This window comes from Pinus tabuliformis, chromosome 2_1 (genome assembly GCF_031772625.1).
Source record: "Pinus tabuliformis cultivar Carrire ecotype Pingquan chromosome 2_1, CPIR1, whole genome shotgun sequence".
NCBI classification, from domain to species: domain Eukaryota; kingdom Viridiplantae; phylum Streptophyta; class Pinopsida; order Pinales; family Pinaceae; genus Pinus; species Pinus tabuliformis.
Window position 1 is genome coordinate 605,267,927 of NC_142299.1, and position 72,089 is coordinate 605,340,015.

At 34.6% G+C, this 72,089-nt stretch overlaps 2 pseudogenes; both read left to right on the forward strand.

Moving 5' to 3' along the window:
- Positions 1-6,783: 6,783 nt before the first annotated feature.
- LOC149201934 (uncharacterized) lies at positions 6,784-7,342 on the forward strand (annotated as a pseudogene).
- Positions 7,343-22,636: 15,294 nt separating this feature from the next.
- LOC149201935 (lysine-specific demethylase JMJ27 pseudogene) lies at positions 22,637-24,576 on the forward strand (annotated as a pseudogene).
- The last annotated feature ends 47,513 nt before the right edge of the window (positions 24,577-72,089 follow it).

Consider the following 72,089-nt stretch of genomic DNA (forward strand, 5'->3'; position numbering starts at 1 on the left):
CTAAGGACCCATATGCATGACAATTCCTCCTCAATAGACCTTTGTTACCGAAGAACCTCACCTTTGAAGGTCCACACTAGGTGCAGATTCCCCATTTCAAGATGGAGGACTGGGATTTGGTGGACTACGAGAGGTTCCCCCACCTTGCTACAGACACCTATATGAAGAGGGTCTTTTATAAAGAATCTGGTGTCACCGCAATGGATCCTGTGTAATGGATTCACGGAGAGAACCAGTCGGGGTTGCTGAACATGTTATGGGTGCCCCACTACCACCGCTCCACTATAACCCTAATTGTGATTAAGCAGTTGTTGAACCTGGTGCATGACAGTTGTTTGCGGTTGAGCGCACCAATACCCATTACTGATATACAGATCACACTGTTGTCGCACTCAGGGCTAAATCTGGCTAAGGAGTTTGGCGAAAAGATGAGTGAGCGCGACCTCGCAGAGAAAATAAAGGACGAATTCAAGCTCATGATGAAGCTGCACAGGTACTCTATTATCTTAATCACTGCCCCCACATTAAATATTGTCACGAAGATCCTTTCTAGCAAGGTTATGAGAAAATGTCATGCGAACGAGGTTCCGATGTTGGTGATCTCTTTGGCTACATAGTGCACGGAGGGCGTGTAGTTCAACTGGATGCACTACCTTTGTAGTGATTTACTTGCGAACTGTCGAGAGGTGGAGGAAGAGAGTAAAACATTCCACTATTCATGGTTGTTTCTCTCCATTGTGCTCATCGCTTGGGATCTAGCAAACGATAGCCAGTTTCCTCCCGTGGAGAAATATTTTTCGGAGGCTACACAGTTTGCATCCCTCTGGACAACAAAGAACGTCATGCGCATCACGGAGACCAAAGTCTTTTGGGTGTTGATGGAGGTGAGCATTCGCATGGCCATCAACTAGAAGCCATGGTTGTCACCAACCGTGTTTGAACAGATTTCAGGGTATGTAGAGTTTGAAGCTGACTTCCACCACTGATTCATCTAGGCATGGAAGGATCCACAACAAAAATGGTTTGACATACCTTACCTTGCTACAGATGACTCTATTAAGGAGGTCATCAAGCACTAGCCAAAAAATTGGCATTCTCCATCCGATCTGGCCTCATGTACTAGCATAAGAAGAAGAAGAAGAAGGAAGTGGCCAAGTAGAAGGTTCAACAGTTGGTTGAGAAGCGGAAAAAAGAGGCTGAGGAGAAGGCCCAGGTGGAAGCGGAGCATGCCACAAAGCAGCAGGCTGAACAGGAAGAGCACGACTCCGAGCGTAATGGTATGTCTCCTTTGCTCCAAATAGAGGAGGAGGAGCATTCAAAGAAGGGTAGCGACGGCCAGGAGGAGAAGAGAATTCCCTTCCAGGTCAAAATGTATAGAGAACAAGGAAAGGAAGGGACGCGGAAGAAATCAAAAGTGACCAAGCTGTCGCTGGATCCAATCACTCTAATAGATGGTGACCTGGATGAGATAGGCGACAAGGTGTGTGATACCACGACATAATTGCTACAATAATTTGAGCATCAAGAACATCAGGCGCTCAGTAGCATTCAAAAGGATCTGCATGAGCTGTAGATTCAAACGAACAGGATCCAAGTAGGCACAGGGCAGATCAACGCTACAATAACAAGTTTGGCACTGGGGACCACCCAGGCAGCAGAGATGGTTCGATCACTAGATCGCAGGGCAGTCATGCTACCAAATGGATCCTTGAGCATGGAGGTGGCCGATGACAAGCCCATCATGAGTTATTTAAAGAACATTGGCCTCAACCTAGCCGTGCTCCCGAATGAGTATCTTCACACGCTGCAGGCAGGTGTGATAGCAGAGTTTCGGGCATGGGAGTAGCGTGCACTAATCCTCATAAGTGAGTATCGAGTAAACAACGAACATATTTTCCTTGAGAAGTCAGAGGTGTTGGAGGCACAAAACAAAATTTAGGGGAAGAACACCAAACTTGTAGCCACGATGGCAGAAGCCTACAGAACAGTGCCTGAACTGCATATACCGCAGGAAGCACCATTGGAGATGAAGATTAGAAAGATGGCTGTGGCTGTGCACGACACCAAAACGGAAGTGGCCAGAGTTTAGTTTGAGCTTAACCTAAAGATCACATAATTGAAGTTGAAGTTACAACCTTTAACTCCGCTAGAGGTAAGAGAACACTGTGAATCCATTATGAAGGATGGAGTCGAGACGGTAGGTGCTGCGGTGGTAGACTGCACCGTGCTTTTTGAGCAGGCTATAGAGGTAGTCATTGCCCTACAGGAGGATCCCACTCTGAAGCTCTTGAATACAGACGTGCGCAAGCTCCAGACATAGTATGATGAAGTAAGGGCAACAACGTGCACCATTGCTACAGCACAACGCCTTGTCAAGCTGCAGGAGGCGAAGTAGGTGCTTACATAGGTGGAAGCAGTGCAGAAGAAAGAGGTTGTTCTTATGGCCATATTAGGGCCTTGGTTGGATGTGGCCTAAATCGTCTCCATAAAAATTTAGGAGAAATTGGTGAACTTCTAGAGTACATAGTAGAAAATCAAGCAGGATAGTGTCAGACTAGCCATAGAGCTGCTAGTGGAACATGTCAAGCAGGCAGACACGCAGAGTGCGGCTAAGGTAGCAGTTGCACAAGTGGAGTTGGGGGATCTTCACAGTATGATCTCCGCACTAGCCAAGTGACTTGAGGGCGAGTCCCGATCTTTGCATTGGGGGCCTGTTGGGATGGGGTCCCCTGGTTTAAGTTTTGGGGCAAAATCCCATGTTTTCGGGCAAAAAGCCCAAGTTTTGATGTATAAAATGTAAATTATCCACAAATTATGGTCACACAGCGCGTAGATAGTTAAACTGTCATAAAGGATTTTACCCTTCTTTTATGTAAGTTGAATCGGCTTTTGAAGATCTACCCATGGTCCATGAACCATGGGATTGTATAAATAGGTGCGTCTTAGAGAGTCTAAGGGAGCGAAGAGATGATGAAGGTGAATATAATGGGTGAATAGAAGGAAGATCATAGAAGTCTTAGAGTAGAAGGAAGGCTCTGCATGTGTGTGCGCAGAGGCCTAGAGTAGAGTTCATAGCTGAGTGCGTGGACCCCTGCAACTGAGTGTGCAGGGAAGTCTTGAGTTTGTAAGCTGAACTGAATATTAATAAAGAAGATTGTTGCAGAAATTCTTGTGTTTCGTCTATTTACTTCTGTTATAAATGAATGTGCTTATGCTGTGACGAATAATTCTTGTATGAAATAATGATGTATTGATGCACAACTTTGCACGATCTATATTTTTATATGAATGTAATTGATGTTAACTATTTATGTGAAGATTATCTTGTTGTATGTTGAAGTTATCGAACACTTAAGCTGATATGAGAAATTACTGGGTTATAAGTAATCTTTGATGTGCGTAGATAGTTGATTTACCTATTCATGGTCCGCTAAAGCTAGTTGTAGACCTTTGTGGAGGTCTAAAGGTGTTGGGTCTTGAAATTGTCATACATTTCCACTACAATTTCACTATTATGTCCATTATATCACCTCCATTTCACCTTCATTTCACTACCATGTCACTACATTCATCTCACTTTCATTATCATTGGGTCACATTTATGTGCATATGCTTATACCTAACAAGTGGGTTGAGATTGTTGACATGTCTAGGACAAAAGGAGGCTTCTAGAAGACCATTATGTGGCACCCTAAGGCCAAATTCGAATTTGAGTGGAGAGGATCATGGGATCATGAGGATATGTGTCACATTTCCTATTTGTATTAAAACTCTAAGAAGACATGTGTCTTATCATTTCCTATTTTTATTAGAACTCTACAGGTATAGGGACAGATTCATGGACTCTCATTAATGAGATGACTTCATCTTTTTGTATAAATAGGAGATCTCTCTCCTTCATTTAGTAGCTTTTTAGTTTTGGAAAGTTTTTGGAAAGCCTTGGAGCTTTTGGAAGGCTTTGGATAGCTTTGTAAACTTTTGTAATTTTGAAGAATTTGAATAAAGATTTGATGTTCTCAACATGGAAGGAGATGTGAAGTAGATGTCATGGAGCATATTAGAATGTAAGGTAGAGTAGATTTTGTTTTGTAGATTTTCTTTGATTTCATTCAAGTATGTCATTTTATTGTTTTTAGGTTTAATAGTTTAGATTTTCCATTCATGAAAGTTTAACTCATGCAAGTGTTTTCAACCGGTTGATTGTAGATTTATCTAACTTTGTAATCTATGCTTAGCAAAATAGTCCAAGAAAGTATTTTCCAATTGGTGATTGGAGCATTAGAGCACACAGTGGATTAGTTTTCCATTACATGTTTTGTATTTGCTTTCCATTTCAATTTCATTAGAATAGTCACTCATTACATAAACAAATATTTCCAGAGCCTTTCGTTGATGGCTTATCCTCAAACTAAATGGCGAAATGTTGAGTTTATGAATAAGATTTCTTGCTGTTCAATGCCTTTTTCTTCTTAGTGTAGTCACTCATGATATAAACAAATATTTCCAGAGCCTTTCGTTGATGGTTTATCCTCAAACTAAATGGTGAAATGTTGTGTTTATGAATGAGATTTTTTGTTGTTCATTAGTTTAGTGTTAGATAGCTTAATGCCATTTTCTTATCAATTTAGTAACTCATGATTTAAATAGATATTTCCAAAAGCCCTTCGTTGATGGTTGAACCTAAGACTAAGTGGTGAAATGTTTTACTAATGATTGAGTTTTTCCTTGCATTTTCATGTTTAATTCTTTTAGAATGATGAAGATTTTGTTGCAATTTCATTTAGCTGTTACCATTTCTGCTTTCATTTCATAGACATTTTTCCGGCTTAGATTAATCTAACTATTCAAAGCTTTGATTTGTTTCCTTTTCTCCTTTCTTTAGAAATTAAATTTAACATTGAAAGTCATTAGATTTAGTTGACCATTAACATTTACAGATTTTCACCTAGAAGCATAGCTTTTCTTTCTTAGATTAATTTCCTTAAGCATAAGAAACAAAACCCCAAAAAAAAACATAAACTATAAATCAATGAAGTAAGAGAAAGGTTAACTAAGCACATACGGTGCACCACACTTCATTAGTTTACGATACCCGGATTGATAATTTATGTAGAGCAATTTAGGACACTAAATTGACTAGACATTTTGGCGCCATTGCTAGGGAAGTGTAATTAGGAGACCTTATTTCTTACATCTAATTAAATTCAATAATTTCTCAATTATGCTCTCCTCTTGCACTTTGTGTAATCTGGAGGATCAGAAAAAGAATTTTTATGTTTAAAAAATAAAAATAAAAATAAATCATTGTTTTGTTTAATGAAATATATATGTATATTTTTAATTTTTGAAAGTATAACATATAATTTTATTAACAAAACAATTTAAAAAAAATATATACATATATACATATATATTTTATTATTTTTTTTAGTAAAGTATATATGTATATTTTTAATTTTTGAAAATATAACATATGTAATTTTATTAACAAAATAAATAAATAAATAAATAAATAAATAATTCACGTTTCACATAATAAAACAATCTCTGCATTTCTTGAAGTTATGGTGGACGTAGTAAATCTTTGCATTCCTTGTCTGGAGGACATTCACTGGCCCGTATTCCTTCCAGTCACGCAGTCACTACATTTTTTTAGCCATTGTTGGGCCCCTCCTTAGAATCAAAATCCTTAGACCTTGATCTCTCAGTGCACTCTCGTTTTCTGCTCATGCTAGCTGTAATAACCTACTTGAATTCGTCAACCATTTTCTTAATCTGCCAGGCTCAAGCAACAAACCTGAAATCTAAATGCATTCAGTTAATGAGCTTAACATATTTGTAAGGACAACTGTTTCTAGTTCCTTATGTAATGCTTCAATAAGGGATGAAATAATATAGTCCAAGAATTGCTTAACATATGACTCATTACATCTCTCTACTTATCCTTTATCCATGGCCAATTTTCCAGCTTGGAGCAGTTCTGGCATGCCTGAAACTATAGCCATCCGAACTTCCTCATGAAAATAGAACTTCAATAATGGAACAAGATCACGAAAATTGACTAGTTTATATGTTGTGATTACATCTGAAAACAATTTTTTTTTCCTCTGAAATCGATTTTACAGCCGAATGTAGTAATTCAAAAAAACGGAGAACAGTAAAAACGGCAAACTTTAACTGCACGATATGGACAAAAAAGGATGAATTAGGAAAAAATAAAACATGGGTTTCTTCGGAGACGAGGTCAATTAGATAACCCGAAAACGGTTTTAATAAATTCGTGATGGTTTGGGAGAATTTCGTGGTTCTTTAAAGCCTCTTTTTGCATGCCGCGTGAAGAAAAACGAATTTGAATTAATGAACAAGCTGTTGATTTAATTCGGCGTGCTCGAAGAGGGGAATTATGATTTGGGAATCAATGGTGTGCTGGCATTCAATCTTACTCCACCACGTCTCCCGCCATGCCTCCCGATTTAATGCCTTCCATCTTTAACTCGTACTTCATTATGCCAAGGTGGATATCGTGGTCTATTTGGTTGATGCGGTGGATAAAGAGAGATTTGTAGAGTAAAAAAGGAGCTTGGTGCCTTAATTTCAGATGATTCTTTTGTTTTACCTTTTAATCGTAGACGGGGACTGTGCTGTTACATAGTTGGTTGCCTGGTTTCTATTCAACCAGACGCTGTGGCTACCTCCAGTGCTTAAGAAAGGTCAGGTCACACCATTGTCGATCTGAAGAGATAGCTTCAATTCAAAAGAATCAGGCATTTAGAGGAGATATATGATGCAATTTCTATTGTCTGGTAGTCTATAAAGTTGCAGGAAATGATGATAATTTGTGTTTTAGTAGTTGGTCCGCAGAATAATCCTCTGTACATACAAAGTTTCATTGATGGTGATGATGCCTTGAAGCTACACTACATTGTGCATTGTTCTCTGGATGTAATTGATGAAAGAGTAAATAATCTAAAGAAAATTGGGTCAACTTTGAATGAAACATATCTTGGACTTCTTTATCCAAGTGAAAACTATAAAGTGTATGGATATTTGACAAACACTAAGGTGAAATTCCTTTTAGTCACAATAGATGAGGACCTGAAAAATGCAGATATTAGGAGTTTCTTCAGACAATTTCATGCTGCATATGTGGACGCTGTGTAAAATCCTTTCCATGTACCAGGAAAGAGAATCACCTCACGTGCTTTTGCTGAAAGAGTTAGTACGATAGTGAGATCGTTTGGGACATCAACAATCATATAGGCTGCCCTATCCATCCTATTTCATAAATGACAATATAGGTTGCCCTATCCATCCTATTTGAGCTTCTCTCAAGTTTAGATGATTGGTTAAGGCATTTCAGCTTTATTGAATTTTAGCTTCTGTAGTGCCTTCACAATATTTTCCTTGTCTGCACTATGGAGTGCATGCATATTCTTCATAGTAAGACTGTCATTTGCTCTAAATTGACCACACGGATAGGTTTCTATTGACGATTTTGAAATGTGAGAATCTTGAAACTAAAATATGTTTGAGATTTATGGAGGTTAAATTTGATCATTGGTCATGGGATAGGAAGACTTTAGCACCTTGAATTTCTTTTGGCTGATGGTATAAACTATAAATGTCACATAGAGAGAGCCTAAATTTGTGTTCAATGGATTTGTATTATATGCTTATCAAAAGGCATGCGATGATATAAAATCTGTCAGCACAGTTTTTATTAAAAAAAACATTTTTTTTTTTATGAAATAAGTAGGTTATTTGCTCATTTTTCGGAAAGGTATTGATTAATTTTGGACTGATGATGAAAAATGAATGGTTAACTTTCTCTTCAAGATTTTTAGCTACAGAAACTGTGCACATTCTGTAGCTAAAGTCGTTCCGCAGCTAAAGCCATTCTGTAGCTAAAGTCATTCCGCAGCTAAAACCATTTTGCAGCTAAAGTCATTGCACAGCTAAAACCATTTTGCAACTAAACATCAATTTTGCAACTGAAAAACCTCACTGTTCAAATCAGTCTAACTTTCTCACACGAAATCAGATTTTGATGATTCAAGTGTCATTGGAAAGATATCGATGAGATCTACATAATGCGAAATCCATCGTTGGTGTTTGAAATAGTAAATAATGAAATAAATTGCTGAAAAGATACAATAGTTAACTTGATGCACTAATTCTGAAGCAGGTATAAATTATTTTGGTTTTCCTTTTTGAACTTGTTTCATTAATATGAATTCTTAGTTTTGTGTGTAAATATCATAACTAAAAAGATTGATCACCTCTCTCCTTTGATAATCTTACATTCCATTGCAGAAGAAGTATTAGTTTTTTTGCAGGTTCCAAGAGGAAGGACAAATGACTACAAGTGAATAGTGTCTCTCTTAAGAGACCAATTTGTTTCATAGGAGGATGATCAACAACAAAGAAGAAACATGCTAATGCAAAATCAGATCCAAAAACTTGAAAAAAATTCAAATACTGTTGTCTCCATTACATCCATACTTCATAATAAACCATTCACCTCATTTACCTTCATATTTTCCATTTACATTCACATACACTTTCCATTACATTTTGTCCACTCATAACCCACAAATAAAAGCAAGAGGCTCAGTCACATGCTTATTGCCCATTGACATTTCTAATTTCCATTGCCATCTTCCATTTTCATATTCTCTTTCCTATCATTTTCATTTTGCAAATAAGCCCTGCTTCAATGCAAATTATTGAGTCCATAGTCCTATGAGTCTAAGTCCTTGCAAAAACACCTTGAGGCTTTCATGCCTTAATGGCAAGTCCTCATACCGACGAACAATGGGAATACATTAATGTCCCTTGTTTATTGGATCTTCTAGGTGACTTGACATCGACAAATTCATTCGTACCTAGCAAGATGTGTTTGGGCATCTTGACTCTCATTTTCATTAATGGTGAGAGTTTTCGTGTTGACTAGTGGCATTCATTAATGGCCACTAAGTCAACAATTTCCTGCTATGTTTTACATCAGAACATCTCTTCACATAGAAGGAATTGTTCCAATGAGTTTTGAAGACATGAAAACTATTATTTTCAGCATTTTTGGAGCAGATAGAAAATAGATCAGCACTATTCAGCAGTAGATTCAGCAAGTTCTAGTAGAAGCAATAAAAATTCATCTTGCCTCCTTTATCCATGACTCTTTTTGTCCAGCCACTTGAAGAAGATTATGATCAGAATTTTGTAGCCACCACACATACAACTCATATATTTCAAAGGGTAACTTAAGGCATGTCATTTTCTAACTTTTGACCATAGAATTCCATACAAAGCTAGAATGATAATTGCTGGAAAAACATTTCTCTTCCTCATTTCATAAAATTGTCAATACCACCAGTTGGGGGGGGGGGGGGAAATATATTCATATTCATATCTTGCCATGTTCATATCATATTCAGAAGCCCACATACTTCCAAAATATATTAACTATTACATTATTATTATGAGCATACAATGGCTTTTCAAAAGTGCTTAAAGGATAATTGGATAAAAACATAATCATGGTTGTCACACAAGAACCAACCATCATGCAATCCAATAAAGATATTCTTTGCAACAATAATCAAAATATCATTATACAAAGTTCAAAGATAAAAATAGAATGCAACAACAAAATATGGTTGTAACACAAGAACCAACCATGTTGCAATTCAAGTAAAACACTTTGCAGAAGAATGAAGTTATCAAATTATATCATGCAAAGTTAAGCCAAAGCTCAAGGATCAAAATAATTAATGTAATATATATTGCATCAGGACATGCAATAGCTTCAGTTGGGGGGTATGTTGGGTCTTGAAATTGTCATACATTTCCATTACAATTTCACTATTATGTCCATTATATCACCTCCATTTCACCTTCATTTCACTACCATGTCACTACATTCATCTCACTTTCATTATCATTGGGTCACATTTATCTTTTTCCAAACTTTATTAATTCTTAGCCTTTTTAAGTGAATTTATGGTTAAAAATTAGAAAATAATGTGCATATGCTTATACCCAACAAATGGGTTGAGATTGTTGACATGTGTAGGTCAAAAGGAGGCTTCTAGAAGACGTTTATGTGGCACCCTAAGGCCAAATTCGAATTTGAGTGGAGAGGATCATGGGATCATGAGGATATGTGTCACATTTCCTATTTGTATTAAAACTCTAAGAAGACATGTGTCTTATCATTTCCAATTTTGATTATAACTCTATAGGTATAGGGAGAGATTCATGGACTCTCATTAATGAGATGACTTCTCATCTTTTTGTATAAATAGGAGGTCTCTCTCCATTTAGTAGCTTTTTAGTTTTGGAAAGTTTTTGGAAAGCCTTGGAGCTTTTGGAAAGCTTTGGAGAGCTTTGTAAACTTTTGTAATTTTGAAGAATTTGAATAAAGCTTTGATGTTCTCAACATGGAAGGAGATGTGAAGTAGATGTGATGGAGCATATTAGAATGTAAGTTAGAGTATATTTTGTTTTGTAGTTTTGCTTTGATTTCATTCAAGCATGTCATTTTATTGTTTTCAAGTTTTCAAGTTTAGATTTTCCATTCATGCAAGTTTAATTCATGCAAGTAACACAAATTTCATTAAATTTGGAAGTTTTCAATGGATCTAGAATTTAGAACTTTAACTAGATTAAGGTTTTTCAAAATGAGGAATTAGAAAGTCACTTAGTTCACTAATTTTAACGTAGATATTCACCATTTTTTGTGTAAAAATTATCATGATAAACTTTATATATATATATATATATATATATATATATATATATATATATATATATATAAACTTGCTAAAGCAAATCTTTCACATCTTAATCTTGGATTCCTTACATTATCTATTTTAATAGTTTTTATGGTTTATATTAAAAGACAATTTTTTTAAGGTTATTTTATGAAAATAATGATGTGTATTTTACTATAATTAACCCATTTAATTATAATCAGATATAGTAAATATCATGTATGTGTTAAGCTACAATTATTACTAAGAAAGTGTTGGCACAATTTAAAAGTCTATCACCTTTGCAACACTAATAATATGGTTGAAGATTAAAAAAATCTCATAGATCATCCAGTTTATACTCATATTGGAATTAAATTTCAAACTATTTGTGAAGCTACCAACCTTCTTGATTGTTTAACTAAACAAAATTATGATGATCTTGAAACACTTCTTTTAATACTTTTTGAGCATATTAACAATAAAATTCGAAATAACTTTTAGTAATATCTTTTTACCTTCTTATATACTATTTTTAGTCTTAGTGGATAATAATCATCATTATCACCATCACAATTACATACTATTATAGGAAGTTTGCACCATTTTATAGTTGAGGAGAAAAAAAATAGTATCAAATTAAATGTTGAATGTGAGTAGTAGCATAATTTATTTTTATTTATTATTTGTACTTTTATGTTAATAAAAAAGTTGATTGAGGCTTGCTTAATGAATAATAGATTAATATGCAAGATACATATTAAGTATAAAGTTATTTAATGACAAATGATCTTAGTGATGTGTCCAATATATACCATTATTTAGAACTTTAACTAAATTAAGTTTTTTCAAAATGAGGAATTAGAAAGTCACTTAGTTCACTAATTTAATGTAGATATTCACCATTTTTTGTGTAAAATTATCATTTTTTGTGTAAAATTATCATGATAAAATTTATAAAACAAATTTATATAAACTTGCAAAAGCAAATCTTTCACATCTTAATTTGGATTCCTTACATTAACTATTTTAATATTTTTTATGGTTTATATTAAAAGATAAGTTTGTTAAGGTTATTTTATGAAAATAATGGTGTATGTTACTATTATTAACCCATTTAATTGTAATCCGATATAGTACATATCATGTATGCGTTAAGTTATGATTATTACTAAAGGAGTGTTAGCACAATTTAAAAGTCTATCACCTTTGCAACACTAGTAATATGGTTGAAGATTGAAAACTCTCATAGATCATCCAATTTATACTCATATTGGAATTAAATTTCAAAATATTTGTGACGGTACCAAATTTCTTGATTGTTTAACTAAACAAAATTACGATGATCTTGAAACACTTCTTTTAATGCATTTTGAGCATATTAACAATAAAATTCAAAATAACTTTTGGTAATATCTTTTTACCTTCTTATATACCTTATTTGGTCTTAGTGGATGATAATCATCATTATCACCATCATAATTACATACTATTGTAGGAAGTTTGCACTATTTTAGAGTTGAGGAGAAAAAAAAAATTAGGATCAAATTAAATGTTGAATGTGAGTAGCAGATTGAGGCTTGCTTAAATAATAATAGATTAATATATATCATAAAGTTATTTAATGACAAATGATCTTAGTAATGTGTCCAATATATACCATTATTTAGAACATTAACTAGATTAAATTTTTTCGAAATGAGGAATTAGAAAGTCACTTAGTTCACTAATTTTAATGTAGATATTCACCATTTTTTGTGTAAAAATTATCATGATAAAATTTATAAAACAAATTTATATAAACTTGCAAAAGCAAATCTTTCACATCTTAATGTGGATTCCTTACATTATCTATTTTTAATATTTTTATGGTTTATATTAAAAGATAAGTTTGTTAAGGTTATTTTATGAAAATAATGATGTGTATGTTGCTATTATTAACCCATTTAATTATAATCCAATATATAGTAAAATATCATGTATGTGTTAAGTTATGATTATTACTAAAAGAGTGTTAGCACAATAAAAAGGCTATCACCTTTGCAACACTAGTAATATGGTTGAAGATTTAGAAATTGTCATAGATCATCCAGTTTATACTCATATTGGAATTAAATTTCAAAATATTTGTGACGCAACCAACCTTCGAGATTGTTTAACTAAACAAAATTATGATGATCTTGAAACACTTCTTTTAATGTTTTTTTAGCATAACAATAAAATTTGAAATAACATTTAGTAATATCTTTTTACCTTCTTATATACCGTATTTGGTCTTAGTGGATGATAATCATCATTATCACCATCAACATTACATACTATTGTAGGAAGTTTGCACCATTTAAGAGTTGAGGACAAAATATTTTTTTAAGATCAAATTATATGTTGAATGCTAGTAGTAGCATAATTTATTTTTATTTATTATTTGTACTTTTATGTTAAAAACTTGAGGCCTACTTAATGAATAATAGATTAACATGCAAGCTATATATTAATTATAAAGTTATTTAATGACAAATGATCATAGTATTGTGTCCAATATATACCATCATAGATCCATTTTAAGTGCAGATGTAGGGATCAAATTTCTTCACGTGCAAACATTTTGAATGAAAGATACAATGTGTTATTTTTCATTGTTGAAACTGTATTTTTGAATGCTAAATAGAGTAGATATACCACCAAATAAAAATTTTAACCATAAAAAACTTTTTTCTTATATATAGATATATATGAAGTTGATATTGACATAAATTAGTTAACATAAATTTTCAAATAGTTTCTCTATATCTCTAGCTGAATTTTTTTGAAAAGTATAAAATTTAAACATCTAATTCACACATTTTATATACTTCTAATTACTTTACAAAATATTCATTTCTTTTATTTTTCTATTTAGAACATAATTTTTATTTTTCCCCCCATATTGGGTTGTAAAATGAGCCTCTCATCTCAATTACTAATCATTTTAATGATCAAAATCAATCATGAATTAGAATAGTAACAAAGTAGTACAATTTGATTATTTTCAAATACAACAAGAAAGAGAGAAAATTGACTAAGTTATTTATTACAAATGTTTAGTTTTTATTCCTGTAGTGTTTAAGGATATTATATTGAAAAGAACATATTAACATTCATCTAAAACTTAGATTCCTTACATTATTTCTATTATCATTAACATTTATATTTATGTATTAAATTTGACTCATGAATAATATTCAACTAAAACTTAGATTCCTTACATTATTTCTATTATCATTATCATTTATATTTATGTATTAAATTTGACTCGTGAATAATAGATTTTGCAAAAAAAAAACTTACCTATAAAGTTATTTAAGAATATATTAATATTGTTTTTCTTACTATTATTGACCATTTTAAATTGACACTAACTATTTTTCCGACGTTGAGTACAAATTAATTATACTAGTACAATGTTGGCACACTTCAAAATCTATAAGAGGAAATATTTTATAATTCTAGTTGTGTTGTTCAATGATCAATTTTTTTTTTTTATAAATTAGAGTGCAACAAAATAGTGAATTTGATTTATATCAATTATAATAAGGAAAATTAAGGAAAACTCACCTCAAACATTATATCTAGTGTCTAGCATTTATTCATTAAGTGTTTAAATGGTTTATATTAAATAGAATACTAATTAGGTACTCCATTGTTTTTTTAATAAACCAAGTTTAGAAGATGTTTTTAAGTGCATTATTGAATTTGATTATGCATATTTGATATGGTGAGAAGTCATGTTGGTGAAATAAATCCTTGAAAACTTAAATATTTTATGCCATTGTCATGTAATTTGTATAACACATGATTACATTGAAATATTAAATAATATAAAACTCCTCCAAAAAGAATATGAAGAGAATATTTGATATACAACAAATATGGAAAAGTGTGTATGAATGTATATTAATAGATCCTTCAAAAAAAATTACATTCATGAATCATATAAACCTACTCTTAAGATATTCGCTCAAGTAGATCAAGAATGGCTACTACACCATATCTATTTATCTTGGTCTTCTTGCAATGTTCTTTCTTTGGCATCCATGCCCACACTATGGTATTAATTGGAATAGAGCCAAGTTCTGTGTCATCAGGATTTGGTACCCAATATTGCTCTAAAAAATTTCCATTGTATTTCCCTGACATAGGCTTCCACCAGTCAACCTTTACATGAAGATTCTCACTTTCATTATCCCTAAAGTTATTTGAGATGGATTTTGCCATCCAAATCACCTCTCTTGCATCCTCATTTCCTGATCTAACTAGCAACATCTTTCCTTTCTCAACATCAATCATTAGATTGAAAGTTGGTTTTGGCTTGTTGCATTTGGGTCCAACATGTATTGGTTCATCTATCACATTATCAAAATCTCCATCTATAATACTTGACATTCCTTGGAGTGCATTACTATCAACATCAACAATGTGCCTTGTCCTGGGCCAGAAACGCTCAAAAGATGAATCAATTCCATCTATTATTCTATGATCATTATAGATTCCATCTAATGTATCAAGAACTTTTTCCCAATACACTACTTTATTTTTCTATTCCTCTGTAACAATTGGTGAATCCTCGTTCCCAATAGTGTCTTTCCACATTTTTATGTATGATGTTATCCCTTCCTTTAGTTCTTTTAAATAGACATCATTTTGTTTGGAAGTTAAGAAAGATGGCTTCCCTATGGGAATTATAGGTCGGCCTTCATCATCTATATTCCATAACTCAACTGGTTTTGACCACTCAATATCTCTAATTGATTCTTTGTACCTTAGTACTGGAACATCATTGAGTACAAGAAATTGGAAGTATTGGACATTAAGATGTCCATCTAGTGCATTTTTTCCCTCCTTGATGTATCCATTAAGGAAACTTTTGAAGTCATAGACCTTGTCAATAAGTGTAGGTGGAAACACTCGATTTTCTTCAATTGTGCGATATGTAACCATCATTTCAGGTAAAGAATAAATATCTTTAGTTTTTAAGTTGGAAGACATTCTTCCGTAGGTTCCATCTATGTATTCATGGGTGTGCCCCACAGGCATGAACCCAACCTCAATAGTGATGAAGACACCAGGTGCAATTAAAAGCGATAGAAACATGAAAAGATAGCGATTCTTATTATCACTTGCTGCATTGTCCAACTGTAACAACAAATGTGGAGGAAGAGGTTTAAAATCAACATTTTGACTTTTTGAACTTCCATGAGATATAAAATCATCCTTGTACCCTTGACATTTTAAGTAAATAGAGGTGTCAATTAATGCATTTGTAAGTGGGTTTCTTGAAATTCCACTTTCATGAAGTAGATCACCATATATATCCATTTGTGGGTCTTCAAGGTCCCTTAAGCACTTTGCAAGAGATGTCATAGTAAATTGTGATCCCATATGGACAAATGGTAAGGAGAAATGACCAAAACATCCTGCCTTATGCCCATGTGTAAGCATACCTGTCAATGACAAACCTAAATTTGTTCCTACAATAGATTTTGATTTGACACGTAGCCTTGGGATTGAAGTCTTTGTTTTGTCCATTTTATCATGGATAATGCTCAAATACTCCTTTGGAAACCGCTCTGACATAATTCTATGGGCATAGTAGCAATATCTTCCACACATAACAATCTTGTTATGTTTCTTCAACCTACCTCGTGCCTTTTCTTCCAACTCTTTTGTAGTTGCTGACTTCATTTGTGCTTTCAACACAATACATTCACTGCATTTACTGAAGTTGGTGTTCTTTGAAAATGCCACATGCCCTAACTTAGTATTCCAAATCTTGGTCATTATTGACTGTGATATTGATGGGTAATTGAGCTTTTGAAGAGCCTCATTGATCTCTTTTAACAAAGAATTTTGTGTGTAAGTCGAAGGAAGCAATATTAAAGGAGCAGATGTTCCATCTTCTTCAACTTGATGTGTTTGGTTTGGTGAAAAATCTGAATTATCCATTACAATTTTGTGCAATATTTCTATGGATGCCACTGTGTAAGTTCTTGCTTTGCATGTGTTGGTGTTACCATGAATAGATTTGATCTGTCCATGTTGGAAATAATGCTGGTAGTTATAGAATGTTCTTTGAGGAATTTTATGTATCTTATACCATGCTTTCGTACAAATAATATTCCTATTAAATCTCATGTCCTTTACATTTCTAGCAATAGGTGGTAAGCCATGGCCATGGCCATGGCCCATTGACATGACTGTGTTTGACATGAGTGAATTCAAGACAAATTCTCTAGTACCATTTTTATTTATTTGTCTCATATCCCTTCTAGCACTTGCAATGGCCTTCCTATCCACATGTTGAAGACAATCTTTTCTACAACATACATCTGCTGCCAAAACTCGAATTTCTTTCTCTTCATCTATTTTTGTTTGACATTTTGCAATTTTTTTTGTAGCCATAACTTGTTTAATCCTTTTATATGGCCTTGTTACATGCATATCAATTGAGTTTCTATCTTTTTCATTACAAAAGTACCCATCCCAATTGTTTAAGGGATTTCTGTCCTCTATAACATCCCATATCACCATTTCCTTGGGTGGCTCCTTGAACTTTTTCTTAACCCTTAATATCACACCTTTGTTGTCCACCAACTTATTTATTGGCCATCTAACCAAAAATTGTATAGACTTATCCCCAATTCTACATATCTCACAATTTCCATCTATCTCTTCTAGAAAAACACCAAAATCCATTTCACCTAGTGTTTCACCCTCAACAATGTCATCCTCGCGGACATTAACTAGCATTCCTTTGGCAATTCACATGCTTGTTCCCATGCATTCATGTGTAAGAGAAACCTTTGAACATATGAATCTAACCCTATCTTGGGGAATATTTGTGGCATGATCATGACAGTGAGGCTCCAAATCTGATTCTGGCCAAATTTCATAAGATTCTAATGCACCCCCAAGTGTATGCTCAAATCCTGTTGGATGTGGTAGAGGAGCATTATATTTTAACACCTTCTCGATTTTAACCACTATGCATCCTTTATTCACCATCTTTCCATGCACTTTATGCCCAAGCTCTGTATTGAATATGGAGCCCTCGCCCACCTTCACTCCATGTTGCAGAAGATCTACCTTGGCTCCAATAGAAAATGTGGAAGAAACATTTGCACCTATAAACGAACGTAAATAAGGTTAGTATTTACTCCAAAAAAACATTTATTATGCTATCAATAATATATAATACATGCTTCAATATTTTGATTTACCTATGTTGTGTCTCAAATCCATGATCTTCCATGGATGTATGTCCCCTTCATTAACATCCTCATCAATCAAATGTGGTTGAGTTACATCAATTATCAAAATTGTAACATAACTAGCATTAACCCTTTCTCCAACATAATAAGTTCCAGACTCTGCAAATTCGACCCTTCCTAGCCCAATGACTTGATCATTAATAAGGAGATCAACATAGTCCCCTTTTGCCAAAATTATATTTTCCATTGTAGCTTGTATCAATTCTGTAACAACAATTAAATCGTAACTTGTAATTAAAAGGTTGAACCGTGTAAAGTGTGACTTTATATTTTCACAAAAACACACAACTTACGAAAAAGTAATATAGATGCAAAAATTAAAATAGTATGGTAGTAATATTGTATGTAATGAAACATTGTTTCCTCAAATTAAAGCTAACAATCAATATCATTCCTTCTACTACAAACATAAGCATATTGCTAGAAGCAACATTACATGGTCAAATAAATCTAGCACGTGCTAGATTTCCTTCTAGGACAAACAAGCACATTGTCAATAAGAATATTCTAAGGTGAAGGAAATCCACCACATGCTAAATTTCCTTCTAACGTAAATAGAAGCATATTACTCACAAAATCATTTCAAAGTAAAAGAAATCTTACACATTCTAAAGTTTATTCTAGCACAAACACAATGATATTGCCAAAAACAACATTGCAATGTGAAAGATATCTAGCATACGCTTGATTTACTTCTAGCACAAACAAAAGCACATTGTCAACAATAACATTGTAGGGAAAACCAAATCCAACAACTTCTATCAAAAACACAATCAAATTTCCAATAACAACGCGCAAGGTAAAATAAATTTAACGCGTGCTAGCTTTACATGTAGCATAAATACAAGCATACTACCAAAAACAACATTTCATGCCAGAAGAAATCTAGTGCATGCTATATTTCCTTCTAACACAAACAAAAGCACATTACCAAGGTGAAGGAAATCTAACACGTGTTAGATTTCCTTCTATAATAAACAACCAAATTGAAAACGACAATATTGCATAGCAAAAGAAATCTAGCACAACTTCTAGCCCAAACACAAGCACAACATTTCCAATAACATTGCCAAGGTGAAGGAAATCTAACACTTGCTAGATTTCCTTTTATCATAAACAACCAAATTGACAACAACAATATTGCAAAGAAAAAGAAATCTAGCATAGTTTCTAGCCCAAACACAAGCACGTTTCCAATAAAAATATTGCAAGGTGAAAGAAATTTAATGCATGTTAGCTTTACATGTGGCACAAATACAAGAAAACTACCAACAACAACATTGCATGCCAAAAGAAATCTATTGCGTGTTATGTTTCTTTTTAACACAAATAAAAAAAGTGTAATGGTGATTCTTTGTTGTGAAGACCCATATTAAAAGTGGTGTAATGCTAATAAGACCAATGCAGCTACTGCCAGGATACCAATGTAAAGTTTCGTTGTTCAAAAGTTTACGGCCTCGTTGGTAAAACCATGCATGCCATATTCAGTGACTATGGCATACTCTAAGGTAGATTCAGTAATAAATTTTGTGCATTAATAGAGTTTTGCCATTTTCTGGCTAAGTTAAGGCACCAACACCACAACTGTTATGAATCACCTAGTCAAGTCTCAAGAGAGAGCCTCTTTTGTCTCATCACTATATCAATCCATGAAATGGTGGAGAGCCTAACAACCTTCTCTTTTAATCACTCAAGCTAGACCAAATTGACAAGTTGTATTCCTACCTAACCAAACATTTTCCATGTTTTTGCTTCCTCATAAAAAGATAGCAGTCTAGGGGTTATCCTGATGCAAAATGTACCTCTCGACAGACTATGTTAACACCTTGTTTTAGGAGATTAACCCACTAGCCTTTGTTCTATAGTACAAATAAAATCGGTCACACTTTCATATTTTATTTGGATTTTATTTTAACCCATATGTAGTAGCATTGTGCTGACTAATACATTGGCTTTAAAAAGTAATGCAGTTCTAATAGTCAATATTGACATGGTTGGTCAATCTTTTTCTATGGAATAGATTTATGATGACAGGAAAATTATAGAAGTATCGATAGTCATAGAAAATGAATTTGCAGAGAGACTGGGAAGACCAAATCAAGTTCCCACATCCATTGGCCTATTGAAAACATCCCAACATGAGGACTCAGATACATATCTTGGAAAGGAATCTTCAAATGGAACCCAATCCAAAAAAAAGTAGATAAACGTAAAAGAAATCGATCAAGACCCAAGAACAGATACAAAAACTCATTATGGGTATTGATATATATTGGGATAATGTGGTAAAGATGAAGCATAAGGTATTGGTGGACCACTGGGAACACATTAGGATGTCTAGTGGACAAATGAAAGAATGGGTGCAGAATGTTGGTTCTGTATTGTTGGAAATAGACCGAAGGTAAGCATGCTCCTCAATAGTTGGTTTGGATTCCACTTCATGACAGTGGAAGATGCAGATAGGATTGGCTCAATCTCATGCGTGAAAGGTAGGGGATTTTTATGCTTGTAGAATTAGACGGTCAGATTTAATCCTATTAAAGAAGATCCCCAGCGAAAATACATATGGGTTAAACTCCCTGGCCTTCCTTTGGAACTATGGACCAAGAAGGAAATCATGGAAATTGCCAACAAGATAGGAAAATTCTATTATGTCGATGAAGGGTGTGCTGGCCTTCTAGAAAAATGAGTAGCATGGTTTTTCATTGAACCAGATTCCATAGAAGGTCTCCCGGCTACCCTTGATATCTATTAGAGTAAACAATCTATCATAAAACGAGTGGATTACTGGGGAACCCCTTTTAGATGTTTGGGATGCCATAATACCATACATCTAATAGCGAAATTCGTACATAGACTTGGTTGGGATGACATCAAAATGCATGGTAAGGCTATAGGCGTAAATCAAAATCATACTTTTCCCAAGAAAGAACATGTCCCTTGGGAGCTGCCAAATGAAGTGTAGGTGCCTGCGCTAGAATAAGTTCCTATAAACAATAGTAGTAGAAAGGATAACAGTATGTCGACTCCAAGAATTAATACTCAAGAAATAGATTCCCAAGATAGGCCATATGGACGGGGAAACTCAGCGAATAATGAAGATAAAATTTTCACTCCGGAGGTTGGCCAAATTCGATATATTACAAAAGGAAATGAACCCAGTTGACATCCAAAATTGAGGCCTTATGCAACATATCCTTCTCAACATGATAATATACAAGCAAATACTTCCCCTGTCTTAATTGATGTTGATGTGGAAAATCTAAAAATGGATGAATCACTGGGCCTCGAATCGTTGTCAGTTAAGAAGACCTTTTTCAGGAGACAAAGTCTTTTAATAATATGGATTTCCCTAGAAATGGATCAACTAAGAAGAAAAAGGATACTAAATACAAAAATATATCCTCATGTAATGGAGTTGGGTCAGAGCTCAACACTTACTTTTCTGAAACCAATGAAGCAACTCTCTATCCAAACATTGATCTAGGAACTTCTTATTACTAATACGAAGAAACAAAGACCTCATATTCACGGGTCCTTATAGAAGACTATCCCGTAGCAACCCAATCTAATTGAGGATCATGTCATTAAATATCAGAAGTTTTGGATCACTACAGTCTTGTCGAACACTGCATAATATAATTCAAACCAGAAAGCCTGCTTTGGTGTTGTTACAGAAAACAATGGTAGATAGGGACAAAGCTCAGAATATCCTCTTGATTTTATGCCCAAATTGGGCGGTCCACACAACCAATCCACTAAGGAATTCTGGAGGTCTTTCCGCTATATGGAATCCCAAAATTTTCTCCCTTTTGGCTTACAAATCCTTCGTTGGCATCATTTTATCGGGATATTGTCGGGGTTATTTGACAAGATTTTGTATCCTTAATCTATATGCTCCATATGAAAATAGAAAATAATTCTGGAAGGTGGTAAAAATTCTATTGTAACTGTTTTTAATGCTGCAACAAATGAAGTTTTGTCACATCCACTTTGCTTCTAACCATCATCATTCATACCATCTCCAAGCAAGTTGAAGCAACTTATTCATTCTATATCAGCAATATACAAATAGGAAGTGTTTTAGACTACACTCTTGCTTTCATGAGTGTAGCCTTGGACATGGTGCGTGATAAATGGGATCCAACTCTAAATATAGGTTTCATCGACATTACTTCCTCAAGAGATTTCTATTGGATTTATAGCAGCCTTCAATTTGTATTTTGTGGAGAGATGATTGAAGATTTAATAGGAAATCAACAACGATTTGGTGATTTAGTAGCTTGGGGAGGTTGTACAATAATATACTTGCTTTGTCAACAACTTCACTTTGACCTATTTGACTTTGTGTATACAAATATTAATGTTGTAGAAGTGGATAATGTAGTAATAACATATTTGACATCAAGAGAAACATCAAAACCAACGAATTATGGGTAGGATCTGGAAAATGCAAATAAGTCGAGAACATTGAACGATCACATCTTCTCAATGCTAAAAGCACATTCTTCCGCTAAAGATAGAATTGATGTGAAATCAAGCAAATTGATGTCACACATATATTCTTTGATGTCTGTTATGGAATATAATAATAAGGCATTAGGTGAACCAACAATAAAGCCGGAGATTCCTAAAGCCAAACTTAATGCAGATGAGCATCTGTTCTGTGACAACTGCAAGACATCAATTGTTGATTACCATCGGAAATGCCCATATTGTTCATATGATCTTTGTCTCAGTTGTTGTCGGGGGCTTCGAGAAGGCTGTCAACCAGGTGGTGGTAAAGCAGAATTGGCCCAATAGCAGTCTACAGATAGAGGTTATTCTAGAGAGGGATTACCAAGAAATAAGCAAACAAAGGTGTCAGGTGGAAGATCAGGTTGGGAGCTTCACTCCCAGGTTACTAGCAATAGCACTGTAGACCCTACAGACAGATTACCAGATTGGAAGGCTAATAGTGATGGTAGCATTCCATGCCCTCCAAAGGAATATGGTGGCTGTGGTTGTCATTTATTAGAATTAAAATGCATTTATAGAATGAATATGATTGCAAAACTTGACAAAGAGGCAGAGGAAATGGCCAGCAGCTGCAAAGTCACAGAGGGCTTGAAAATTTCACACTCCTGTACCTCATGCTTCAAGTCTGGTTCTTATGGGAAAAATGGATATTCTGAAAGGAATTTATGCCAAGCAGCTCATAGGAAGGACAACAGTGACAATTATTTGTACTGTCCAACTGTACAGGATACTAAAGAAGAAGGCCTTGAGCATTTCCAGAAACACTGGATTAGAGGTCAACCGGTCATTGTGCAGAATGTTCTTGAAGGCACTTCCAGTCTGAGCTGGGACCCATTGGTCATGTTGCGGCCTGTTCGAGAGACTATGAATGGCAAGTTTAATGAGGAGACAAAGATAAAGGCCATTGATTGCTCAAATTGGTGTGAAATTGAAATCAGCGTCAACCAATTTTTCAAAGGGTACACAGATGGTCAAATGCATAAAAATGGTTGGCCTTTGATGTTGAAGCTGAAGGATTGGCCACCACGAAATTTCTTTGAAGAACATTTACCACGCCATAGAGCTGAATTCATTAATGCATTGCCCTTTCATGAGTACACACATCCTGAATGGGGCCTTCTTAATCTGGCAGCAAAGCTTCCTGATAATTGCTTAAAGCCTGGTATAGGACCCAGAACTTACATTGCTTATGGGACAAGTGAAGAACTTGGCCGAGGTGACTCTGTTACTAAGCTGCACTGTGATATGTATGTGTGGTAAATGTATTGACTCATACAGCTGAAGTCAAGTTCCCAGGGTGGCAGCAACTTAAGATAGATAAAATTCAAAGATCATTAAGAGCATTAGACTCGGAAGAACTTTATGAAGACTCAGATAGGATTGGAAATTCCTTTGGTGAAGAAGAGAGAGGAAAAACAACTAAAATTGAGGCATCATCATTTGATGTTTCTGTGTCTCAAAGCAACAGAAAAGTTTCTTCAAGTCAAACTATTGATGAATGCCTTAATGATAATGACATTGAATCTAGTTTGAGGGCAAAGTCTCTTGATTATATGGAAGAGCAAAATTGGGATATAGATGGAGCAAAATATGATGGTTCAGAAAAGTGGAAAGCTCATAGTAGTGAACAAAAGGATCTTGGTACAATACCAACAAAGGTGGAAGGAAGGATTGCCAATAGAGAGAATAGTTTAGATGTCACACGTGGTGGGGCTCTTTGGGACATTTTCCGGAGAGAGGACATACCAAAGTTACAGGATTATTTATTAAAGCACTGTCAAGACTTCAGACATAGCAGAAATGTATCGGTTGATTCGGTTGTCCACCCCATTCATGATCAAACTTTTTACTTGAATGAAGGTCATAAAAAGAAATTGAAAGAGGAATACCAAGTAGAGCCATGGACATTTGAACAACACCTTGGTGAGGCAGTTTTTATTCCAGCTGGATGTCCTCATCAAGTTAGAAACTTGAAGGGTTACCTGGACATGTTACTATGAAATTATTAAAAACTTTCAGATGGCTACGGGCTTGATAGTCAACAATGAGAAATCTGCAATTTATCACAATGAAAATAATCAAGAAGCTATAGAATGGTTATCAGAACTATTTGGAATCAAAGCGCAACCTATCAGCTATGGTATGAAGTATTTGGGTTTCCAGATCAAAGCAAATGGCTACACAAAATCCGATTGGAGTTGGATCCTTGACAGATTCCACAGAAGGATATCAGCATGGGAATTCAAGTGTCTAACACTGGCGGGAAGAGTAGTTCTTGTACAATTAGTTTTGAACCAGCTCATGGTCTACTGGGCTCATTTATTTGCTATTCGTGTAAGCATTATTAAAAGCTTGAATAGACTGTCTGCCAATTTCATCTGGGGAGGCCAAGCAGACAAGAGGAAGTTTCATCTCACAAAATTAGCCAGCATCTCTTTGCCAAAGAACATGGGCGGTTGGGGCTTACTTGATATGCAATCTTTTGGAAGGGCCCTTTTATGCAAATCTTTGTGGAGAGCTGTTCATGGTGTTGGTCCATGGTGTAACATGATTCAGGCGAAATATTTAAAAAGGAAGGATTTTATTTTCTGGTACAGAAAAGGAATGATCGGGGTGCCATATGGATCATCTATTTGGAATAGCCTCCGCAAGATTGAATCTTATTTTCTGAAGAATCATATCTGGCATTTTCAAAATGGTAGCAAGATTCTTATTGGCAAAGATCATTTTAAGGGAAGCAGTGGGGTGTCTAAAATTCCTGAATCTCTTTTGAATTTCTTCCACAGAAGGGGATATTTCTATTGGGATAGTCTGATTGATGAATGGCAGGGGCCTATTCCACTATGGAAAAGCGCAGACACACTTCAGATGCCTCACTCGATAGCAAATCAGTGGGATCTCATAAGGGTGAGTCTTAGGAATTGTGGAATATTTCGCAATGTGGAATCTGACTTTTTAATATGGAGCCACTCAAAGGAGATGAATAATATAAGGGTCAAAGAAGTATATCAGCACATCTTGCAATCAAAACGATCCCCGATCAATCTGATATTTCCTCACATTTACTGGAAGGATGGTTGTCCATCGAAAATGATACACTTCACGTGGCTCACCTTTCATAATAAGATTTTAACTTGGGAGAATTTGAGGAAGCGCGGATGGATCGGTCCAGGCATATGTCCTCTGTGCAGATCTGAAGGGGAAAATAATGATCACCTGTTCATAAGATGCTATCGTTCTCAGCAAATTTGGCAGTTTCTGGAGAACAGTTATGGAATTAAACTCAAGGCACATGCTTCAATAATGGATATGCTCCTCTGGTGCAGCGTACAGAAGTTAAATTGGCAAAGGATAATAATCTCTACCCTGTGGCACATCTGGAAATGGCAGAACTACATCATTTTTAACGATTCAAAAATGGCTAGCTCAGAAATCTTTGTTAAAATCGTTGCTACTTATGAAGCCCTTCCACAGAAAGCTATTATCCAAAGAAGGGGCGAATCCACTGAACAATCTTTGGAAATCTCTCCCTTCCCAAAGGCGTATTTCGACGGTGCGGAACAGCAAGGCACATGTGGCTGTGGCATCCTGATCATGGTAGATGAAAGCACTCAGTTCTCCATTCACTGGAACGGGGGGAGTGGTTCTAATAGTAAAGCGGAGGCCATGGCTCTCGCAGGGTTATTAAAATTTTGCCTCTTCCTTAATCTACAACATGTTTCCATTTTTGGGGATTCGAAGGTTATGGTCGACTACATCTCTGGTAAGATCCATATTACAGTTCCACATTTGATTGGCTGGATGGGGAGGATTAGTTTTTTCTGGGATTGCATGGTTGGTAATTCTATCCACCATATTCGCAGAGACAAAAATTATCTGGCAGATTCACTGTCTAAAATAGGTCTACAGGATGTTACTGGTTTTTGGTTTTTGCAGGTTCTATCTGAGGGAGTAAGCTATCATATCCAAGAGTTTATTTTGCCGGACTTCTAGTTTCATTTCTGTTTTCTTCACAGGTTTCCATGGATGGGTCTCTGATCTTTATGTGGCTGCTTCTTTTATCATCTTGTTTGTGGATGGTGTACATGATGTTTCTGTACATCCATATGTTTCCTGTTTCTCTATGTGATCATGTTTTGTTTTGGAGATCTCCCAGAACACTATGTTTCAGTCAAATTTTCCTTAGCTATTCACTGGAATTCTCCCATGGTGATTTCATCTGGTTTTCTCTGCAAATGGGAGTGTATATGATGTAAATTTTGAAATTTATATCCCGCATATAATAATATTCAGCTTTTTCATTCTGAAAAGGTTAAGCATAGCACATCAAGCCCAATCATGTCACTTTCTTGGTGCTTTTTCTGCCTGTAGCCATTCAGGTTTACTTGATGAGAACTGACATTATTTTCAATGCATAAGTCAATATTATGGAATTTTCCCCAGAGCAATGCAATATTTCCTTGGTTAAACTTTACAGTCTTAGTGGGTGCATGAATGATGCATATGGTGTTATTGAAAATCTATCTTTCACAAGTATTTACAATTCCTTGCTTTACGCCTATAGAATGCATGGAAATATTGAGAAATCAAACATGGATATGATGTCGATAGAGTCCAAAATTTTGGTTTGGCTAGCTATCATTATATTGTTTTATATATTATTAATTCTAAGCCTGATGAAAATTGTAATGTTGCAACATATAATTAACCCTAGTATATCTTTCAGGTATGCAAGATGACATAAAGATAACTGTGACAATAGCTGGAATATTTAAGAACAATTGGCTGGCATTAGAAAGGAAAATATCGAATTCTAATGTTGGCGTGAAAGATGATGCAAATAGAAAGCTAATCCTAAAGGTTACAATTGAAATAATATTGAGGAAATCACTCAAATTTTAGGACTGGGAAAATATTTTTGGGAACAAAGGCCAAATTCTATTACACTAAATGAAAAATGTCGTGGGAGGTTTTAAATAACATATTGAAGAATAAAATTGAAATCTAGTGGTCGGATATTATGAGATTGAAAGCAAATTTTCCCAAAAAAGGCCCTACTTCCCTCCATATTTAGATATAAAAAACTCCTTTATTTTTTGAGACAGACAAATCCATAACTAAGTCTTTCTCTACAACAAATCCATAACCGTGTTGAAGGGAGAAGTCTCTACAACTGTCTCATGAGGAGGACCTATACGCTGTCAAAAGAGGTTCTAACTTTGAGTTTTCTTCCAAGTCTGGGTACTTGTCTATGATTTATGGCACATATGCAAGCCTTGAAAGTGTGAGAATGCGCAATAATAAACTCCTGGGATAAATACCCATTTGATTATAAGGACTTCTCCTACATTGATGTGAAAGTGTCAGCAAGGAAATTTGCAGATATCTTAACACAGAAACAAGCAATCACATTCCATTAAAATGCACTTAACTTTACATATGCCCAAAAGCAGAGGAATTAACTAAGCTGGAATCCGATCCAAGAAAATGCCCCATATTATCATCCTATGCTTAGTAATGCTTACAAGGAAATGGGTTGGGTATGTGTTTAAAGTCTGTACAATCAAAAAGAAAGAATCTAAAGGTAGCCCCAACAATCTGAACAGACAACAAGATATCAGTTTACCAAGTCAATCTAATAATGTAGAACATATGGACTCATCTTGATATTGATGCCTTGAGTTTACTGGCTATTTCACTAAGCGAAGGATAATCCCTTCGATTATGTGTATACAATGGGCCAGTATCTTGAGCACTGAGGAATCATATGAACGCAGCTAATTTTATCTCTCTAGAGGTAGCGCTGGTGTATTCTAGTTGTGTTAGTGCCATTTAATGAGGTTGCAACTTTTTACATATTACAAAAATACGTGAATAAATGGCAAGATCATAAACAACCACACAAACGGCAATTGTTTTCCATTGAGAAGAATCTATATACCCCTCTCAATGTCCTGCAAGGCAAGGACATGGATTGAAAAGAATATATATACTCTTCTCAAAATATTCCTAGTTCTCCAAGTTGCAACCGAGCCTCAAGAACTTAACAGTTGTGAAGCATTGAAACCCATATTCTTGTATTCTGGTTTTCGTCATATGATTAAGAAAATAAAAAACTATACAAACATATGTATCATATTGATAAAATCGGTATACCCCTATCAAGGTTTTGCAATGCAAGATCGGCTAGATTAACCCATTTTGGGTTGCGGTGTAGATATCCGTATACTACTCAGTCACAACCAGTATTTTTTCCTTCATCGTTGTCTTAGCAAGTGCAGAAGTGCCAAGAACAAAATTTTTATGATTTTTTGGAAGGTCAATAGTCACGGGTGTTTTAATATAATTTTAACCTTGAGATGAAAGGTTATGATGAAATCTGCAACGACTGGGAATCTGGTAGGGTATATGACGGGATGTAATGATTCTCGCTAGAGTGGGAGGAAGTTGATATGGTCCCTGTCTCTTCTACTTTCCTCGTTCTTCTATGATATCGCTTGTTGTGCGTCTTTTCTACTTTCCTCGTTCTGCTATGGTCCCTGTCTCTTCTACTTCCGTCTCTGCAATTCAAATGTCTATGTGTGCGATCGCAAATCTTCCCCATCCGCAGACGAAATGGCTAACCTTCACTCTACTCTCCACAAAAGAGATCTAATTTGTCAAGGTTTTTTACCCAATGGATCCATCACCCTTAATGATTCATAAGATATGCCCTAAGCATAATCATAACTTTAGAAAAAACTGAGAGCGGAGGGTCCCCTTCTTAATCTCCACCAAAATCGGCACTAGGCGTACATGTGCACCCTCTTGATCAATCATCTCCTCAAACCTTCGATTTGATGTGCAAACAAAAAAGGTAATTTAGGGGAAGTGGAGATGCCTTTGAATTCATCCGCCCATTTTCAGTTATGATGGGCATGTGAGCAATGTCAAAGATGATTGCAGGGCAGGAACTGATCAGGGAAAACTCTTTGATAACCAAAGAAAGTGGGATGGTACGCCTCGACAGAGAAATTCCCTCCAAATACTAATACTAATGAAAACTTTTGTGCCCTCCATATAATGGAAAAATGATTCAAAAGAAATTATTTTCGAGTTGAAGAGGTGACCCCAAGAACAACTTTTGTGCCCTCCATACAATCGAAAACCCCAGGAACAATTGTTGCGCCCTCCATACAATCGAAAAATGATTCAAAAGAAATTATTTTCGAGTTGAGGAGGTGACCCCAGGAACAACTAAGGAGGTGCGTGAGGTGGATATAGAGGAGGCTACAGAGGAGGCAGGAATGGCACTGGAGAGGATCCAGAAGCTAAAACATACATGAAAATTTTGCCTGCAGTTTCTACACCCTATCTTCAAGGAGCTATTTTTTAAGAAAACAAAGAGAAAGCTAAAATACATACCTGTTTTAGGCAAAAACTATGGAAGATCGGCCTCACAGAAAAAATAACAGTAAATGCAGAGCTGGTAAACTTGTCTTGGCTATTGCTCCTCAAAGCACACTGATCTATCTGCTCAAAAGTTTCCCAAATCATTGAATACTAGATAACTTGCCAAATATCATATAATAATATAAGATAGCTGGTTCAGAAAATAAGCTTTCCCACTGGGTGTGAACCGTGACAGTGACACCTTAATCAATCGTTGGAAGAGAATGTTCACACCGTGGGACTTCGAGCCAAGGAGATAAGAACAGACAATTCGAGCCGAACCAAGCCCAGCCAAGGAGATAAGCGAAATTTTAAATTTTCTCACAGAAATGTTTGAAAAGTCTACTTCATAATATTTTTTTAAAGGTTCATTTGCCAGCTGTTCTATTAATTGAATTTTCCCACAAAAGTTTGAATTTTCCCACAAAATTTTGAATTTTCTCACAAAATTGTTTGAAAAGTTTTCATCATAATAATTTTTTAAATGTTCATTTGCCAGCAGTTTTATTAATTTGCGCATTTATTTTATTAATACAAACCATATAATATTAACTAACCTTTGCATCTTATAAATTATATAAACACACATTTGCATTCTATAAACCATTCACCTTAGAGGGACCGGGAAGTGGTTTTGTACAATGTGCATAATTTATATTATTGCTAAATCTTAAAAACCATTCATAGGCCCTAGGATGATAATGGTGTTTCTTCTTAGACGATGTCCAAGGCCCCAACAAAAGTCATCCTTGTTGGGCAAATCCTCACATTAACACCCATACAACATTTATATACCTATGGTTTATAATGCTGGCAAATAGTGCTCCTCATCACCTAATTGTGAAAAAAACCCCAACTAACCTAGTCTAGGTTAGATATCCTCGATATTAACATATTATCCTACAGTATCCGTTAGCTCATGGAGATAGAGGGTTCAAGGACTCTCACTTGATGGTTGGGGACTATAGTCCATTAAGAGGTCAAATGTCGGGCTAACTGTATTAAGGACACCTCAAGGTCAACCAACACTAATGAAATGTATTAGTTGTTTGTACATCGACCTATCAAAATGTCACAATATTGGGTAGTAGACATTAGTAAGTAGGACACTAGTCACCAACAAGAAACCTTGATAACGATAGAGTAATGATGTGATGAGTGGATGTGGACCCAGGGATACCGCATGTCAATTGTGTGGCAGTTGATTTGACATGCTAACGTCTCATTATGATGTGGCACCAATGTGGGTCTAGATGACATGGCATACCAATGTGGCATGTTGACATGGCAATGGAAGGTTGACTTGGCACTGAGGTGTTGTATAGGTGGTAACCATATAGTGACGATGTGGATGTTGGGATTTTGGATGTTAAGATATCAACTAATTAGTATCAATGACACTCTCTAGCCTCTTCTTGAGGGCCCGGTGGCTTGATAGCTCAACCATTGGCCTTTCAAGATATTGGGTATTGAGAAATTAGGGCTTCAATCTACAAGCTCATCTGTATGTTAGGTGTCGAGTATTGAGACTGTAAGTATGTATAGAGCATTAAGGAAAATCATGTGTTTCATGTGAATTTGGGCAAGCTTAGAAGTCAGGTTGCAAACTGCTACAAGTGTCCTTATTTTTCTACAAGAAACAGTGTAATGTGAAGGTGAATATGCTAAACATGATATTGGATGGCAATGATGCTAAGGAGAAATTGGAAAATTGAAAAGCGCACCTATCCAAGATGTAAACTTCATTATTAAAGATTTGTAAAGGAGTAGCTGGTTAGATCTTTCATCTTACCTGAATCTATCATTAGCTTTCCACATTCCATTAATAACTCGTTATGCTTTTTCCTGCCTCTTTTCTTTCCTGGAATTCTGGGAGCTAATCCCGATGTGTTTTTCATGGTTTTCACACCTTCGTTGCCCTACCTTTCACTTTTTCCTTGTTTGTCCAGCCCTATAGCCTGAGTTTTCCATAGGAACAGTTTTTGTACCCTATTAAATTCTTCTAGAGGTAAAGAGTCTACCCCACTCATGGTCTTTTGTTTCAAGAATCCTTCCAGATCTAGGTGTTCCCTGTCAAGAATCTCCTGCAGTTCATGATCTTCCATTTCCATCTCACTTTGGGTCATTTCTTGGTCCATCTCCGGTTCTGCATCGCTCATCATAGTCTCTTTCTGTTTGATACTATCATGTGTTTGAGCTGTGTCTTCCTCTTTCTCCTTTTCCCCTGGGCTTCCTTCCATTACTTGATCTATCTTTGTTATCTCTTCTTCTTCTTCCAGAACTTGGAACCTATTCAGATTAGTCTATGGTCCTTCTATCTGCTACTGCTTTAGCCCCCTCTTGCCCCCTTTTCCTTTATGAACCACTTTGTGAAAGCCTTCAATATCTTTCTTTGTGTTCGCCTTACTTTTGTTCTCTATTTTGCTAAGAGGGTAGTTTCTAAATAGGTGCCCATGCTCATGGAATTTTCGGCATCTGAAAGGAATATGTTCATAGTCAACTGTTTGCACCCATTCTTCATCCAAAACTTCTAAAATGACCTCATCTGGAAGAGCTCCAAAGAGATCCATCTCCACGCATATTCTTGCGAAGGAAGTGTACTTACCCTTCTTGGTGGCTTCAGAAGTTTTGACAAAATGCCCTAACTTGTTTCCTATAGCAGATAACGATTCTGTTTGCCAGTAATCAAGGGGTAATGAGTAGAGTCTTACCCAGACCGGGACAAAAGTGAATTTTTCTCTCTTAGGGACAAAGTTCATCATCCACAGTCGCATATAAAGGCCTGTTGCTGCATAGAAGTAGGGCCCTCCTTCAAACACTTTGTCTTTGTCCTCAATATTTGTGAAGACTACCGTAAAGAAACCCTTAGACCCAAGATGTAGGTCAATGCTTCCTTTTGGTTTCTAGTTATATTTAATCCATGACTGTAAAGCTTTTTCTGTGGGCCATATTGCCATGAATTTACAAATGATAGCATATGTCCTCATGTGGTCTCTATGCGCCTGCAGAGCAGGATCATTTAAAACTACTCTGGGAGTGACCTCAGCTTTGGGTTTACATGGCCCTTTTTGTGCTTTGTTATTCACTCCTTGTTCCTTGTCTTCTTGCTCATTTTCCTTGTTGATGTTATTCTCCTTTGTCTTATTTGAATCTTGTTCCTCTTCTATAATCCTTGTCCCCTCACCTAAAGGACCTATGACACTCTCTAATGGTTTCTTTCCTCGACTAGCCACTACCTACCTATAGGATGGAGTGGAGCTCCCTCCCCTGCGTGCTTCCATGGAAACTCCCGCTAACTCTTGCAAACACTAACACTTCCAGGAAATTCCACGCAATTTTCGACTAATCACTAAATTTAGAATGCATGGCAGATTAGTCTATTCTTTCCCAATTCTCAACATGCTACAAATCTAATAAATTTTATACAATATTAATTTAAAATTTAAATATAATCCTAGTGTATTATGTATGGCATAAGAAAATAATATGAAGTGTTATCAACCAGTTTCCTTCCTTATATTTATTTGTAGTCATCATTATGTTTTTTAGCCTTTTGCATATATTGGGCCCTTCATTTTGAGCTTGTTGGAGCACGAACATTGGTTCAACACTAGGAATATGCCTCCTCCATTCATTCTTAGTGTATTGTTTGGCTTTGAGAGCGTCAAATTAGTCTTTTCTAACCAACATCCATACTTAGTGTATTGTTTGGCGTTCAAAGCGTCAGATTAGTCATTTCTAACCAACATCCATACTTAGTGTATTGTTTGGCATTCAAAGCATCAGATTAGTCATTTCTAACCAACATCCATATATTTTTTCTAGAATATTTCATTCCCTAGAATTTTTTGGTATTTTTTCTCATAAATTATATAGTAGAAAAGTTCTCACATCACACATCAAACCAAAAGGATACAAAACAACACACACACTTCTATGTACAAGGTACAATCACAACTCAATCAAAACAATCATGTCAATGTGTGCCTATTTTGGACACAAGAAAAGGATTCCCGTACATGAACTCAGGGAGGAGTTGAGGTACCATATGGTGTGCCATGATGGGGCCATGCCATACAAATTTTAACTATGAGACTCCTAAAGATTGATAATAACAAGGAAAACCTAGAATCATAGTGTTATTAGGAATAACCAGAGGACATAAAAAGTGAGTGGTCTTGTGAGCTACTGTGGCTCCATGACAAGGACTATGAAGACATAAATGGGTGACAAGAAACTCACTGAATGATGGATGTGTGTTTGACAATTCACTAGAAAGTTCAACATTAGAAACCAAAAACGTTACTTGGTCCAAGGGTGACACTTCCAAGGATGGCTGAGAAAATGCCCCCTAGGTTAATTCGAGATTTAGTTCACCAATCTCTACTTTTTCCCATTTGGGGAGACTAGAGGTATCAAGACGCATAATCTCCCTAGGATTGTCAATAGGTGAATCCATGACCTCCATGATGAATTTTTCCATAGGAAATTTGTCATTAGGGAGTCATGTTCAATAGGCAGAGTGACAACCCATGTGGTAAAATGATCCTAGTCATATTCCAAGGGATCTACCCCTCTAATAGTAGTCAATAAGGATTTGCGCTACATGAGGCAGGATCATTACAATTATTTGCTTTAAATGTGGTTTAAGTTATCGTTATACCTCTTAGAAATTAGTAATGTGAAGGATGGCCCATTGCATTCTTATAACCTTTTTTATTCCATATAAGTTGAAAAATTATATTAAGTTGTACGTAGCACCAACAATAAACATACAATTTGTACTAAAAGAAGCAACAAAAAAAACTAAGGTAGAAACGCTATAAATTAACATATAATTAATTAGGTTTGAAATTTAAAAATTGTGTTATATTGTATGTGAAAATTAATATATAATTAGTTTGTTTACTTGCACTAGACCATTGTAATTATATTTTTCAGTTGCAATTAAATAAATCGTTACAGGTCTTAAAATCAATGATTTAAATGGTGGGTCAATGCATCTTATAAGACTTTTATTCCATACAAATTAAATAAAGGTATTAGGCTTTATGTATAAAGTAAACATATTATTTGTTTGTTGATTTTAATGGGGCAATTGTATTTGTATTTTGTGATACTTTGAACTCATTGTAAAATTACATTTGCATACAAATGGAAATAGTTCATAATAAATATTAACATCATTTTTAAAATGATAGGTTTTTATGTCCTTAAACAATGAAGTGTTGAAGTGGAGATATATTAATATCATACATGTGGTTGCAGTTGGGAATTACTACAAGTCAAAAGATGTTGTTGATATTTGAAGTGGAAGAGTATTCTTCCAATCATACACCAAAGATGAACAAAATTTTCATATTCAAAGAGAACCAGATTGGCAGATTGGTGATAGGTCCTATTTTTTAAGGCCTTTTCAGTAAGAAGTATTAAAATATTGCTTAAGAAATTATGATGTCGCAATATGGACATTAAATGTCATTGACAAGTACATTTGAAAAGTACTTGAAAAATCAAATATTGATATAGAGGACTTTAAATTTGCATGGGACAGGTCTCATTGTCATTTGCAAACAAAATTGGAAGTAGGGAAAGCAAGATAATTTTACGAGAAAATGTTGATTGATGTGTGGTCCCAATATGGAGATAATTATGAAGAATCAAATGTATTGCTAATAGATACAAAAAAGCATACTTCTCATTTCATTAGATATCGATCAAACCACATCTTGATAAAATCATATACAGGAAAAGAGCAAGATACGTGGCTTATGCAAGTTTTATTCCCCTTTCTTAAGACACTTCATCGTATCAAACAAAAACATGAGTACATTCTAATGTTCAATAGAACATGTACCTCATTGTAGTTCATGGAGATAAGTTCTTTTATAAATTTGTTGAAAAGTACATTCTATTTTTCCAATACATTTTGGACATAGTTTTTGTTGAATCAATTTGTATGATTTTATATTTTTTGAAATATATGGGAATTGCCAATTATATTAATATGTATATTTCTTATTATTTATAAATGTTTTTGCAATGACTTTGTTGTATCGATTTTTTTTCTAAGATATGTGTGCGCGCGCACGTGTTCTTAAATGAATTGTTTGCCATTCAAATTATCTTACATGAACCATCGAGGTGTGATATTTTTAATGACTTATGTTTAATTATATGTATCAATAATCATCTATAAATGTGAAATATAAGTTTTGAAATAGAACTCCTTGCAAACAAAGGTGCTCTTCTTACTAAAGAAATTATAATAATTTACTTGATAAATGTTATGTGCATTATTCACTATTCACAATGCATTATTCACTATTAAGGCTAATGATAAATGTGTCATAGGTAAATGATTTGATCTTTTTGAAGCATAAGATATGTGATTTCTCAATTGATAGTTTTCATAAATTTATATGCTAAAATCAATTAATTGTTGTAACTGCAATCATATCATATTGAAAATCAACAAGGCACAAAGTTAGTTATTCATTATTTACATATAAAATGCACTAATAATGAATGCATAAATGAGATATGTAATTTTTTAGATAAAAATATATTGTAAATAATTTTGCATTTCTTAAAAAAACATCTATATGATGATAATGATTGATAAGTGGATTATCAAGGTTTGATTACATACTATCATGGATGAATTATGTCATTGAAATTTTTGAATCGTAAGGCATCTAATTTCATTATTTAAAGTTGTTTTTTTGTAAATTTATATTTTAAATAAACTGAAATCATATCACTTGAGTTATAATTATATTATTGACTTGTACTTAGTTATGTCCATTGATATGAGTGTATAAAAGTGATTTATAAGAGCCATATACTATGATGCATTTTTTCAAAAAATAAGTCTTTTAATTTCTTGATAATAAGCATTAAGTGGACTACTTAGGCTAACAGGTGATTGCTCATAAGTGAATACTACTCGTTAAATTGTAGGGCATTCAATTTTTAACCAATTTTTTTTTCATATATTCTTGAATCAACTATTTGTATATGTAATCATCTTATCTCATTTAATTTAATAAGGAATCCATTTATTGACTTTTATTTGTCTATTACATAATCTATTAAGAGTGTATTAATCTCATATTGTATTTTTTTGAAACAAAACTACATGAAAAACAAAATTCTTTTCTTAATAAAACATGGAATAATTAATTAACAATGTGTTAAGTGGACCATCTAGACTCATTAAAGAGATGGGTAAAAAATGGTTGTATTTAAACTTTTTGCACCACAAGACATTGATTTTCCAATCCTAAATAGTTTATTTGTGGTTTAAATAATTTCATAGAATTCAATATGACTTGAAGAATTCTATTTGGTTATATGCATTGATAGAAGTTCATAAATGTGATGCAATTTTTAAATGTAACCCTTAATGTAAGTAAATATATATATTTTACAAAAAACATTATAATTAATTGATAATGAGTTTTAAGTGGTCTATATAAATCCATTTATTGACTTTTATTTTCATATCATGAAGTCTAATCTAAGTGTGTAAATGTGGCACTTTAAAAAAAAATAAAACTCCATGTAATATGAAATGTTTTTCCTAACAACACATGGAATAATTAATTGGTAATGAATGTTAAGTCGATTGCTAAAGTTATTTCAAGGTATGGGTCATAAATAAGTGTACTTAAACTTTATGTAACATATGACATTTGATTTTCCCACCTTTATTAACATTTGGTAAATTTCAATTCTTAAATAAATTATTTGTAATTGAAATAATCTCATAGAAACCAACAAGAAAAGTATGTCTTAAATTATGTTTAGAATGTATGTATGTATAAATGGAATTTGTTTTTGAAATAAAGATCTCAAAGTAAGTAAAAAAATATTTTTTAGAAAATTAATAATTTAAAATCAATTATTTATGAGTTCTAACTAGTTTATTCTATTTTGAATTGACAACTTTTTCTAACTATGCATTATTAAATCAATTGTTCATATATGTAATCATGTCATATAAGTCAATAAGTCAAGAAAGCATTAATTGATTTTTATTTGACTATCATGTGGTTTAATATGAATGTATAAATGTGAAATTGTTATTTCTAGAATAAAAAACCATGTAAAGAAAATGAATTTTCTAATAAAACATGGATTAATAAATTCACCACGAGCATTAAGTAGACTGTTTAAGCTCATTCAAGAGATGGGCCATAAATGGATGCCTTTAAACTTTTTACACCATATGACATGCTTTTCCCATCAATATTAACATTTTGTAAATTTGAATTCTTAAATAAACTATTTGTACTTAAAATAATCTCATAGAATCCAACAAGACTCAAAAGTTATTTATTGAATTTCATTTAGTTATATGTATTCATATAAGTTTATAAATGTAATTTATTTTTGAAATAAAGTTATTAATGCAAGTAAAGATTTATCTTATATAAAACTATTTAAGATTAATTGATAATCAGCTTTAAGTGGTTTATTCTGGCTACATGAAAAAGAAAGTGTCATAGATGAATGCCTTTTAATACATATTTAATCTTCAAAATCAATATCTTAATGATAATTTATTTGTATTTACATTAAGTATTTAGTAATTAAAGAACACAGGGACTTATATAAATTTCAACTAAAATACATGAGTTATGTTTCACATTTATTTCTTCCCCATTAAAAATGCTTATCATTTTCTCTTCTTAGTGAAAGTAATGGTCAATCATGATTTTCCATACAATTGGTTGACACTAAATTTACATCGAGACCGTTATTGGTTTTGACAATGTTTACGAGGAGAGATAAATATCCACACTACCATCAACTGTGCTAATATTTGAAAACCCTTGCCTCCACTACTTACAAGAATTCACCACTAAAGTTTCTTGTTTACTTCAATTTGTGACTCTGTCCATCATAATGGAATGACTTGAATACCCATTTAAGAAATATCATTAAATGTACTTGGATTTGAGTGGAGATAGAACAATGGTACCTAACCTTCTTGAGATACCTAGATCAACAATGTATAACTTTTATAGTGGATACCTGCATGCTATGAAGATGAATGACGACCCCCTCATTAGTGCTTCATAAAGGCACAAAGGGACCGTAGGAAATTGAGCACAAGAACATTTTACTAAGGTTTTAGTAGACTAGTCTAAATGCAATGCAAGGGACACCTATCCTTGTCATTTACAATAACATCCTCACATCACCGTCATTCAATCAACAAATCCCTCGTAGGTTGGGGGAAAGGGGGTTAGAGTTGCCAAACATAAAATTTAAACATCGAGGAATCTAGCATGTTATCCATAACTATAATATCTTTATTTTATGTTTGACATACTAATATGATTTATCTTAAATCAATTTCTTCTAAGAGTTTGATTTCACACTCCTATTGTGTATTGATACTATTGTACATAACAACCCCATGTTTGACCTATTCATGATCTCTAATTGGTTTGAAATTACTTGCAAATTATTTTAATGTTGAATCAAGTTAATATGGCGATTTACAAAAGAATGAATGTTGTTGAAGGCTTTGTAATAAAATACTTGCAAACAAAGGTGCTATTCTTACTAAAGAAATTATAATAATTTACTTGATAAATGTTATGTGCAATATTCACTATTCACAATGCATAATTCACTAGTAAGGCTAATGAGAAATGTGTCATAGGTAAATGATTTGATATTTTTGAAGCATAAGATATGTGATTTCTCAATCGATAGTTTTCATAAATTTATATGCTTGAATCAATTAATGGTTGTAACTGCAATCATATCATATTGAAAATCAACAAGGTACAAAGTGAGTTATTCATTGTTTACATATAAAATGCACTAATATGAGCGCATAAATGTGATATGTATTTTTTGAGATAAAAATGTATTCTAAATAATTTTGAATTTCTTAAAAAAACATATATATGATGATAATAATTGATAAGTGGATTATCAAGGTTTGATTAGACACAATCATGGATGAATTATGTCATTGAAATTTTTGAATTGTAAGGCATCTAATTTCATTATTTAAAGCCATTTTTTTGTAAATTCGTATTTTAAATAAACTAAAATCATCACTTGAGCTAGAATTATATTATTGACTTGTACTTAGTTATGTCCATTAATATGAGTATATAAATGTGATTTATAATATCCATATATTATGATGCATTTTTTTCGAAAAATAAGTCTTTTAATTTCTTGATAATAAGTATTAAGTTGACTATTTAGGCTAATGGGTGATGGCTCATAAGTGACTACTTCTCGTTCAATTTTTAACGCATAATTTTTTTCTTCATATATTCTTAAATCAACTATTTGTATATGCAATCATCTCATCTCATTTAATTTAATAAGGAATCCATTTATTGACTTTTATTTGTCTATCACGTAATTTATTAAGACTTTATCAATCTCATATTGTATTGTTTTCAAACAAAAATCTATGCAAAACTAAATTCTCTTCTTAATAAAACATGGAATAATTAATTAACAAATTATGTGTTAAGTGGACCATCTAGACTCATTAAAGAGATGGGTAAAAAATGGTTGTATTTAAACTTTTTGCACCATAGGACATTGATTTTCCAATCCATATTAGCGTTTTGTCATTTTCAATTCTTAAATAGTTTATTTGTGGTTTAAATAATTTCATTATTAGAATCCAATATGACTTGAAGACAAAATCATTGCTGATACTGGACATGAATGGGAAGTTATTTATTGAATTTCATTTAGTTATTTGTATTCATATAAGTTTATAAATGTAATTTATTTTTGATTTCACACTCCTATTGTGTATTGATACTATTGCACATAACAACCCCATGTTTGACCCATTCACGATTTCTAATTGGTTTGAGATTACTAAAATTATTTTAATGTTGAATCAAGTTAATATGGCAATTTACAAAAGAATGAATGTTGTTGAAGGCCTTGTAATAAAAAACTTCCAAATTTAATGAAATATGTGTTGTGTTCAACCAGTTGATTGTAGATTTATCTAACTATGTAACCTATGCCTAGCAAAACAGTCGAACAAAGTATTTTCCAATTGGTGATTGGAGCATTAGAGCACATAGTGGGTTAGTTTTCCTTTACATGTTTTGTATTTGCTTTCCATTTCAATTTCATTAGAATAGTCACTCATTACATAAACAAATATTTCTAGAGCCTTTCGTTCATGGTTTATCCTCAAACTAAATGGTGAAATGTTGAGTTTATGAATGAGATTTCTTATTGTTCAATGCCTTTTTCTTCTTAGTGTAGTCACTCATGATATAAAAAAATATTTCCAGAGCCTTTTGTTGATGGTTTATCCTCAAACTAAATGGCGAAATGTTGTGTTTATGAATGAGATTTCTTGTTGTTCATTAGTTTAGAGTTAGATAGCTTAATGCCATTTTCTTATCAATTTAGTAACTCATGATTTAAATAGATATTTACAAAAGCCCTTCGTTGATGGTTGAACCTAAGACTAAGTGGTGAAATGTTTTACTAATGATTGAGTTTTCCCTTGCATTTTCATGTTTACTTCTTTTAGAATGATGAAGATTTTGTTGCAATTTCATTTAGCTGTTATCATTTTTGCTTTCATTTCATAGACATTTTGCCGGCTTAGATTAATCTAACTGTTCAAAGTTTTGATTTGTTTCCTTTTATCCTTCCTTTAGAAATTAGATTTTAACATTGAAAGTCATTAGATTTAGTTGACCATTAACATTTAGGGATTTTCACCTAGAAGCGTAGCTTTTCTTTCTTAGATTAATTTCCTTAAGCATAAGAAACAAAACCCCCCCAAAAAAAACAACATAAACTATAAAACAACGAAGTAAGAGAAAGGTTAACTAAGCACATATGGTGCACCACACTTCATCAGTTTACGATACTCGTATTGATAATTTATGTAGAGCAATTTAGGACACTAAATTGACTAGACAAGAGGCTTATTAAAGGCAATTATATTGATAAGCCATAAAGGCTTATTGATCTACGTGAAGGAAGATTTAGGGCATAAAATGACATTACACTAATCTCTGGGTGCGAAACTTTTGTTCCAGCATCCCCTCATACTGCTTCGGGTGAGACTTCAGTCCATGCTCCACGGATTGATGTCGAAAGAGCCATTAGTGTAGAGATTTGTTTGGTGCAATTAACTCTAAACATGGGTCAGGACCGACTAAGTCAACACATATGATCCGTTGATGGAGTGCCGAGGAGCAGGATTTCCATGTTGGTCCTTGGGTGTGGTATAGGCCAAATAAGGAGGACATATACTTTATCATTGACCTATCCAGGAGTGGGGCTGGGGATTTTCCCCAATTCCCTGATGTCCCCCATAGGGTCGACGCTGAGAGTTAGATTTCCTACACTCAAAGATATGTCGAGCCTCATGCACTCTATCCAACAAATTTTCATGTTCATGGTGGACAACTATGGATTTCTTCTTTTGTCCCATAGAAGCTTAGGTTCCTCTCTTCCTTGGTCACCACAACTGTACACTATAGTAGTGATGGGTAGTGAACTAGTTAACCTCTTTTGCATTATGTTGATTCTTTGATTTTGGGGTCACATTGTATGAGATGGTCTACCATTTTTTTGAGGCAGTTTTGCATGGCTTCAGATAGATGTCATGTGTTTAGATAGGGGAGGGAAACCTTCCCTTTCACTTCAAATATATTTTATTCTTTTATTTTTTGAGAGGTTTCCAGAGACAAGGCCTACATTTGTCGTCGACCTCCTAGGCCAATAACTGAGGTCTGAATATGCATGTGGGGGCAAACAATGCCTAAGAGACACCTACCAGAGTATTTGGCCAGGATTTCTCATGAGGCACTGACACTACTGGCTAGTGAGGATGACCATGTGTTTGTCGCGTTGTCATTTCCATATCTGGGGATTGATTAGGCATAATGTCCCAACATCCTCTTCATAGTTGCTGAGCCTCCATATGATAGAGGAAATATTAGTGTTTTATTTAAATTAATCTAGTTTCATTTTTTTTTGTTTAATTAATTAGAATAAAATTTATTCTAGCACGTTCTTTAACTTGTTTTACTAACTTGTTTAATGAAATTGTTTAATTATTGTTGTGTACTATATATTTTATAGACATTGGCACATTGAATGGGGACATGCTTCCTCTCCCATTGGATGGAGGATATGAGGAGATAAGAGAGGGTTCCCAAGAGGGTGAGGCACATCCTCAGTGGAGTGTGGGCATTCAGGGCCGTAGGGATGGTATACGATTTCATATGGACTGTTGTGATAGATTGGAAAGTGTTTTGATTGACATGGGATTCCGCCCTGCCATGGCTCAGGATATCAACACAAAAACTAGTTTTACGGATATGTACAAGGACTTTCAACACAAGATGATGTCTCTTATGCGTCATATAATTGGCGCTAGTAGCGTACTGGCACCGATGAGGGATGTAGGAAATGCAGTAGAAGATACATCAGATGAGGGTGGTGATGATGATGACGAGGGTGATTATCATCATCATGATAATGAGGGTGGTAATACAATCTGATCAGATCATGGCTGTTAGGGTTGTGGTCATCCTTTTGCTAGCACACCTCCTCATTAGTCACCTAATGTTGATATGCCAGAGCTACAGGATGTGCCTTATGTTTCTCTTGACAGAGCAGAGAAACCACCTCCTCCACCACCTTAGAGTCTAAAAATCTATGTTGAGAAATTAGTTGAATATCCATCATTTTCTACTACATACTAGCCACCTCTTTCTGATCCACCTCAACTGAGCTCGATAGATGTTGAGGGAGTAGTTAACCATCCATCGTCTTCTACTACATACTAGGCTGGTACTACTACGTCTATTATATCGATAGATATTTGATTGCACTTATTTGACTTGTTTGTGTGTATATATATATATATATATATATATATATATATATATCTTTGTGTGTGTGTGGATTTTTTTTTTCATGTTTATGTACTTAATTTATATGTTGGTGTTGATGTGTATATTGCTACATTTTGTTAGATATGTTCATGTAATGTACTTACAAATAGATTTGTACTTGATAGTAGTTATTTGACATGAGATTCATATTAATTTGAGGATGTGTGTGACGATGATGTTAGGCTACAACGTTTGTGTTTTTTTTGGATGTGATCACGATGATGATGCCCTATTAGATTATTAGATTTATGTCCTAGAAAATGATGTTTATATGTGATAGAGGTGTATATAATTAGATGATGGTAGTGAATTCGATTGTGTATCTTAGATGATGTTTATGTTTGTTATATGGTTGTCATCATGATGTTTATATTTATGAAATAATATGTATTATACACTATGTATTGGTGAAATTATATCAAACTTATATATATATATATATATATATATATATATATATATATATATATATATATATATATATAATTTCATGCACAACGACTTACTTTAAAAGAAAATGCAAAGATATTTTTATAAATTACAAAGTATATAAGTATGGTTGAAACTACGATTGTAAATTATGATAAATATTTTTCTATTTGTTAGATAGTTCATTGATATTCAATCTAACTTAATTAATAAAACATTTCAATACTCACAAGGAAAAAGTAATTAAAGGTAAAATAATTTAGTTAGTTCTCAATAAGATGAAAATGTGTAACGAGTGAAGAAATGGAAGTGATGGCCAAGGCTTCAATGGGCGATGCCACATAGGCTTTGATTCCTCTCACACCGGATGGATCAAACATAAGTCAAGGGCATCGCCATACCGTGCAGGGCCGAGAACTCCCTAGATCTCTAACCTATCTTGATATGAAGAAGTTACCACGTCCAACCTTCGTTATAGGAGAATCATTGCATAGTTAGGGGAGTTATCCCGCGACTACAGTCAAGGCTTATTACTATTGAGAGGATCCTATTGAAGTTTCTAAGTCTACCAGTTAGAAACCCTCCATGCACTTTACTGATTTATTCATACCAACTTGTTCCATTACTTATCAAATTATTTACACTGTAAATACTGAAAATAAACACTAGTGCATGCTCAACATATTACAGATCATCAACTGAAGGAAACAGAAACAAGCACACAAAATGACACCATTATTTTTGGACCAATGTCCCCGGAAAAACCCAATGCGGGAAAACCAATGCAGCTATCTGAGGGTTTTCTTATTAAGAAATTTCAGAGTACAATCTAGGTGCCAAATTCGGCTTACCCAATAGAGAATGCCATTGCCAGTAGTACCTCTCAGTCTGAGACAGATGTCCTGGATAAACCCTCCGATAGTTCCTCAGCTCCAATCTTCCCCTGAAACCCCAGCGTCTGCATTTCTAGACTGCGTCAGCCTCTCTCTGCCTAGTGTTAGCCCTGTGTCACCCTGAATGGACCAGCGTCAGCCCCAAGAGGCCCTGCGTTAGCCTTTTGGCCCTCTACATCAGCAACGCTAGCCTCTCTGAAGCACTCGGCAGCTCCTGGCTACCTTTGCGTGGCCCTGCGTGAGCCTTCGCTGGTTTTACGTCACTCTCTCTCGCTCCTGTCCTGATCTCCCAAAACTATCTCCGCCTCTCTGTCTCTCTGTACTCACTTCCCCTCAGCTACAACTTTGATCATTGATTCTATCTCTCTTAGCAAACCCCACTCTAGAAAATAGAATGACTGATCACTCTGGTGTGTTCTCCAAGTGACCATCAAGCTTCCTGTTATACCTTTTTCGTTGACATATCAACGGCTGAGATTAAGTCCCTAATCGATGGCTAAGATTAGATTTGGCTTGATCCATGTCTTTTGGACCATTCTAACATAATTTTATATTAATTCACATTAATATGTTAATTTCTCTAAGTTTAGACTCAAGGACTCCATTAAAAATATTAATTATCTTAATACCTCCCTAACTGTTTAGAATCTGCCCAAACCCTTTCTGGGTATTGGATATCTCATGTGCCTTAGCCTCTCCACCAATTTTCATGTCTAGATCACATCCAATGCTACTGTAAATCAACACTCCATCTTAGCAAGGATTGTGCTCTAGCAATACTCCTTACTGAGTATCAGCCTGATCATCTGGCATCAGTCCCTCTGCTGATGCTAGGCCTACTGCCCATCATCCTATGCACTACTGCATACTGTACTGTTGCCCATAGCTCTACCACTGCCATTCCTGCATCTGTACGACAACTCCCTCTGCATCTGTGCTATTGCCCATGGCTTGGCCACTACCACTACGGCTTCTATACTGCATCTCCTCTCATCATGCTGCAACGTGCTTCCCATAGCACTACCACTACTAACCGCTGCACTGCAACTCAGTTACTGAGAAGTAAGTAACTGATCTCCCAACTCTGACCTCTTTGTTAGGCTAGAGTACTCGTGATGCTGAAGCTCTCTCTGCCGCTGACAAGTTATCCCTCTTTGAAATTTGTGTTGCTACAACAAATTGCTACATCTCGCACCGTTACACACCACTTTGTGCCATCTTGCACTCGTGAAACACTCTTGTGCCTCTCGCACTATTGCAGCATGCTAGCGTCATGTTATTATGAGAATTTTGCACTATAGCTCTCTCTGCCACTTCATCCGCATCCGTCTCTACCCACATCCACTAGTCCTACTACTCCTCTTCAGGGATCCCGTAGCAAGGTATAATATAAGAGGTTGGGTACCTTAAGGATCCTTCCCCTCATCGCCTGTAGTTTGTCTGACTACAGCTCGATGTCTCCCCATTTCCCCTGAAGTGGTGTGCATGCACTCATGGCACAGTCATCATCTGTCTCCACTTCCTTCTCAGCCCTTGTTGGTGCTGCCTTACTCTTAGAAGACTCTCCCTTACTCTTCTTCCTTGGACACTGGGTCACATAATGACCCAGCTACCCACAATGGAAGCACTTGATCTTGGAGATATCCTCCTTCTTCCACCTTTCTTGCTTTCCCTCAGATGCTAGGGCAACATCTTTCTCCTCTTCCTCTTTGACTATGATCCCCTTACTGCTATCTCCCACCTTTGTCTGTCATCTGATCTGTTCTTGGCGAAGAGCCACCCACATCTCATCCCAAGGTGGAAGTGTCCCACTGCCTAGTATACTTTGGACAAATACCTCCCAGTCTTCTGAGACTACATTCAGGGTTGTCCTCACCATCAAATCCTGATCTGGTCGCTTCTATGGTAGTCAACTGATCTCAGATCTCATTTAGTCCTCCGAGGAAGGTGCCAATCGATTATCCCTTCTTCATATGATATGACCTTAGCTGATTTTCTAGTAACATCCTTCTCTACACAGAAGTATGCTGGTACAATTTCTTTAAGGCCTCCCACATCTCATTTGTCATTTCCTTCTCGACAATGTGTGGTACTACATGGTCCTTGACCCTATCAAGGATGATGCTCTTAGCCCTCACCATTGCCTCCTCATACTTATCGTTCTCAGCTGGGTCGACTGTGATAGGTATCATCTTCAAGTCGAAGTGCTTGACATGATTTCTGTCAAGAACGGATAATATTCTAGCCTTCCAAACTGTGAAGTTTGACGTTCCGTCTAGTCTTTCCTGGTCTCTTACTCCGTGTAGTGCCATGATGCTCTTGTACTTCCCTCCTGGAAGTTCTCGATGTGACTCCCTCTGAGTCTCAATTTCCCTCCTGGAAATCCTTATGCCGCTGTTGAGATTCCCCCTACTCTGATCATCTGTGCAGTCGCATCACTGATCGGGATTTCTCAACTATAAACCCTCTATAGAAACTCCCTCCTCTTGGACTTGCCTTGTCAGGTATTGTTCTGACTACAGTACCTCACCAACTCCACTCTGCAACTTTCCCACAACCTTCTAAACCCCAGCAACCTAAAGGTGAGAGCTCCTAGGTTCTGCACAATCCTGACACCAGCAACCCAGCCTCCTCAGCCAACTACGTCATCCCTCCTAGCTTCTGCATGGCTCTTCTTGAGTCTCCCTTTGCCTCCCTTAGCCTTTGTGATGCCTCTTCCTAGCTCACCCTTGATGACATAGGCACTGCGTCACCCTTCCCTTATTGTTGCTCTTCGAGAAACAACTTCTATCACTTGGGACAACTATTTTCTGTTGCTATTACTCTGCGTGGCTAATTTCCTCAATTCTCTTGTGATCTGCAACCAGGCTCTGATACCATGTTCAAGTTTCTAAGTCTACTAGTTAGAAATCCTCCATGCACTTTACTAATTTATTCCTACCTACTTCTCTTGTTACTTAACAACTTATTTACACTGTAAATACTGAAAATAAACACTAGTGCATGCTCAACATATTACAGATCATCAACTGAAGGAAACAGAAACAAGCACACAAAATGACACCGTTATTTTTGGACCAATCTCCCCAGAAAAACCCAATGCGGGAAACTCGGTGCAACTATCTGAGGGTTTCCTTATTAAGCAATTTCAGAGTACAATCTAGGTGCCAAATCTAGCTTACCTAAGAGAGGATGCCCTTGGCAAAAATACCTCTCAATTTGAGATAGATGTCCCATATGAAACCCCGAATAAACCCTCTGACAGTTCCTCAGCTCCAATCTGCCCCAGAAACCCTAGCGTCTACCTTTCTAGATTGCATCAATCTCTCTCTGCCCAACACTGGCCCTGCGTCACCCTGAATAGGCCTGCATCAGCCTTAGGAGGCCCTACATCAGCCTTCTTTCCCTCTGTGTCAGCAACGTTGGCCTCTCTGAAGCACTGCGCAACTCCTGGCTGCCTCTGTGTGGCCCTACATGAGCCCTGGCTGGTTCTGCATCACTCTCTCTAGCTCCTGCGCTGATTTCCCAACACTACCTCTGCCTCTCTGTCTCTCTATACTCATTGCCCCTTAGTTGCAACTTCGATCACTGATGTTATCTCTCTTAGCAAACCCTGCTCTAGAGAATAGAATGACTTATCACTCTGGTGTGTTCTCCAAGTGACCCTCAAGCCTCCTCTTATACTTTTCTCGTTGACATATCAACGGCTGAGATTAAGTCCCTAATCGATGACTAAGATTAGATCTGGCTTGATCCATGTCTTTTGGACCATTCTAGCATAGTTTTATATTAGTTCACATTCATATTTTAATTTCCCTAAGTTTAGACTTAGGGACTCCATTAAAAATATTAATTATTTTAATATCTCCCTAACTGTTTAGAATCTTCCCAAACGATTTATGGGTATTGGATATCTCATGCGCCTTAGCCTCTCCACAAATTTTCGTGGCTAGAGAACATCTAATGCTACCACAAATCAACAGATCTAGCAAAAGAACCATGGCTAAAATCATCAGATCGGGTGTCTATCCTCCCACACAGGACCCTGTATAGTCCAATCTATGGATTGGGGCTGGAATTGAGCTTCTCGATCAATTTTTTGACGAATCGGTTATGTTTCTCAATAGATCAGAGGGTAAACAAGACTCACCTCTTGCTTATGATGTCACAACCTCTGTTATACTTCTGAGAATAATATTATGGCATAAATCGGGTTCTTGATCTACAAATCTATCCACAAAGGAGACCGGATCTAAAATCAAAGACACCCTTTCAAGTTTTTATAAAATTTCCAGACGGAAAATCACATCTCATATGGGTCCTAACTTCTAAATGGGTATCAAAGTTGCATCAAAATATCCTTCATAACTTGGGTTTCCCGATGTGCCTACAAAATTTGATCTGTTGAGGGAAAAAAATGCAGGACGATTGAAGCATACAAGAATACAATGTCTCCTGATCATCTACCATCATTTTGAATCTGAGATTATAGGGAGGATCGATTGGATTGAGCAAATCAAAGTGCACAGGGGATGTTTCTGGATTTAATCTTCCAAAGGGAACATAATTAAATCAAGGACATAATAATGAAGGCTCTTCATTCGAAGACATCCTTAAAGGAAAATCAGCTTCCCCTGCAAATCCTTTTCAGACACACAACATTCCTAGCCCCTATATTGTGAAGCAACTAAATCAAGTTCCAACATTGATTTTATATCTAATAGAAATAAATGATTTGTGCTCAATATATGAATCCCAAGTCGTTATATACATATTCAACAATTTATGTCTAAAGACGATGGATCTCTTTCAGTGGATTTTCACAACTTGGATAATAAACATTGAGATCCGCCTTTGTGTTTACATAATAAATTTTTCATAATCTGAAGAACGAGAATATATTTTGCAACAAGGCCCCTGATTTTGGGGATCTACGAGACTTTTTGTTACCCCATGGTTCCCAGAATTTGATGCAAATACAATGGTAGTCTCAAGAATACCAGTATGGGTCAGGAAACATAATCTTCCCCTACACTTCTATCATCATAAAGTGATGGAAGGAATTGGGAATCTCTTAGGGAAATACATCAAGACATATACACAAAGATTCGAAGAAAAGACCTACACTTTTGCTAGAATTTGTGTGGAAGTGGATCTCAGCAAAGGATTGCCAGATCGCATCCTATTGAATCAAAACAACTAGTGTTGGACACAGTTTCTTGATTTTGAGAACACAACATTTAGATGTTGAATATGCCGACAGACAGGTCATCTTCAATCTACATGCCCTAATGCCAAGAAAGAACCACGAAGGAAGAAGAAACTTGGAAAGAAACCCAAAGGATGGAAAATTCCTCAGGATTTTCTCAATGACGAAGAGGATGAAGAAGAAATGGAACCCTTTACCAATGAAGAAGTCCAGCATCCACATGAAAGTACAGGAAAGGAGGAATCAAATCATGAAGTATCAAAACTCCCAGAACCATCAGTGCAGACGGAGAGGATTCCAGAAGTAAAGGAGCTAGGGGTAACAAACGTCATCATGCATTTGAAAGCTTGGACTCAGATAAGGAAAATCCAAGAAAATATGTTGAGAATCAGCTAGCACTTGTAGCAACCACTCCATCTCAAGGAGAATGGCGGAAAGTAGAAAAGAAGAAATGGAGAAAAGGGTAACATGTTTCTCTTCATGTTAAAGTATTTTTTTTATTGGCTATGTGATCACCAGTCTTGACTGGCTTGATGGAATGCTTTGTAAGCATCTACAACATGTAATTTTGTTTTCATTAATAAAATTATGATTTTTCTTGGCCAGAAAAAGACAAAAATGTGTAACTCATTCAATTTTTTATATAAAATATTATTAATAATAAATTATTCAAAAATATAATTCAAATAAATCAATATTGGTTTATAAAATCAAATCTATTGCTAAATTTAAAAAACTTAAGTGAGAATATTTTATAACCAACCTAGATCCATCTTAACTTTGGATTTACCAAGCATCGAGAGGGATCAAATCTCTTGATATGCAAACATATTTTAGAGTGAAAAGAAATTTGAAATTTGATCCCTCTGGGTGCATGGTAGATTTGAAGTTAAGATGGATCTAGTATAGTAAAATATATATTTAGTTGAATTTGAAATGTTTTATTATAATTCATGTTCTTCACATCAAAATGTTAAAAATATTCCCCTTCATACTTTTTTCGTATACATTTAATTATTTTCATTATTAATATTTTCTAAAATATTACATATCAAATCTATATAAGACATTGAAAAAATAAAAAATATCCCTCATACAATGGAATAAGAATTCTCTCAATCTTTCTCACTAAAGTGAAAATATAAGAAAATTTTCAATTTAAATTACCTTTTTTTTCTCTATATAAAGTATCTATAAAATTATGTTATTTAATATAGACATTGAAATATTTTACTTATGGTTGAGTAAAATATTTTTTGTTATAATTATATTTTTGTTTTAAATATCACATGTAAATGGAATGTAGAGTCAATTACACATAATGTAATATCAATAATACTATTTCTTTACATGTGAAATAATACTATTTTTTTACTTGTTACATTTCTTCCTCATAATAAAAGCTAAACTATTTTTTTTTACTTTCAGTTACTTTATATCTCTATATAAAGTTATATAAGATTCAGGTGTAAATTGAAATATTGTAATTATGGCCAACATTAATTTATTTTGTTATTACTATTTTTAATTTGTTAATTTAAATTATTATTTCACTATTTTTAAATATAACATTACGTGACAACATTTCTCCCATACTGAGCTATAAAGCGCCTCTTGCGCAATTGATTTAGATTTAATATAACTTAAAAAATTCTATTTTTATAAAATTTTATTTATCACTAAAGTTGTGAGATTTTCAAGAAATTTTAATTTAATATTTATAGCAACTCTTACCAATTTAAATTACAAATTTCTCTCTAAATTTGAGGATCAAGAAATGTAAAATAAGGCTTCTAAAGTTACTTGAAATTGGGGATTTTCTCTATTGGAAGTTCTCCCTTAAAAGGGCAAGTGAAATTTTTTCTAGTAATAAAGATATAACATTTTGGTGTTATTTTGATTCTTTATTTGCTATTGCATTGGTTTAAATTTAACTCTTTTTAATAATAAATATGATTTAAATAATACAAAAATGATACCATATTAGATTTAAACTTTTGACAAATAATATATTTGATTATTTCTTAATGAAAATCGCAAAAGATATTATTTTTTTCACATACTTATCATAAGATAGTCACTAAAATTCATGTTTTCATATTTATCCTAGCTAATATTACATCACGTTCACAATTATAATGACATGACTACTTTAAATAATTTAGTTAGAAATACATAAAAATAGATACTTATTTTACATAATCTAAATATGAAACAAAAATGCATCATGAAGACTATTTGAAAGTCAAACAAATGCCTCTTAATTACCATCACAAATGTGGTGTGCTTGATATGCTATGCATGCACCTGAGTGATCGTATTTACAAAACGCACCGCAAAAATAACATTTAAAAATATAGTTATAGCTATGTGTTTCATAATGTAAACATTTGGTATTGGTGGGTAAAGGATATACGTGCACATTGGTGTGTAAGTGTGACACAGTGCTATCAAAATTTAAATTTTTCAACCAATAGCGGCGCATAGTACATATGTGCACACTGACGCTGGTGCGATTGTTTTTTATAGTGCACCAGAGACAGTAAATGATTGTGTTTTTGGCTCACTCATGATTTTGTTTGTTTTTTTAATTGAAAGTTATGTGTTTCCATATTAATAAATATATCTTTCATTTAATAAAAAAAAAAATATGTTATGTATGAGGCTGATGTATTATATGTGTCAATTATGTAGTAGAGACATCAACAAAGGGATTGTTTTTTATAGTGCATCAGAGACCGTAAATGATTGTGTTTTTGGCTCACTCATGATTTTGTTTGTTTTTTTAATTGAAAGTTATATGTTTCCGTATTAATAAATATATCTTTCATTTAATAAAAAAAAAAATATGTTATGTATGAGGCTGATGTATTATATGTGTCAATCATGTAGTAGAGACATCAACAAAGGGAGTAGCAGCAACAATGGGAGAAAATGGCAGACCCATACAATATGGTCTGACCGTGGGAGGCCAGAGAGAGGGAGAACACCTCATTTTTGTCCTACAATACACAGTCTAGATGTCATACCTGGATCTCAGAGGTCCCTACTACAAACTGCAATGGAACCATAGATTTGAGAAATGGAACTGTGAAAAATCTATACATTCTGAAACGCTTCTGATTCAAATGGTAAAGTAAGAGTGAAATTAGAAGGAAGTGGTATAGAAAAAAGATATCAGATTAAGGATTCATGGGTCTTATCAATCACACACCAAACACTGTGAAAAATTGTAGGTGTGCCTTTCACGCAGAAAATCTCTTATTGATTTTGAACTAAACAAGAAGAAAAAAATGTTAACTAATTAATAAACCAATAAGTATTTAAATTGAGTCTAAATATTCAATTATATTTCTAAATTCATTATTTAGTTCTCATTTTCCTATTTGAGAAGGGTTTTGACCTTGAATCCTTATTATCATAGATATTGTACACAATTAGAAATACTTAGTTTTAAGTGTATAAATGTTTCCACTGCAAAACAAAGTGTAATTTTTTTTTGTGAATCTTCCCAATATAAAATTTCTGATAAGAGGAATAAAAAAACAATATAATTAGAAAAATAAAGAAATAAGACAAGTACATATCACTCTCCATTGTCATCACCCTGATTATATTCCTTACCTGGCATGATAACATTGTTGTTCTCAAAAATATGTTTTCATCTAGGTTTGTGTATTAATATGAACCACACATATGGGTAAAAAAACACCTGGTTGCAGTGTTTTGGGAAAACATAATGCTCCCTAGCTTCATGCAACATCTTTCTTGAATTGATAGATATCAACCCACTATTGAAATCTTCCTTTACATTAATTTGATCAAAGGTGTCCCACCACTTACACTTAAAAATAATGCATTGGGACAAAGAGAAGTCCAATTAAATTATCTCTTGTATCTCTAAAACTTAACCTAATGTCCCCTCCATTAGGTTTTAATCTCAGTGGCTAGCACAACTAGATTTATTGAACATGACTTCCACTCGACAGTATTGTGTCATGCATCCATCATTGGAATCCTCCATGAAAAAATGATTTCCATATTCCCACATAGATGGGAAAAAATGCACGTATAAAAAAGTGAAAAAATTAGAGTGCCATGTGTCTAATAACCTGAACATAATTACAAATATAAAATATATATAGATTTTATAATTCAAAGGTGTAGTATGAAGTTAAAATTGTACAGAAAGAGATTATAATTACTGAGTTGTTGCACCCAATCCCTATTTGTAGCACATCCTCTTAAGCATGTGGGTAACGACTAGATGCATCCTATTTCTATCTAACTTGATCAACAACCCAATTATTAGGGCATATCATTGGCATATTTTATTTTAAATTACTAGGATAAGGCATGCTTCTACCATTCAAATGATTAAATTATTTCATGTCATTGTCCCATTTCCTCCTCTTCTCTTCGTACAATGTGACTCATGCTTGTGTTGATTCCATATTGTAAAGAATGAATATGTTGATGGCTTCAATTTTTGATTTCACTAATGAAATATATATATATATCTCGTACACATGAGATCAAAATATGCATTAATATGAATTTCAATGTGAATAGTTACTGTGTAGTAATTTGGCAAATGATAAGCCTACACTTACTCTTCATCATGTGCCTCTTTCCATTCATTTCGAGAAGCTCCCCTTCTCTTTTGTCTTCATCCCTTTCATCGTCGAAAATCACCACACCTAGTGTGTTGTTGATATGCTTGATGTACTCACTTGCATAATAGAAAGACATATGATATATACCCCTCTGCCATAGACCCCTCGAGTTTTTCCCTTTTTCGAAAAAAATATTTCAATTTCTTCATGTACCTCTCTTATAAGAACATCCAATGATAAGAAACAACCCCAACTAATTCAACCTGATCTACTAAGTGAATGAGAAGATGAAACTACAAGTCCAGGAAACTCGTCAACAAAACCTTCCCAAACATACAAACAACTTCAACTATTTGTTGACGCCACTATAAAATGTTAGTCATATGCATCTCCTTTGATCTGATCCAACATACAAATGAAGCTAATTTAGATATGGGACATTGTAGGTCATGGTGGAATTCATGGTTCACATGCCCATACATGAGGAGAGGATAATGACATTGCACAGTAAATAACACATTATAAAAAAATTAATTACAAAATATCCCATTACATAGAAATATAAAATCATGTTTTTGAAATACCTACTCTTAGAAGGTTCAAATGCTCATACGATTTCAATCCCGAAAAATGGTCTTCCACAATGAAGCAGCACTATAGTGAATACCCATATCCAAAAGGCAGCCTAACATTCATTATAACTTCCCTTTCCAAAGAAAGATCATCTCTATTTAAAATCCATGGGACACCACCTTCTTTGACAGTCCAAGAGGGACCAGCCTCTCCTCTAGTTTCTTTCTTAGCAAATATTTCCTTTTAGTTTTTGAAGGAATAAGGTTTCTCCTAACAATCAATGTGTCACTTTATTTCGATGATATCTACTTCCATAAAGAAGATGAAATATTTTTAAACATATGCATGGGATCTAGTAAGTGGGAAATATTAATATGGTCCCAATATGGGAGCTCATAAAACAAAAAATTTCTTTTCATCCCAATGGGAAATTTCTTAATATAGGTGTCGAAGAATTTTGGATCATCGAACATATGCTCCCCATTTGAATAAAACTTTTCTACAAACTCCTTCTCCTTCTCTCTCTCATATGCTCTAAGCCATTCAACTGGTGTCATTATTATAGACCTCTGTGTTCTCCTTGGTTTACCATTGAATATTGATGCTTCTCTTATGTAAGGATGTTCTTCTGGGAGGAATAGCTTGGAGCAATCATACACTGGCTTTCATAGGGAGTGAGACAACCTAGCCTTCAAAGAAGGTCCACAACATTTACATCCAAGATACACTTTTGTTATAATACTTGCCAAATTATTATATATAGGTAGACACATTAGTGACCATGAAGATTTCAATAATTAAAACAAATTAAATCAATATGTGAAAGAATATTGCTACTAAACAAATCAATAAAAATGTACTTTACCAAATTAAACTCCTAAGCTTGGATAATCATGTATGGTGTAAGGAAATATACCATACAATGTAAGACTCTCTCTATTGTGATGGGTCTTGATACATCATACACATGTATCCCTTCCTATAATTTCTTCAATTCATCTACCAATGGTTGTAAGTAGACATCGATACTCTTCATTTGTCTTCCACCAAGGACTATCAGAGCCCACATAAGATGTTCATTCTTCACAAAAAACCATTAGGGGGGTATTGTTATTGATCACTACAGGATAAATAGAATCTTGGTGTTTTGGAGGGAATATGGGTTGACACCATCCATGGTTGTGCTAACTCATATACTTCATACTTCATCCTTGAATTTTTCAGACCATGTATCCTCTATATGTGTCTTGGCTATTGAATATGTTGGGATTCACACAACTCCTAATTCACTTTTGTGTGAAGCATGCCATCCTTGCAACATAGTTAATTCTTTGAAATGAGAGATCCTTTGAATCCTTGGGATTATAGGTATGTGCCTCAATATCTTATGAGGAGTACCATGTTATTTCACCATTTGTTTTCAATTATGGTACCTATCATGCCCACATTCCAGATATATTTCTTTTTCTACATATTCTCCGCTATATATAATACAATCATTTAGACATGCATAATATGATATGTACTCAACACCCAACATTTTCAAAAAATGTTTTTTCCTCTTCGTAGCTACTTGAAAAAAAATTATCACTCAGAATAACCTTATCTTTGAATATCCTTTAGTTGTTGGGAAATATAGTTGTACAATGTCAATATTTAACATTCATAAAATAAACTCTTTTAAATTTTGATTGTGTGATAAAATATAAGGAACTTGATTGATCATGCAAGTCAATTACCTCAATGTTTCTGAGAAACATACATTCAACATGCCATATTTTTCTTTCCTATTGTACGACAACATCATTGTCCCCAGTTGAGTAGAATTTGACTTGCTGCTAGGTCCAAAGGGAGTTATGATGGAATCATATTTTAGGCTTTCGAATAATGTATCAGCAATATGAGCATCATACCCTAGCTCATTGTTCTATAATGCATCTAACAACATTTCCTCCATGGTAGTTGTATCCCATAAGTAATCATCCATACCATCCTCTATTTGATTGCCTCCATTGCCAACTTGCAATGAAAAAATACTATTGTTGTAGTCATTCCTAATTGGTGAATCTGGACGTGGTGGGAATTGAATAGGTGGTTGATTCAACAATTATTTGTAGGTTTCCTCTTTGGTTCTTTCTCTTAATTCAACCTTACGTTAAGTTGACATTGTAGCATGGTGCTTCGAAAGATGGTAGGTGGGTCACTCATCATCAATAGAATCATAATTTCAAATAATATTAAATGTCATCCGTACAATAGCAATGATATTAGTAAGCACGTCAATGCAATTGATTTGTTGAAATTACATCATACCAAATAATTATTACCATCGTTGATCCATGATTGCTTCTTGAAGATGCCATGTTCCAATTGGAAGGGGGAAGAGGTTGTCCATTTTCATCTACCAACTACTTGGAATATGTTTCTTTTAATAGGAGCTTCCAATGTTTTTCAAATGGAGGAGTATTTTTTGCAAATGAACTCAATTTTTCTTGCAAATTTAAATACATTTTTATTCAAATTGACATGGATTAAAAATAAATGAATTCAATTAGATAATCAAAATACAAATAAAATTTGAGCTTACTAGAGATGGAAAGGGAGAACTCCACGAAGGAATTTGATCAGCAATATGGAATGAGATGGAATTTGAAAAATTTGCCATTTTATAATATTGAGATTTTGTTGGTACATTTGAGAAAAATAAAAATAAAATTTTATGTGCATATCTAAAATTAATCTCGAGAACCATATAATCACAATCTGAATTCCAATATAGTTTTCAGACCATTTTTCAACAATAAAGCGACTTTAAGCTGAAAATGTATACTATGAAATACTGTAATTCATGTTGATGCATCCTAAAGGATAATTTGAGATTAATATTCAATTTTATGTGAAATTAAAGTTTTAGATAAATTTTAAACCCAGCCAGTGTGCTTATCAGAATAAAGAACACCGATGTGTTTAAAATATTAACATCAATGCGTTCAAATAATACATACTACAGTTTCCGACATTCCGAAAAAAAATATGTTATCATATTAGTGCTCTTCTACAAAAAGGCATGGATGCATTTAAAAACAAAAAAACACTATTACACACCTGTTTCCTAATTTAAAAAAATAAAAACAAATTCAACCAACAATAGTTTCCGACATTCCAAAAAAAAATATGTTATCATATTAGTGCTCTTCTACAAAAATGCATGGATGCGTTTAAAAACAAAACAACACTATTACACACCTTTTTCCTAATTTAAAAAAATAAAAACAAATTCAACCAACTCAATGCTCTTATAACAATTAGAGCATCGATGCTTTTAAATAGAAACTGTGTGGTTGTGTTAAAAAAAATTAACGCATCATTTTGAGATTCTAAAAAAAATGTAATGTCGGTGTGTTGAAAAAATTTGGTGCCCTAACAATGTCGGTGCATTTTTTTATAAACGCACTGGTGTGCTTGACTATCAAATGCATCAATGTGTAGAGAAATTGAAAAAAAAAACGTGATTGTTTTTTCTTTCTTTAAAATCCGAAAATGAGCGGTAATTAATTTTTAATATAATTTAATAAAGTCTTTTAAATAGTAAAAATTTATTCACCATTTCATTATTTTACCCAAAATTTCAAGTGAGTGATTTGCAAGAGAGACATACCAGGAGAAATGTGGAGTAGCACAATACTTTGGAGCAACAAAACTATTTTGAAGATCATAAGCTCAAAGGTATGGTGGTTTACTCAAAAACTTGCATAGCAATTTTTTTTTTTTTACCAATAATGTTTTTTTACAATTTCTGTTATGGTTTAATTAAAAGAGATATCATTTGCAAGAGAGACATATTGGGAGCATTGTGGAGCTGCAAAATATTTTAGATCCACAAAAAGATCAGAAGTTGAAAGGTAGTGTGATTCACTCAATACCCTGAAGAGCATAAATATTAAATTTTACTATTAGTTAGATTTATTCACAATTGAGAAAAAAAAATAAAAATAAAAAATAAATAAATAAATAAAATATTAAACACCTTGTGTAATAAAAAAATTACTATAGATTTTACTAGTAAAAATTTTACGATCTACTTTCCTCTTTAAATTACAGTAAAAAAAATTACGATCTACTCTCCTATTTAAATCTAATTAAAATTCAGAAAAAAAAAAAAAAAAAAAATCAATACTTACATTAAACTCTTACTTCTTCCTGCAAAATTTCACCTTAGTGTTTAACTTCCTCTACCACTTCACAATTAGGGTTTTTCAATTTAGGAATTTTAGAATTAATTAGTTTGTGTACTTGCTATATATAAGGCATTTGAAATTTAAAACAAGGGAAAAAAATCAATACTTACATTAAACTCTTACTTCTTCCTGCAAAATTTCACCATAGTGTTTAACTTCCTCTACCACTTCACAATTAAGGTTGTTTGTGTACTTGCTATATATAAGGCATTTGAAATTTAAAACAAGGGAATTATTTATTGGATTATATCAAAACCCTATCTCTTCATTTTTTTATAAAAGAACTATATGTTTCGTAGTGCACCCTCTGTAGTATAATGCACTAATGCTCCCTATGTAATACAACGCGCTAATATTTTATAACGCTTTCGATTTTGTGTAGTCTACTAATTGTTGCTCACGGTGTAATAGAATGCACGGACGCACCTCTTCCAAATAACACCATTAAATCATTATGGTGCATTTATCATTATAAATCGCATCCTAATAATTTAAAATTAATTTTCCGTGTTTAATAATTAAATTCCCTGTGCATTTAATGTTATAAACACACGGGTGCATTGACTCAGATAAACACGCCCAGTTACCAGAGCTTTTTTGGATGAAAATATATTTAACTTATTTGTAAAATAAATTAAATGGCTTTTATATTGAATGGAAAAGTTGTATATTGATAAATCAATGTCTCTGAATGTACAAGTAACAAAAATATTGATCAACACAACGTTACCACATTAAAAAAATAGAGAAAGCAAGTTCTTTGTATATTCTTGACAAAATCAATATATTTGAACTATATGCAAGTTTAACTAATATGTATTGGTTGGTGTGTGTCATGCAGATCCACCAGATGAAAGGTCGATAAGATTATTTCTAATCTAAGTGCAGAAGTAAATAAAAGCCCGATAGAAAAATTATAGAATGATGAATCGAGTGAATGGAAAAATATTGTTCAATATGTTTTTTTAAGATTTCTATTAATAATATACTTAATAATATTAGATAACATGTTTCATATAATGTATTAATTCATATACGTTTAATGTTCTATACTGAGAAACAATGAAAGAAAAGATCAATGTTGTTATAAGAAAGGAAAAATTATAGAACATGTAAATGACGATGAATTGGTGCTTAGCTCATATCGATTGGTGTTGAAGGTTAATGAAAGGAGGGAATTTTATTATAGAAATATGAGGGATATAGTGGAATAAATGTATAGATGTACTTTCAACTTACAATACAAAAATAAATCCAATGACTCTAAGAACCCAATTATATCTAAAATACATCAAGCATTTCCATAACAATGGTCAATGTGACATGTCACACTTGCAATAGAAAAAACATACAACAGCAAAAAAGAATCATTCAAAATGTAATATTCCTAATTATATAACATGATTTTCTAGAATTATATGTATATATTACTACAAACCATTAATTTATTAATATCGTTTTTTTATATTTAGTTTTCATATATCATTATGAAAATAATTTTATTACCTTTTTTAGGATGATTATGAAAATCTCAAATTATCAACACACTAATATGTGAAACATGTCAATAGGAATGTACAAAAAAATGCATAAGGAGATGGTCAAAGAAATGGATGTAATTGCATCACAGGAGAAGCCATCTCAACATTGAATTTCTACATATAGAACAATAATTTAACATTAAATATTAATAATAACAACAACAATCATCCTGCCAAGTATGCCCATAGTTCCAATGTTGTTAGGACTATATAAAGTATTGACATGGATAATTACTATTATTTCCACTAGGAATATCACTCAAAATATACATTCCCACAATTGAACCACAACATGAATGCTCTGGTCATGCACGACGAGGATTCCTTATTAGAAGATGAGAAGGAAGAATAGAAAAAAGAAATAAATGAATGCGTAACAACTGCAGAAAGGAAATGTACTAGACATGCATCGAATACATTTGATTGTATCTACCATAGTAAAAAGAATAATTTTGAATAACCATAACAAAGTGAGGCTCCTCCTCCAAAGAAAAATGGTTGATATAATTTAAGGAGTAAAGAGAACATTTCTGATCAAGAGGTGATGAGGCAAAAACTAAAGGAGCAATTGCTGAGAAGGATCTCACCACCAATTAATCCTACTCAAAATGCATAGAGTAAGTCTGGATATGCAAGTAATTTCAAGAACACTTCCTCTAGCAATAAAATTAATTCTACCAATCCAGAAGTGTAAAATAAAGCTATTCTTTCAGACACTTCAACACAACTTGCTAGAGGTGAAACAATTGACTATAAAAATATTGAAGATTTCAAGAGAGCACACACTCATTTCCATCTTTGAGCTCACGAGGTTTGTAGGCCAGTGTGAATTAATTGTCCAAGCCTTTTCACAACATTTGTCAGGTGATAGATCTTCTTCCTCTCAAAAGGTGTATGGTAAGTCATTTGGTCCCCTTGAAACTCTAGCTAATGTTGTAACTTTAGAAGCAAACACTCTTTTCCCTCCATTTTTATTATCTTTCGATATTTTCAATTATAATATACATAATTGTTAGATTATTTTTCATTTGTAAACATAATTCCATTATATATTGCAAAGAAACTAAATTCTAAATGGGACAAAATCAATGCACAAATTATTTAGCTCGACAGGTCTCTTGTCCAAGTTATTGGTGAAATTAAGAATGTGCTAATCAACTTATCAAAAGATGACCGAGTTCATCAATGTATAAATATTGTGATTATGGACATTCTAGAATCCTATCATGTACTCCTCTGCAAACACTGGTACAGCAAATTACAAGGTTATTTTGTGATAGGCTTGTGACATTTATGGCTTCCATACAGGGGCAAGAATAAATAGATTTGGGTGGAAATTGAGCCAAACATGAAACACACAGTGACACCACTTGAGGGCCATAATAAGCCTATGAATTTCACTCATATTATTTTTGGGAATTGTTTCCTTGAAACTAACCTTGGGTGTTATCAGGCGAAGGCATCATCCATTCCACTAGTTACACAGTTGGAGCTCCTTCCTTATTCTCCAGTTGCTGAATATGAATCATGTAATATAGATGTACATAATACTAGTAGTAATAATAATATCAGAAGTAGCTTAGTAGCCATTATTATTTTGAATTTATATTTTGATGGTTCAATTATGCAGGATGGCCCTGAAGTTAGTTGTGCGCTCACATACCCATGCGACAAGAAACATATCCTTTCATGCCTTCTGGCATGCACTAATAGTACTGCTAAATATGAAGCACTGATACTTGGATTAAAGAAATCTATTGAACCAAAGGTAGACAATCTGAAGGTAATCAATGAGTCAAAGGTGGCCACTTGTCTGGTAAGAGATACTATACATTGTGTTTCACTACATCTTAAGAACCATTGGCATGACGTATGGCATTTAATTAACCATTTCAAATATTTCAATATTAGTTATGTTCCTAGAGTTAGAAATGTTGCAACATATGCATTAGAAAATTCAACCACTATTGAAAAATGGTTTTTCTATTGAAATTGCACATAATCCATTTGTTCCTGACAATGTCACTAACTTACATTTTTTCAATGATGACAAACAAATACTGCTCTTTATGGCTAATGCTGACATATTCAAATATGTTGTCATATATGAGGATGAGCACGATCAGGCTCTGCAAGAATCATCCAAAGCAACAAAAGGAAACACTATTCCTAAGGGTGTGGTGTCCCTGGAGAAATTATATGACCCGTAGAGCCAGTTTAGAGGAACAACCAATACAAAGACTCAAAGCTCAAAGTTATTATATGAACAAGTCAATTTGGGAACACAAGAAGATACGAAGTATGTAAACCTCAGTATGTGTTTCTATCCATAAGAGTGACAAGAATTTATCTTCTTATTATAATAGTACCGTGATGTATTTGCGTGGACAAATGATGATTTAAGGACATATGGCACTTGTATCATCCTACACATTATTCCTATAAAAGAAGGGGCTAATCCTTTCTAGTAGAATTTAGGAAACTTTCATCCAAAAATGGAACCCATCTTACAAAAGGAATTGAGAAAGTTATTGGATGCTCAAATCATGTTTAAGGTTAGACATTCCACTTTGGTTTTCAACTTGGTCCTAGTTAGAAAGAATTCTGGTGAAATAAGACTAAGTGTCAATTTCTGAAACCTCAATTGGGATTCTAATAACGACAATTACCCAGTGCAATCCATGGAACAAATCCTTTAGACAAGATCTTGGTCTGAAATGTTTTCTATATTATATGGTTTCTCTTGTTATAATCAAGTGATATTAAGAGAATCAAACATATTGAAAACTACCTTCCTAACCAAATGGGGAATATTCCCCTTCAAGAGGATACCATTTCGGCTTATCAACGTCAGAGTCACTTTCCAAAGAGTGATGAACATAACCTTCTGTGGCTTTATAGGTCATAGTGTTGTTGTTTATTTGGATGATGTTACTATTTTCTAATAAAATATCAAATCACTTACATCTTCTAAAACCGATTTTTGAGTGGTGTCAAAAGTATAGGATTTCTTTTAATCCCAAGAAGAGCATATTTGGTGTGTCCAAAGGGATCCTATTAGGGAATTTCATTTCTAAGAGTGGAATTAAAATTGATCCTAGAAGGGTAAAAAAAATCACACAAATCTCATTTCTAGTTAACAAGAAGGACATGCAGACATTCTTACAGAAGATTAATTTATTGAGAAAATTCATCTTTGATTATGCTTAGATAGTCAAGCCTATACATGGGATGATTAAGAAAGATGAAATTTACAAATGGGATAAACAAGAGAAGGAAACTTTCACTCAGATTAAGAAGGTTATTACTAATGCACCTGTTTTATTTAGTCCATACTATTGCAAATATTTCTTGCTTTATAATTTTACTTTGGAATCATTGATTATGGTCATGTTGACTTAGAAGGATATTGAAGGAAATGAGCGACCTATCTCTTTTATGAGCGCTAGTCTACAAGGGTCGAAACTAAATTACCTTCCCATTGGAAAACAAATATATGCTATATATAAGGCAGTTAAATACTTCATACCCTATCTTTTGAAAGCTCACATGATCATATTTGTACGTCATCCAGTAGTACGAACATTGTTCGTGCAAAAAGAGTTGGGTTAGAGGAGGGCTAACTATATGACGTGCCTTCAAGAATATGATTTGAATTTTAAACCAATTCATACCATAAAGGGTCATGGACTATGTAAGCTAGCATATGAAGTGAGAGATGCTACCGAGCAAGCAATGTAAAACATTGAAAATGTTCCTCGGTCCACATCTATAGTGTCATGGTATGTAGATTTAACGTAATTTTTGGAGTATGAAACCTTTCCCACACACTTATCGAATAAAAAAATAGGTAAGTCTATTTAAAATATTTATCTTACCAGCTAATCCATGGAGATCTTTACATAAAGCACGACAATGGTGTCCTGCTAAGGTTCCTTGAGCTATAGGATATGTAGAAGGTCCCTAGAGATTTACATGATGGATCAGAGGGTGACCACTATGCGGGAGACACTACGATGAATGAATTTATGAGGGATAATTATTATTGGCCCACTCTATTTAAGGATGCCCATGCCTATGTCCGCAGGTGACGCGTTGGCCACGAACAAAGGTTAGCCTCACCACTGCTACCAGTAGCATTTTAGGAACCATTCCAAAAGTGGGGCCTAGATGATATCGAAGAAATATTACCTCATTCATCAAAGAAACACCTATACATTCTAACAATGATAGATTAATCCACTTTGTGGTTAAAATTAATTACTCTCGGAGAATTAAATGATCGGGAAGTCATCCAGTTAGTGCAAAAAAATATTATAACCAGGTTTGAAATTCCTACGTCACTTGTCTTTGATAATGCAACTTGCTTTTCATCATTGAAACTTTATGAATTCACATTAAAAAATGGGATGGTATTGAAAAATTAATTTAATTATTATCCATAGGGAAATGGTTTAGCTGAGTCAACAAATAAGAATCATATACACATAGTCAAGAAAACCATCATCTATGAGTAAAGGAACAGGCCTAAATCTTTGACCAATGCACTTTCACCTAACTGTGTAACTCCAAATCCTTCCATGAGAACCTCACCATACTATCTAGTTTACAGTAAAGAAGTTATCTCTCCAACGAACCTATATCTTGTAGCCTTGCAACTATACCAAGAGTCATGAGTTAGACCTTTCCTTCTCATTCAAAGCACGATAGACACTTTGATAAAACTCTAGGAAGAAAGGCTCAAAGCCAAGGAAACATTTGTTGTACATCAGAACCATGTAAAGTGATGGTTTGATAAGAAGTTCACATGGGAAAAGAGATTTGATTTGGGTGATCTAGTTTGGAAGTAGGATAAACCCCACGAATATAAAGGTAAACAAACATTTTTGTAACCTTTGTGGATTTGACCATTCATTGTTGATGAAAATATCGGTCACAATAGTTTCAAGATAAAATCCTTAGACGGGGGGATTGACCCCCTTCCCATTAATGGACGAGATTTAAAACATTACTTCTAGTAGCAACTACAATTTTCACTTCTTGTAAAGTTATTTTGTTTCCTTTTCTTTTTTTCTATCTTAGTATTATGTGTGTTATGTTAAGTCGTGTCTTGCCTTGTCATGTTTGTTGGTCAGCGTACATAAATAATACCTTTGTGTAAAAGTGCATGACTCAAAATAGTATGGTATGATAGAGGAGAAGTGTGACAACCACAATGCTTGGATTTTTGTTGTTCTCCTTCTTTTTTTGGGAAAATGCCATAGGTTGAGATAATTCCAAATGGAAAATATGTTTCTTCCAATAGGAAAAAATTGAAGGAACCTATTAGGCACACACCTATGCTATTGTTTAGATTACTCCACTTGGTGTAAATCTGCTTGTGTGTTAACACATGTCCAATTTAGTAGAGTAGGGATAAAGGGGAATCTAAAGTGAGAAAATTAATATTATAGGTCTTAAAATACTTCTCTGAAGGGGAAACCTACTCTTCTCTCAATAAGTCGGGATCCCTCTTCTACCCATTAAAAATAATAAGTGTTTATGCACATTTCTATTAAATAAATAAATAGAGGGTGAAGAAAAAGAAAGCCTTCATGTGCAGTGAGGTGAAGCAAGCGACTTTACAAGTGTACTATCTAGGCTCACTAGTAGTGAAGCAATGTTTGTGATCCTAAAGTGACTTTGTTGAGGTACTATCTAGGCCTGTTGGTAGCGGAGAAACACCAAAGATGAAAAATCATACTCTGAATATCATAAAATCGCCACATACATTACACTTTCTTGGATTGAAATAATTGTGATATGGTGTATCTTTGTGTGTGTTCAACCAAGTAGAGAAAAGTGAGATGCTATGTATAAAATCATGTTGAAAAGGGGAAATTGAGGCAATCAATACTTCCTAAATATATGACCTTAGTTGAAAGCTATTCCTAGATAGAGAAGTTGAATTCCTCCTAGTGTGTCGCCAAGTGTTGTCATTGCTAAAACACCCTCCAAAACATTTACTACATTCAAATTTTGGAGCCTACTATCACCGCCGCCTTAATCATCAAGTGTCACCTGCCATGGTATTAAGTGCCTTTGCATTGGTTATAACATTGTCAAGTGCATTTCCTGGTCGTAACATCTTTGTTGTGATAAAATGACATTTTTGGTTCGCAGTTGCACACATTTCACTTGTTACACTTGGGGAATGTGTACACAATGGCATTGTGATATATATTTTTCAGTGTCCAATATTGTCTAATTTTCCTTGATGAGTTGGTATGTGTCACACATGGTTTTGTGTCCCAAATCTCATCATGATTACCTCCATTTTCCTATATTCTTCACTTAGACAAACTTTGGTTTCAAAGAAAACCCATTGAGGCAAAGAGTGCATGAGTGCACTCTGAAGCTTTGATCAAGAATCAAGTGTGCCCTATGACTCCAAGTGTGCAAGGAACATTTCTCAAGCACTTTCCCCTTCCTTGTTTCAAATTATGCCCTTGAAAATAATAAGTATTCCTTAACATCACACTCCTTCGACTCGAAGAAGTGCGCTCTCGTTGAGTTCATGATCACATTGTGAATGGCTTAAGCCTAACCCTTTAGCCTTCAAAAATGTTCCATGCACCTTGTAGGACCCTCTTAATGCATGAGTGCACTTCAAAGGCATGAAGCATCAACCTTTAGCCTTCAGGTGTGTGCCTGTCCCCTCCTAGGCCTCTTCGATGCATGAGCACACCTTGAAGGCACGAAGCCTTCCTCCTTTAGCCTTTCAGAGTGTGCCTTGTGCCATCCCTCTCTCCCTTGGACACACTATGAACTTGGTAAGCCCAAAGCCTTCCCCTTCATCCTTTGGAGTTGTGACTTGTTCCATGCACTTACTTACTCTATCCCTTGAGTGCATGAGTGCAAGATGAAGCCCTGAAGCCTCCACCTCTACGCCCTTCAGCCTTTCAAAGTGTACCCATGCACCCATAAGATCTATTTGTCCGTCTTGAGTTCATTGAAAAGGCATGAACGTACAAATTTTCATAAAACATGGTAGAATGGCATACTTTCAGGCTGATGGTTGGTTGTCGTGAGTAATTGCAGACATAGGTATTCCAAGAAAAACATGGAAAGCATGCCTGAGGTAGATCAAGTAAAGAAAAAAGAAAAAGGAAGCATGGAATAACAAAGAACACACTTGAATCTTGCTAATCAAAGTACCCCAAACACTCCATTATATGAAAGAACCTTTGGAGGGTAGAGACATCAACAATTGAAGTTTCACCTAGAATGAAGATACAAGACGCAACCATGTGACCACTAGAAAAAATACATGTCATCAGTCACTATTAGTCCCAATCAAAAAATATAGTGACATGTCAAGTCTCATCATATGATGATGTGGAAGCCATGATGTATTGTTGTAATCATTGTAAAGACAAATAAGTGGAATTCCAAGAGTCATGAATGGACAAAAGAGTCCTGGAAGTCAAAAATACATGTAATACAAAAAGTCATATGTTATTCCAAAGGTTTTAGAAGTCTAAAGGTCATTCGGAGTTGGAAATTCAAGAGTCATGGGGATGTGAAAAGTCATGCCTGAAGGTAATTCTCGATCTAGGCTTCGATGTGAATGTGCTAACAAAACAAACTTGGGAGAGAATGGGAAGACCTGCACTGTAGTGGTCTCCTATCTAGCTATGCATGGCAAATCAATAGAAGATCATTCCTATGGGGTGCCTCTATGGGGTAACGGTGGATATTGATTGAGTGAGCGCCCTGGATGACTTTGAAGTAATCAAAATAGTGGATGATAGTAATCCTTACCCTATGCTATTAGGCATTGATTGGGTCTTAGACATGGATGCATTCATTAATCTTAAGAAGCGCAGGTTGATGTTTGAGAGGAAGGCGCTTCGAGTTATTGTTCCATTGGCTCCAAATGAAGGTGCGCGATACATGGAGCCAGTCCGCAATTATAAAGAAGAGGACGCATGACGAGGATTGGATCAATCCTACAATAGATGGAAAAATTACATGGGATAGAGATAGCTCATGCACCTCAGATGAAGAACTTGAGCATTGGCAGAAAAGATTACACAAAGTCTCCTCGTTGCGCTACAACATGTTGACAAATTTTTTTTGCTGAATCTCCACGAAGGTACAAAATATACCTCATTATGATGGTTTAGATGATGTTAACTTTTTTTTTGGATAAGTTTGAAAGGGAGGTACCAGAAGAGCATCAGTTCCAGGCACTAGATATGGCACTGCGTGCTACGCCTACCCATTGGTGGGGTACGCATAAGGACAACTTTGCTGATTGGAAAGAATACAGGCGAATGATGAAGTTGAGGTTCAGGTACGTCAATACCCGTATGACAGAGAAATACATAGGAAAATATGATCTACATGATAATTTGGCACGGTGGACTAAAGCTTGGGGAGAGGTGCCTCAACATGAATGGGTGCACATATTTTGTCACACTTTGGATACCATTCCGATGAATTGGTAACTCGAAAATGAGATACACCATGGGATGGCCGAATGGGCTATCTTGAGGGAAAGTTTCCTGTTGAACTTTAGTTTTGAGGATGGCTTTGAATGTATTAATGAGGCGCTCTAAGAAATTAAGGCTGCAATATTAAGAATTCCTGAGGAACCCGTAGAATGGGTTCAACCAAATTGGAATACGCAGACGCGCCATGCGATGGAATGCTATAACATGACCGTAGAAGAAGAAGAAGATGACCCTAAAAATATCAACATCCTCGAGTTTGAGGGAGAACGTGAAGTTGAAGGACCCAAAGGAGCTATTCCTAACATAGCATAGCCTTTGAAGGCTAGATAGGTAAACATTGGATCGGAATCGCAGTCAAAGTTTGCGAAAATAGGTGACTATTGGGATGAGGATACAATTGATAAGGTCGTGGAACTACTGCACAAATACCAGGACTTGTTTCCCACCAAGTTCTTGGATCTGAAGGGGATAGTAGGGGACCTAGGCATGATGAATATTACTTTGAAGCCAGATGTGAAGCCTGTAAAACAACAACCCTACCGTTTAAATCCCAAATACAAGGAAAAGGTGTGCAAAGAGTTGGACAAAATGCTAGAGGTTGGGATCATTGAGCCTATGGAGGAACCACACTAGGTGAGTCCTATGGTAGTCTAGGAAAATAGGAAACAATATGAAATATGGATATCCGCCGACCTGAGGAAGCTAAATGGTGTGTGCGTCCACGAACCATTTCCAACACCATTTACAAATGAAGTCCTAGAGAATGTTGGAGGGTGAGAAGCCTACTCATTCACTAATGGGTTCTACAATCACCATCAGATCAAGATCACGATGGAAGATCACAACAAGAACACCTTCGTGATGGAATGGGGTTGTTTTCAATACACGGTATTTCCATTTGGACTGAGGAATTTTCTCGCAATCTTCTCAAGGGTAGTAATTGTATCTTTTAAGGAATTCATCCACAAGTTCTTACAAATCTACTTTGATGATTGGACTGTATTTGGGTTGGTAAAGCACCATGTTGCAAGTCTACGCCTTATGATGGATACCTGCCATAGACATCAAATCGCCCTGAATCTAAAAAAATGCATCTTCTATGTTCCTTATGGAATACTTCTCGGCCACGTGGTTTGCAAGTGGGGATTGATGGTAGACCCTGCAAAGATAGTTGTTATTGTCAATTTGGAGGCCCCGAAGAATGTAAAATAGTTGTGCATGACACTGGGCCATACGGGGTATTATAGAAAGTTTATCAAGGCATATGCACAAATCACTGTGCCAAATGTTGAAAAAGGATACGGCATTCTACTGGGATGAAGAGTATCAGAACAGTTTAGACATTTTGAAGGAGAAAACAATCACCGCACCCATTCTAGTGTTCCCAAATTGGAAAAATGAGTTTCATGTTCATGTGGACGCCTCTTGTATTGCGGTAGGTGCGGTGCTGACCCAAGTAGGTGAAGGTGATATTGATCATCCTATAGCGTTTGCGAGTAGGAATTTGTCTAAGGCGGAGAAGAACTACTTGACTACAAAGCACGAAGGACTAGAAATGGTGTACGCGCTACGGATATTCTGGCACTATCTGTTCGGCGCACACTTCAAGATGTATACAAACCATTCTTCTCTAGAATATCTAGTCAATAAGCCTATGTTGGGGGGGGAAGATCTGTAGATGGTTGTTTCTCTTTCAGGAGTACGATTTTAAGGTGAATATGAAGCCCAGATGCTTGAATGCTGGTCCTGATCATCTATCCCAGATTGAAACTAGTGTTGAGCCTAATAGTTTGGAAGAAGGGTTGCCTAATGCGCAAGTCTTTGTTGTTCATGTTGCAGACAATCACCTTGCGGATATAATCCAGTTTTTAAGAACTGGCATAGCCCAAGAGGGATATTCTACATAGCAAAAGGAGTTGGTGGTTTGCATGACTAATTTTTCTATGATCACTGGACACTTATATCAAATGGGCTTCGATGGAATACTGCGTTGATATGTACTAGACTTTAAATGAAAAATCATCCTCACAGAAGCACATGGAGTAGTAGCGTGATGACATTATGCAGGAAAAACGACTGCACAGAAGATCCTGCGCACAATAATTTGGTGGCCAACGGTGCATAAGGATTCAAAAGCGTATTGTAGGG